This window comes from Aegilops tauschii, chromosome 4 (genome assembly GCF_002575655.3).
Source record: "Aegilops tauschii subsp. strangulata cultivar AL8/78 chromosome 4, Aet v6.0, whole genome shotgun sequence".
NCBI classification, from domain to species: Eukaryota; Viridiplantae; Streptophyta; class Magnoliopsida; order Poales; family Poaceae; genus Aegilops; species Aegilops tauschii.
In genome coordinates, this window is record NC_053038.3 from 115887111 (window position 1) to 115959199 (window position 72089).

Here is a 72089-nt window from a genome sequence, read left to right on the forward strand (position 1 = left end):
CACTGCCGCCTTGGTCACATTGGTGTCTAGCGCATGAAGAAGCTCCATGCGGATGGACTTTTGGAGTCTCTTGATTACGAATCATTTGACACGTGCGAACCATGCCTCATGGGTAAAATGACCAAGACTCCGTTCTCCGGAACAATGGAGCGAGCAACCAACTTATTGGAAATCATACATACCGATGTGTGCGGTCCAATGAGTGTTCAGGCTCGCGGAGGATATCGTTATGTTCTCACTCTCACTGATGACTTAAGTAGATATGGGTATGTCTACCTAATGAAACACAAGTCTGAAACCTTTGAAAAGTTCAAGGAATTTCAGAGTGAGGTTGAGAATCAACGTGACAGAAAAATAAAATTCTTACGATCAGATCGTGGTGGAGAATATTTAAGTCACGAGTTTGGTGCACACTTCAGGAAATGTGGAATAGTTTCACAACTCACGCCGCCTGGAACACCTCAGAGAAATGGTGTGTCCGAACGTCGTAATCGCACTCTATTGGATATGGTGCGATCTATGATGTCTCTTACCGATTTACCGCTCTCATTTTGGGGCTATGCTTTAGAGACTGCCGCATTCACTTTAAATAGGGCTCCGTCAAAATCCGTTGAGACGACACCGTATGAATTATGGTTTGGGAAGAAACCTAAGCTGTCGTTTCTAAAAGTTTGGCGATGCGATGCTTATGTCAAGAAACTTCAACCTGAAAAGCTCGAACCCAAGTCGGAAAAATGCGTCTTCATAGGATACCCTAAGGGAACTATTGGGTATACCTTCTACCTCAGATCCGAAGGCAAGATCTTCGTTGCCAAGAACGGGTCCTTTCTGGAGAAGGAGTTTCTCTCGAAAGAATTGAGTGGGAGGAAAGTGGAACTTGATGAGGTGATAGTCACCCCTTCCGAACCGGAAAGTAGCGCAGCGCGGGAAAATGTTCCTGTGGTGCCTACACCGACTGGGGAGGAAGTTAATGATGATGATCATGAAGCTTCGGATCAAGTTACTACTGAATTCGTAGGTCCACAAGGACACGTTCCGCACCAGAGTGGTACGGCAACCCTGTCCTGGAAATCATGTTGTTAGACAACGGTGAACCTTCGAACTATGAAGAAGCGATGGCGGTCCCGGATTCCGACAAATGGCTAGAAGCCATGAAATCCGAGATAGGATCCATGTATGAAAACGAAGTATGGACTTTGACTGACTTGCCCGATGATCGGCGAGCCATAGAAAACAAATGTATCTTTAAGAAGAAGACAGACGCGGATGGTAATGTGACCATCTATAAGGCTCGGTTTGACGCTAAGGGTTATCGACAAGTTCAAGGGGTTGACTACGATGAGACTTTCTCACCCGTAGCGAAGCTGAAGTCCGTCCGAATCATGTTAGCAATTGCCGCATACTATGATTATGAGGTATGGCAGATGGACGTCAAAACGGCATTCCTTAACGGCTTCCTTAAGGAAGAGTTGTATATGATGCAGCCGAAAGGTTTTGTCGATCCTAAGAATGCTAACAAAGTATGCAAGCTCCAGCGCTCAATCTATGGGTTGGTGCAAGCATCTCGGAGTTGGAACATTCGTTTTGATGAGATGATCAAAGCGTTTGGGTTTACACAGACTTATGGAGAAGCCTGTGTTTACAAGAAAGTGAGTGGGAGCTCTGTAGCATTTCTCATATTATATGTGGATGACATATTATTGTAACATCCCAAATTTCCAATTTGGTATGTTATACATAGATCATCATTGCATATCATGTTTTGTTGCATTTTGACAAATCCTCGATAAATCCTAAGCAACTCAAGGACCCTCGGAGAGAGTTGGGGATTTTCTCGAATTTTCAAATTTGATTTTTCAAACGAGGAGTGTGGTTTTAATTATTTTTCTCTCCGAAAAAATATTTCATTTTAAATAAACGAGAGGAGAAAATATGACTTCTCCAAAACAATTGAAATACTGGAGGAAAAATGTTAAAATCATTATTTGGAATTTATTTGGATTTTATTTGCAATTTTTATTGCATTAAAAAAATATTGCACGTTTTCAAAATATTTATTTTGGATTATAAAAATGTTCACCCTATTCTAGATTTTCTAACTAGACAGGGAAAATTTATTTCATATTTTTCTGATTTTTATTTATTTTTCTACGAATTATTTTCCGCGGAATTTTTTTTTTTAAACCGCCCGCGCCGACTGGGCCAAAGGCCCAGCCGACGGCCCGCCCGCGCCCTCTCCTCTCCCCGCACGGCCGCCGCGCCGCCATGTCCGCCATGGACACGGGAGCCTCCCCGCTCGCCCGCCCCTTCCCCAAGCCACCGGAGTACCCCCCCTCCCCTTTATATACCCCTCAACCCCCCCTCTCTCTCATCTAGCCGCCGCCGCCGTCGCTTTGACCGCCGCCGCCGCCGCCCGCTTTGACCGCCGCCGCCGCCGCCCGCCTTGCCGCCGCCGCCGCCGGTTGCACCCCCGAGCCCCCGCACCCCCGAGCCCCTTGCCGCCCCTCGCCCCAAGCGCCGGAGCCCCGCCGGAACGCCCGCTCCGACGAGGTACTGCCTGCCCCGTTCTTCACCGGGTTTTTTTTTAAAACCTTTCGTAAAAAAAACCCTAGATCGGTTTTTTTTCGGTTTTATTATTTTACGAGCGTTTACTGAACCGTTCGATTTGACGAACGCGTTCGTCGGTTTTCTCTGTTAACGAACGTCCGTTCTTTAACTGTTCGTCCGTTTTTCTTTTTCGTCGGATTTTTCTCGTTATTTTCTCAGATTCGATTTCTGATCGAATCTTCGTTTCTGTTTAACTTCTCGCTCGTTTATCGGAATCGGGCGATTCAAGCGCCTAGAGTTTCGTCTCGAAATTCTCTTTCCGTTTAACATACTTAAACAAGTTTTTGCTACAGTAAAATTTGACCTAGATCCAGATTAGCAAACGAAGTTTCTTTCTTCCGCCGTTTGACTTTCTTTGCTTTTTTCGAGTTGATTCTTTTTGCAAACCGGAGTTCTTAAGTTGAACTTTCTGGTTAGATCTTTCATTCGAGTTTTACCTGTGCATTAGATGTGTACTGATTGTATGCTTGTTTGTTTGCGATAGAGTACCCGGAGTGTGCCGCTTGTTACTTCGAATCGCTAGGTTTTGCGGATCATCAGCAAGGCAAGTAACACTTTGATCATATCCCGTTCATACCCAGTTTTATTGCATTAGATCTGTTTCCCTCAAACATTGCATGATTAGGATCTAATTAAATTGTGGGTATTGGGAAGTAGTTGAGGTAGAACCTATTACCTGTTTTCTTATCAAACCCTTGGGAGTTACTTCTACGTTGCTTTTACTATTGCCATGCTATGCTCGTAGACGTGGATTGGGTTTGAGTGAAATTCATGACAGATGTGAGATTGTTAATTAATGGTTTACTTAAGGTGGCAACTTAAACTCACATCTGGGTGGATTGAGGTACCTGGGTATTCCAGGATTGCCTGTTTTTCTTTTGGACCGCCACCCAGGTTCAAAGGGATCATGAGATTATTCATGCTAGAAACTTCCGTGTGCAGCCGCAAGCTATTATGGGCTCTAGCATAGTTGATTAAGTTGTGTGAACTCTTACAGTGGTAGACTAGCAGATGTAGGGGAAAGTAGGTGTAACTGTCTACCCATACGTAAGGTGCAAACACTTCTGAAAGACTGTGTCTTGGTCATCCGTTACTCAAACACCATGTAGTGCGAGTAATCCAACGGAGGAGATCAAGTCTTGTGGGGAAAAGTGCACAAACCTCTGCAGAGTGTACAAACTGATCATGATTAGCCGTGTCCCCGGTTATGGACAACTTGAGTATCTAGTACTTGGATATCATGTGAATCTCAACACCATGTTACTTCTAATTAATTTTGTTGGGTTATTGATGACTTTTTAATTGGGATTGAGATGCTGTCAACCATCTCAATGTTTCACAACCACCATGATAGTTAAATAAAATTTATTCCTTTGAAGTAGGATAAAATTGGCTTTTCGCAAAACTGTAACCATAGAGCTTTCCACCAGCCATATATGCATGTAGTATAGCATTATTTTGTTCATTATTCTCTATGTGTTACATTGCCAGCATATTCTATGTGCTGACCCGTTTTCGGGCTGCAACGTTTCATGTTGCAGACTTTTCAAACGACGAGTAAGATGCCTTAGGTCGTGGTCTTATACTCAGTGATGCCGCTGGAGTTGATGGACTCACTTATCTTCCAAGTCTTCCGCTGTTATCGTTATTAGATGGCCTTAAGCCATGCTTATCATACTTAATCTCTTTGGAGATCTTCGATGTAATAAGTGTGTGATTGCTACTCTGTTATAAATCCTCCATTTGTACTGTGCGTGTCAGCATTACTGATCCAGGGATGACACTGGTGCACAGCAGCACAGGCCATTTGAGGTCTGGTCGCTACAAAGTTGGTATCAGAGCACACGCTGACTATAGGACACGACCACTAAGCTTAAGCCCTAGAAAGCTTCTCTCTTCTCATTTCTGACCACTCTCCACTTTCTACTCTTTTAGGAATGGCGAATGCAAGGAGCAAGTTCATGCAACCAGATGAAGACACGCCGTTTGGTCGACACTTGAAGGAAGTCACCAAGTACTTGAACATAGGAATACCAAGCGTCACCGGAACCTACAACGCCACCTTACCTGAAGAGGAGAGCTGGAAGATTCAATTTATCATTCCAGGAAGGATGTATAGTGCCATGAGATTGGTTTTCGAAGCACCAACTTGGAGTTTAGGGAAGAGCATGGCCGCACACATCGCCATGGGACGCATCGGAGAAGTCTACCACCAGGAGCTTAAGGATACGATTTATCAGATTTGTGGACGTCGAGACGCGCAATGGGAGATGATCAAGACCAAGAAGGATGGATCAATTGCAGCTTTCATCCAGGAGCAGAACCAACATATTCGACGCCAGGAGAACCAGATGTGCACGGACAAGGAAGAACTGAAGAAGGCATTCACGAAGATCAAGGAACTCCAAGAAGAACTCAAGGCTACACGCGAGGATTACTTGGAGGAAATCAACGCACTAGTAGGGAAGATTGACGACCTGGAGAATAAGATTGGAACATTCGTGGGAAATCCAGTGCCAAAAGCAGAAGTCGACGAATGCACTTGTCCGGATAACTACATCATCATCGACGACACCGACTCGGAACCAAGTGAAGACGAATGGATTGATGAAGCTGGAGCAGACATGGAGTCTTCAACGGATCAGAATTTCTAGTAGACCACCATATCAGTAGTAGTTTCCCCCATTTAGTAGTTTAGTTCAAGCACTTTGTAACGCTAGTTAGATCGATTGTTTTGCCTTGTTTGGATTGATTGAGTGATATTGATTGAATTTGTCTCATGAGCATATGGGTAGTGTTTTCTCTCTAGACCTCATTCTACTCTTAATTCTCATCTTTTCTAAACCTATCAGATGCCTCCGAGACGCGACACCGGATTTGTTTTTCCGCCGGAGATCACCCAGTTGATTCAGCAACAGAATGCCCTGATGCAAGTGTTAGTTCAGAACCAAGGCAACAACAACAACAACAACCCACCGCCACCACCACCTGTTGATCACTTAGCCCGTTTCTTAAGGCTAAACCCGCCGGTGTTTTCCAGTAGCACCGAGCCGATTGTTGCAGATGATTGGCTCCGCAAAGTTGGAAGGGAGTTGACCACTGCAGGATGCACAGATGCGGAAAGAGTGCGTTTTGCCGCACATCAGCTTGATGGACCCGCAACATCATGGTGGGAGAATTATACAGCCACGCACCCTATTGACACTGTCACATGGGACCAGTTTCAGCAAGCTTTCTGTACAGCTCATGTTTCAGCAGGAGCTATGGCTATGAAGAAGCGTGAGTTTCGCAACCTACGCCAAGGAGGACGCACCGTAGGCCAGTATGTGGAGGATTTCAGTAAGTTAGCCGTTATGCACCAGATGACGTTGCTACAGATGCAGCCAAGCAGGAGAAGTTTTTGGAAGGACTGAATGATGAACTGAGTATGCAGTTGATGGTAGCAACCTTCAACAACTACCAGGAGCTAGTAGATAGAGCTCTCATGATTGAAGGGAAGCAACAGCAGATTGAAAACCGTAAGAGGAAGTATGGACAAGGGAAGTATAACTCAGGAGCCCAGCAGAAGCCCCGTTTTACCCCGAAGCCGGGAGGACAGTTTCAGCATACCCATGGAGGAGGTAGTTCGCACAACCATAATGGCTCTAAAAATGGTAATGGGAATGGAGGAAGCAACAGACAGAACCGCACCAACCCATCTACCCCAGCCAAGAGGGACCTGAGCCAAGTCACTTGTTTTAAGTGCCAGAAGAATGGACATTATGCCAATGAATGTCCTGAAGCCCAAAATGGAAATGGCAATGGAAGCTCTGGGAAGAAGCCGAACCCGTTCAACAAAGGACATGTGAACCACGTGAGCGTGGAGGAAGTTGAAGCTCAGCCTAATGCAGTAATAGGTAAGTTTTTGGTTAAGTCATTTACTGCAACTGTTCTTTTCGATACTGGTGCATCGCATTCATACATATCAAGGGGATTCGTGAATAAGTTTAAGATGTCCACCAAAGTTCTCAGAAACCCTATGTTAGTAACCTCGCCAGGAGCAGAGTATATGGCCACCCAAGGATGTTTTCAGATACCATTGGCCATTGGTAGGCATGTTTTCCCCTCAGACCTCATTGTTTTGGAATCGCAAGGTTTGGATGTGATTTTGGGAATGGATTGGCTATCGTTGTATGGAGGAAACATCGATTGTGCCAGCAAGACGATTTTGCTTACCACCCCGGAAGGAAAAAGGATCAAGTATGTATCTCGGCATATGCCGAAGAGGACTCAAGTAAATTCCTTATCAGGAGTTGTACAGGAGGAAGTACCAGTGGTGAAGGATTATCCGGATGTATTTCCAGAAGAGTTGCCAGGCATGCCACCAGATAGAGACATTGAGTTCTTGATTGAACTTTTGCCAGGCACAGGGCCAATATCTAAGAGACCGTACAGGATGCCCGCAAAGGATTTGGAGGAAATTAAGAAGCAGATCAAGGAGTTACTGGATAAAGGCTATATTCGCCCAAGTTCGTCACCTTGGGGATCACCAGTACTTCTAGTGGAGAAGAAAGATGGATCGCTGAGGATGGTTGTTGATTACCGAGGATTGAATGAAGTGACCATCAAAAACAAGTACCCACTACCGATGATCAATGATTTGTTTGACCGTCTACAAGGAGCTAAAGTATTTTCCAAGATCGATCTACGATCAGGATACCATCAGTTAAAGATTCGAGAGCAGGATATACCTAAGACGACATTTACCACCAGATATGGATTGTATGAGTATACCGTTATGTCATTTGGACTGACTAACGCACCGGCCTATTTCATGAACCTGATGAACAAAGTATTTATGGAGTTTTTGGATAAGTTCGTCATGGTGTTCATTGATGATATTTTAATCTTTTCCAAGGATGAAGAAGAGCATGAGGAGCATTTACGATTGGTACTTGAGAAGCTCAGAGAACATCAGTTATACGCCAAGTTTAGTAAATGTGAGTTTTGGTTGAAGGAAGTTGGATTCCTTGGACATGTTATTTCTGGAGAAGGAATAGCAGTAGACCCTGCCAAGGTTGACACAGTGACAAGTTGGGAATCACCCACGACAGTTGGAGAAATCCGGAGTTTTCTTGGACTTGCAGGATACTACCGGAGATTCATCGAGAATTTCTCAAGGATTGCTAAGCCCATGACTGAGCTGTTGAAGAAGGACACCAAATTCAATTGGACTGAGGAATGTGAAGCTAGTTTCCAAGAGTTGAAGAAACGATTGGTTACCTCACCAGTGTTGATTCTGCCAGATCAACGCAAGGATTATGAAGTTTATTGCGACACTTCACGTCGAGGACTTGGAGTAGTGCTTATGCAGGAAGGAAGAGTTGTGTCGTATGCTTCACGACAACTTAAACCCCATGAGAAGAATTATGCTACGCATGATTTGGAATTAGCAGCCGTGGTGCATGCACTGAAGACATGGAGACATTTCCTCATCGGAAACCATTGTGAAGTGTACACGGATCACAAGAGTTTGAAGTACATTTTCACGCAGAAGGAGTTAAATCTCAGACAGAGGAGATGGTTGGAGCTCATCAAGGATTATGATATGAGATTGCATTATCACCCTGGAAAGGCTAATGTAGTAGCAGACGCGTTGAGCCGCAAGAGTCATGTCAACACCCTCATGACAGGAGAGTTACCTCAGGAGTTAGCCGAGGACCTTCGTGAGCTTTGTTTGGAGATAGTCCCAAGAGGCTATTTAGCGACATTGGAGATTCAGTCTACCTTGATGGAAAGGATCAGAGAAGCTCAGAAGACAGACAAGGAGATTGAGGAGATAAAGGAGAAGATGAGCAAAGGAAAAGCCAAGGGATTTCGTGAGGATGAGCACGATACCTTATGGTTCGAGGACCGTGTATATGTGCCAAATGATCCGGAGATCAGGAAGTTGATTTTGCAAGAAGCCCATGATTCACCGTACTCGATTCACCCAGGAAATACCAAGATGTATTTGGATTTGAAGAATACTTTCTGGTGGACCGGAATGAAGAAGGATATTGCTGAGTATGTAGCTGTTTGTGATGTATGTCAGAGAGTGAAGGCAGAGCATCAGAAGCCAGCAGGATTGCTACAGCCATTGCCGATACCCGAATGGAAGTGGGATAAAATAGGCATGGATTTTATCACGGGATTACCCAGGACTCGTTCAGGCTATGACTCGATATGGGTTGTAGTCGACCGTTTGACGAAAGTGGCTCATTTCATTCCAGTGAAGACCACTTACACCAGTGCTAAGTTGGCAAAGATATACATGACCAGGATCGTATGTTTGCATGGAGTTCCGAGGACCATTGTATCAGACAGAGGAACCCAATTTACCTCGAAGTTTTGGAAGCAGTTACATGAAACGTTGGGAACCAGGCTGGAATTTAGTACAACATTTCATCCACAGACAGATGGACAGACCGAGAGAGTCAACCAGATTTTGGAGGACATGTTGAGAGCATGTGCACTAGATTATGGATCTAGTTGGGACGACAATTTGCCATATGCGGAGTTTTCTTATAACAACAGTTATCAAACCAGTTTGAAGATGGCCCCTTTCGAAGCTTTGTACGGAAGGAGGTGTAGAACACCGTTGTTATGGGACGAAGTTGGAGACCGTCAGTTGTTTGGACCAGATTTGATTAAGGAGTCTGAACAGAAAGTGAGGTTGATTCGCGATAGGCTCAAAGTAGCCCAATCCAGGCAGAAGAGTTATGCCGATTCTAAACGAAAGGAGACAGTTCACGAAGTCGGAGACAGAGTGTATCTTCGAGTGTCACCACTTCGAGGAGTGAAGCGTTTTGGAGTTAAAGGAAAGTTAGCGCCCCGTTTTATCGGACCATATAGAGTGTTGGAACGTATGGGAGAAGTCGCTTACAAGCTGGAATTGCCCGAAGGATTGTCTAGAGTTCATGATGTATTTCACGTTTCGCAGTTGAAGAAGTGCCACGCAGAGATGGCTGAGATACCACTGAGAGATACTGTGCCACTGGAAGCGATTCAATTGGAAAGTGATTTGACCTATGAGGAGAAACCAGTTAAGATTCTCGAGTATGCCAGCCGAGTTACCCGCAGCAAGGTTATCAAGCTTTGCAAAGTTCAGTGGAGTCACCACACAGAAGATGAAGCCACCTGGGAGCGAGAGGAAGATCTACGGAAAAACCACTCCCACCTGTTTTCTAGCCAACCCGAATCTCGAGGGCGAGATTCATCTTAAGGGGGGTAGGTTTGTAACATCCCAAATTTCCAATTTGGTATGTTATACATAGATCATCATTGCATATCATGTTTTGTTGCATTTTGACAAATCCTCGATAAATCCTAAGCAACTCAAGGACCCTCGGAGAGAGTTGGGGATTTTCTCGAATTTTCAAATTTGATTTTTCAAACGAGGAGTGTGGTTTTAATTTTTTTCTCTCCGGAAAAATATTTTATTTTAAATAAACGAGAGGAGAAAATATGACTTCTCCAAAACAATTGAAATACTGGAGGAAAAATGTTAAAATCATTATTTGGAATTTATTTGGATTTTATTTGCAATTTTTATTGCATTAAAAAAATATTGCATGTTTTCAAAATATTTATTTTGGATTATAAAAATGTTCACCCTATTCTAGATTTTCTAACTAGATGGGGAAAATTTATTTCATAGTTTTCTGATTTTTATTTATTTTTCTACGAATTATTTTCTGCGGAATTTTTTTTAAAAAAAAAACCGCCCGCGCCGACTGGGCCAAAGGCCCAGCCGACGGCCCGCCCGCGCCCTCTCCTCTCCCCGCACGGCCGCCGCGCTGCCGTGTCCGCCATGGACACGGGAGCCTCCCCGCTCGCCCGCCCCTTCCCCAAGCCACCGGAGTACCCCCCCTCCCCTTTATATACCCCTCAACCCCCCCTCTCTCTCATCTAGCCGCCGCCGCCGTCGCTTTGACCGCCGCCGCCGCCGCCCGCTTTGACCGCCGCCGCCGCCGCCCGCCTTGCCAGTGTTGATTCTGCCAGATAGGTTTAGAAAAGATGAGAATTAAGAGTAGAATGAGGTCTAGAGAGAAAACACTACACATAAGCTCATGAGACAAATTCAATCAATATCACTCAATCAATCCAAACAAGGCAAAACAATCGATCTAACTAGCGTTACAAAGTGCTTGAACTAAACTACTAAATGGGGGAAACTACTACTGATATGGTGGTCTACTAGAAATTCTGATCCGTTGAAGACTCCATGATGTCTGCTCCAGCTTCATCAATCCATTCGTCTTCACTTGGTTCCGAGTCGGTGTCGTCGATGATGATGTAGTTATCCGGACAAGTGCATTCGTCGACTTCTGCTTTTGGCACTGGATTTCCCACGAATGTTCCAATCTTATTCTCCAGGTCGTCAATCTTCCCTACTAGTGCGTTGATTTCCTCCAAGTAATCCTCGCGTGTAGCCTTGAGTTCTTCTTGGAGTTCCTTGATCTTCGTGAATGCCTTCTTCAGTTCTTCCTTGTCCGTGCACATCTGGTTCTCCTGGCGTCGAATATGTTGGTTCTGCTCCTGGATGAAAGCTGCAATTGATCCATCCTTCTTGGTCTTGATCATCTCCCATTGCGCGTCTCGACGTCCACAAATCTGATAAATCGTATCCTTAAGCTCCTGGTGGTAGACTTCTCCAATGCGTCCCATGGCGATGTGTGCGGCCATGCTCTTCCCTAAACTCCAAGTTGGTGCTTCGAAAACCAATCTCATGGCACTATACATCCTTCCTGGAATGATAAATTGAATCTTCCAGCTCTCCTCTTCAGGTAAGGTGGCGTTGTAGGTTCCGGTGACGCTTGGTATTCCTATGTTCAAGTACTTGGTGACTTCCTTCAAGTGTCGACCAAACGGCGTGTCTTCATCTGGTTGCATGAACTTGCTCCTTGCATTCGCCATTCCTAAAAGAGTAGAAAGTGGAGAGTGGTCAGAAATGAGAAGAGAGAAGCTTTCTAGGGCTTAAGCTTAGTGGTCGTGTCCTATAGTCAGCGTGTGCTCTGATACCAATTTTGTAGCGACCAGACCTTAAATGGCCTGTGCTGCTGTGCACCAGTGTCATCCCTGGATCAGTAATGCTGACATGCACAGTACAAATGGAGGATTTATAACAGAGTAGCAATCACACACTTATTACATCGAAGATCTCCAAAGAGATTAAGTATGATAAGCATGGCTTAAGGCCATCTAATAACGATAACAGCGGAAGACTTGGAAGATAAGTGAGTCCATCAACTCCAGCGGCATCACTGAGTATAAGACCACGACCTAAGGCATCTTACTCGTCGTCCGAAAAGTCTGCAACATGAAACGTTGCAGCCCGAAAACGGGTCAGCACATAGAATATGCTGGCAATGTAACACATAGAGAATAATGAACAAAATAATGCTATACTACATGCATATATGGCTGGTGGAAAGCTCTATGGTTACAGTTTTGCGAAAAGCCAATTTTATCCTACTTCAAAGGAATAAATTTTATTTAACTATCATGGTGGTTGTGAAACATTGAGATGGTTGACAGCATCTCAATCCCAATTAAAAAGTCATCAATAACCCAACAAAATTAATTAGAAGTAACATGGTGTTGAGATTCACATGATATCCAAGTACTAGATACTCAAGTTGTCCATAACCGGGGACACGGCTAATCATGATCAGTTTGTACACTCTGCAGAGGTTTGTGCACTTTTCCCCACAAGACTTGATCTCCTCCGTTGGATTACTCGCACTACATGGTGTTTGAGTAACGGATGACCAAGACACAGTCTTTCAGAAGTGTTTGCACCTTACGTATGGGTAGACAGTTACACCTACTTTCCCCTACATCTGCTAGTCTACCACTGTAAGAGTTCACACAACTTAATCAACTATGCTAGAGCCCATAATAGCTTGCGGCTGCACACGGAAGTTTCTAGCATGAATAATCTCATGATCCCTTTGAACCTGGGTGGCGGTCCAAAAGAAAAACAGGCAATCCTGGAATACCCAGGTACCTCAATCCACCCAGATGTGAGTTTAAGTTGCCACCTTAAGTAAACCATTAATTAACAATCTCACATCTGTCATGAATTTCACTCAAACCCAATCCACGTCTACGAGCATAGCATGGCAATAGTAAAAGCAACGTAGAAGTAACTCCCAAGGGTTTGATAAGAAAACAGGTAATAGGTTCTACCTCAACTACTTCCCAATACCCACAATTTAATTAGATCCTAATCATGCAATGTTTGAGGGAAACAGATCTAATGCAATAAAACTGGGTATGAACGGGATATGATCAAAGTGTTACTTGCCTTGCTGATGATCCACAAAACCTAGCGATTCGAAGTAACAAGCGGCACACTCCGGGTACTCTATCGCAAACAAACAAGCATACAATCAGTACACATCTAATGCACAGGTAAAACTCGAATGAAAGATCTAACCAGAAAGTTCAACTTAAGAACTCCGGTTTGCAAAAAGAATCAACTCGAAAAAAGCAAAGAAAGTCAAACGGCGGAAGAAAGAAACTTCGTTTGCTAATCTGGATCTAGGTCAAATTTTACTGTAGCAAAAACTTGTTTAAGTATGTTAAACGGAAAGAGAATTTCGAGACGAAACTCTAGGCGCTTGAATCGCCTGATTCCGATAAACGAGCGAGAAGTTAAACAGAAACGAAGATTCGATCAGAAATCGAATCTGAGAAAATAACGAGAAAAATCCGACGAAAAAGAAAAACGGACGAACAGTTAAAGAACGGACGTTCGTTAACAGAGAAAACCGACGAACGCGTTCGTCAAATCGAACGGTTCAGTAAACGCTCGTAAAATAATAAAACCGAAAAAAAACCGATCTAGGGTTTTTTTTACGAAAGGTTTTTAAAAAAAAAACCCGGTGAAGAACGGGGCAAGCAGTACCTCGTCGGAGCGGGCGTTCCGGCGGGGCTCCGGCGCTTGGGGCGAGGGGCGGCAAGGGGCTCGGGGGTGCAACCGGCGGCGGCGGCGGCAAGGCGGGCGGCGGCGGCGGCGGTCAAAGCGGCCGGCGGCGGCGGCGGTCAAAGCGACGGCGGCGGCGGCTAGATGAGAGAGAGGGGGGTTGAGGGGTATATAAAGGGGAGGGGGGGTACTCCGGTGGCTTGGGGAAGGGGCGGGCGAGCGGGGAGGCTCCCGTGTCCATGGCGGACACGGCGGCGCGGCGGCCGTGCGGGGAGAGGAGAGGGCGCGGGCGGGCCGTCGGCTGGGCCTTTGGCCCAGTCGGCGCGGGCGGTTTTAAAAAAAAAAAATTCCGCGGAAAATAATTCGTAGAAAAATAAATAAAAATCAGAAAAATATGAAATAAATTTTCCCTGTCTAGTTAGAAAATCTAGAATAGGGTGAACATTTTTATAATCCAAAATAAATATTTTGAAAACATGCAATATCTTTTTAATGCAATAAAAATTGCAAATAAAATCCAAATAAATTCCAAATAATGATTTTAACATTTTTCCTCCAGTATTTCAATTGTTTTGGAGAAGTCATATTTTCTCCTCTCGTTTATTTAAAATGAAATATTTTCCGGAGAGAAAAATAATTAAAACCACACTCCTCGTTTGAAAAATCAAATTTGAAAATTCGAGAAAATCCCCAACTCTCTCCGAGGGTCCTTGAGTTGCTTAGGATTTATCGAGGATTTGTCAAAATGCAACAAAACATGATATGCAATGATGATCTATGTATAACATACCAAATTGAAAATTTGGGATGTTACAATTATTGATGGGAAATGATATAGAATTCTTGGAAAGTATAAAGGCCTATTTGAATAAGTGTTTTTCAATGAAGGACCTTGGAGAAGCTGCTTATATATTAGGCATCAAGATCTATAGAGATAGATCAAGACGCCTCATTGGTCTTTCACAGAGTACATACCTTGACAAGATATTGAAGAAGTTCAATATGGATCAGTCCAAGAAGGGGTTCTTGCCTGTATTGCAAGGTGTGCAATTGAGCACGGCTCAATGCCCGACCACGGCAGAAGATATAGAAAAGATGAGTGTCATCCCCTATGCCTCGGCCATAGGGTCTATTATGTATGCCATGCTGTGTACCAGACCTGATGTAAACCTTGCCGTAAGTTTGGTAGGAAGGTACCAAAGTAATCCCGGCATGGAACACTGGACAGCGGTCAAGAATATCCTAAAGTACCTGAAAAGGACTAAGGATATGTTTCTCATTTATGGAGGTGACGAAGATCTCGTCGTAAAGGGTTACGTCGACGCTAGCTTCGACACAGATCTGGATGACTCGAAGTCACAAACCGGATACGTGTATATTTTGAATGGAGGAGCAGTAAGTTGGTGCAGTTGCAAGCAAAGCGTCGTGGCAGGATCTACATGTGAAGCGGAGTACATGGCATCCTCGGAGGCAGCGCAGGAAGCAGTCTGGATGAAGGAGTTCATTACCGACCTAGGGGTGATCCCCAATGCGTCGGGCCCGATGACTCTCTTCTGTGACAACACTGGAGCTATTGCCCTTGCGAAGGAGCCCAGGTTTCACAGGAAGACCAGGCATATCAAGCGTCGCTTCAACTCCATTCGTGAAAGTGTTCAAAATGGAGACATAGATATTTGTAAAGTACATACGGACTTGAATGTGGCAGATCCGTTGACTAAACCTCTCCCTAGAGCAAAACATGATCAACACCAGGACACAATGGGTGTTCGATTCATCACAATGTAACTAGATTATTGACTCTAGTGCAAGTGGGAGACTGTTGGAAATATGCCCTAGAGGCAATGATAAATGGTTATTATTATATTTCTTTGTTCATGGTAATTGTCTATTGTTCATGCTATAATTGTATTGTCCGGAAATCGTAATACATGTGTCAATACATAGACCACAACGTGTCCCTAGTAAGCCCCTAGTTGACTAGCTCGTTGATCAACTGATAGTCATGGTTTCCTGACTATGGGCATTGGATGTCGTTGATAACGGGATCACATCATTAGGAGAATGATGTGATGGACAAGACCCAATCCTAAGCATAGCATAAAAGATCTTGTAGTTTCGTTTGCTAGAGCTTTTCCAATGTCAAGTATCTTTTCCTTAGACCATGAGATCGTGCAACTCCCGGATACCGTAAGAGTGCTTTGGGTGTGCCAAACGTCACAACGTAACTGGGTGACTATAAAGGTGCACTACGGGTATCTCCGAAAGTGTCTGTTGGGTTGGCACGGATCGAGACTGGGATTTGTCACTCCGTGTGACGGAGAAGTATCTCTGGGCCACTCGGTAATGCATCATCATAATGAGCTCAATGTGACTAAGGCGTTAGTCACGGGATCATGCATTGCAGTACGAGTAAAGAGACTTGCCGGTAACGAGATTGAACAAGGTATTGGGATACCGACGATTGAATCTCGGGCAAATAACATACCGATTGACAAAGGGAATTGCATACGGGATTGACTGAATCCTCGACATCGTGGTTCATCCGATGAGATCATCGTGGAACATGTGGGAGCCAACATGGGTATCCAGATCCTGCTGTTGGTTATTGACCTGAGAGGCGTCTCGGTCATGTCTGCATGTCTCCCGAACCCGTAGGGTCTACACACTTAAGGTTCGGTGACGCTAGGGTTGTAGAGATATGTGTATGTGGAAACCCGAAAGTTGTTCGGAGTCCCGGATGAGATCCCGGACGTCACGAGGAGTTCCGGAATGGTCCGGAGGTAAAGAATTATATATAGGAAGTCAAGTTTCGGCCACCGGGAAAGTTTCGGGGGTTATCGGTATTGTACCGGGACCACCGGAAGGGTCCCGAGGGTCCACCGGGTGGGGCCACCTATCCCGGAGGGCCCCGTGGGCTGAAGTGGGAAGGGAACCAGCCCCTAGTGGGCTGGGCGCCCCCCCATGGGCCTCCCCCCTGCGCCTAGGGTTGGAAACCCTAGGGTGGGGCAAGCCACCCCCCTTGGCCGCCGCCCCCCCTCCAGATGGATCTTGGCCGGCTGCCCCCCCTCCCAGGGGCCTATATAAAGGGGGGGAGGGGGGCTGCAACATTACAGCCTTGGGTGCCTACCTCCTCCCCTGCTACACCTCTCTCTCTCGTAGAAGCTCGGCGAAGCCCTGCCGGCATCCCGCTACATCCACCACCACGCCGTCGTGCTGCTGGATCTCCATCAACCTCTCCTTCCCCCTTGCTGGATCAAGAAGGAGGAGACGTTGCTGCACCGTACGTGTGTTGAACGCGGAGGTGCCGTCTGTTCGGCACTCGGTCATCGGTGATTTGGATCACGGCGAGTACGACTCCGCCATCCACGTTCATTGGAACGCTTCCGCTCGCGATCTACAAGGGTATCTAGATGCACTCCTTTCCCCTCGTTGCTAGTATACTCCATAGATGCATCTTGGTGAGCGTAGGAAAATTTTAAAATTATGCTACGATTCCCAACAGTCATCCACATAGATTTGGCACACAAACAGTTCTCCATCATATGTCTTTGTGAAGAGTGTAGGATCTAGAGAACCAGGTTTGAATCCTTTGCTCTTCAGGAAGTCTTTGAGAGTGTCATACCAAGCGCGAGGAGCTTGTTTGAGGCCATACAGTACCTTGTTGAGCTTGTATACCATATCAGGATGCTTTGGATCTTCAAAGCCAGGTGGCTGTGCAACATAGACTTCTTCTTCAATCTTCCCATTGAGAAATGCACTCTTCACATCCATTTGGTATAGGAGGATGTTGTGATGGTTGGCATAGGCTAGCAGTATGTGAATGGCTTCAATCCTAGCCACGGGAGCAAATGTTTCATCAAAGTCAACCCCTTCAACTTGGGTGTAACCTTGAGCAACGAGACGAGCCTTGTTTCTAACAACTTGACCATGCTCATCTGTTTGTTGCGATAGATCCATTTGGTGCCTATGATGTTGTGCTTGCGAGGATCAGGACGCTTGACCAATTCCCACACATTGTTCAGCTCGAACTGTTGAAACCCTTCTTGCATAGCTTGAATCCATTCAGGTTCCATGAAGGCTTCAGCAACTTTCTTGGGTTCAGATATTGAGACAAATGCAAAGTGCCCACATAAATTTGCTAGCTGTGTTGCTCTTGAACGGGTGAGTGGACCAGGTGCATTGATACTATCAATTATCTTCTCAATCTGTACTTCATTTGCAACACGAGGATGAACTGGACGAAGATTTTGCCCTTGCTGATCATTGTCTTCATCTGCAATATTGGATTCAGGCTGAGCATTGTCTTCAGGTTGACTCGGTGCAATGACGATTTCTTCTTCAGCCTGAGCTTCTGAAGGTATGATTTCTCCAGTACCCATTAGCTTGATGGATTCACTAGGTGGGACTTCATCTAGCACATTTGGCAGGTAGTCTCTTTGCGAGCCATTAGTCTCATCGAACCGCACATCCACAGTTTCAACCACTTTGTAGTGAAAGAGGTTGAAGACTCTGTAGGAGTGCGAATCCTTTCCGTAGCCAAGCATAAAACCTTCATGTGCTTTCGGTGCAAATTTTGAAGTGTGATGTGGATCCTTGATCCAGCACCTAGCACCAAATACTCTGAAGTAACTGACATTTGGCTTCTTACCAGTTAGGAGCTCATAGGATGTCTTCTTTAGAAGCTTATGGAGATAAACATGGTTGATGACGTGGCACGCAGTATCAATGGCTTCAGGCCAGAACTTCCTTGGAGTCTTGTACTCATCAAGCATCGTCTGATCCATCTCAATGAGGGTTCTGTTCTTGCGCTCCACGATGCCATTCTGCTGAGGTGTGTATGGAGCTGAAAACTCATGAGTGATGCCCAATGTATCAAGGTAAGTGTCGAGGCCGGTGTTCTTGAATTTTGTGCGTTGTCACTTCTGATGTGCTTGATCTTGATGCCATAGTTCGTCATGGCACGATTGGCGAATCGTCTGAAGACATCCTGCACCTCATTCTTGTAGAGGATTATATGCACCCATGTATACCTCGAGTAATCATCAACAATGACGAAGCCATAGAGGCAAGCAGTGGTAGTGAGAGTAGAGTAGTGAGTAGGGCCAAATAAGTCCATGTGAAGCAGCTCGAAGGGTTGAGATGTCGTCATGATTGTCTTTGAGGGATGCTTGGCCCTTGTCATCTTTCCTGCTTCGCAGGCACCACACAAATGAGGCTTCTTGAACTTGACGCCCTCGATGCCAACGACGTGTTTCTTCTTCGCGAGAGTGTACAAGTTCCTCATGCCAGCATGCCCTAGCCTTCGATGCCAGAGCCAGCACTCTGAAGCTTTTGCTAGAAGACATACGGCCAACTGTGGTCCTGCTGAGAAATCTACCATGTACAGATCATCTTTCCGATACCCTTCAAAGACTAGAGATTTGTCAGATTCCATTAGCACAAGGCAACGATATTTTCCAAATATCACAATCATGTTTAAGTCACAAAGCATTGAGACAGACATTAAGTTGAAACCAAGGGATTCAACAAGCATCACTTTATCCGTGTGCTGATCCTTTGAGATTGCAACTCTACCTAGACCCAATACCTTGCTTTTACCAGTGTCAGCAAATGTAATGTGACTTTTGTCAGATGGACGTAAGCAAGGTAGTCAGAGTCGGGATTCGGAGTCGGATCGACTTTCCTTAGACATAATCGAGTCGTAGTATCGAGTCGTGGAATCGAGGATTCTACTAGATTTACTCAAATAAAATATTTTGTATCCACGGAAGAAATTTATATGGGTTCTACAGAGTTTTGACACTAAATATAGAGAAAAGACGTACACATCAATGCTAGTTCTATTCCACTTCTTTTTATGGCAAACCTACTATTAGCTTGGATGTATGGAACATATATGAGAGGCAAATATATAGAACATTGAAATCTTCGACGCACGAAATTTACTTACAGGTTTTTTAGAATACGTGAATAGCCGATCACTTGTATATCCGCCCTGCAGTGCTAAACCTTGAAGGGTCTTGCTCTCCTTCTTCGATCAATCTTGACGCATCCTCCTTCCCACGCCAATTCCATTTGTCGACAAGTCTGATCGTCAATTTTGATCTTGGTTTTGAGAGCCAGATTAAAGGTGTCGGCGGCTGAGCATTTGGGCTTGGGAGGGGAATAAAGGGCCATGAGGCCTGTGAAAATGGTTTGGATGATGGCATACTATTCTGCTACAACTAAACAAACGGCTTAGATAAATTAGTAGAATCAGACATAGTCCATAGCATAGCCGGGATTCTACAGTTTTGTACATGATTCTATGATTTGGATCGCGACTCAACATGGATTCTACCCGATCCGGATTCATAGTGGGACTTGGATCGACATGGTTCCATAGGGTCGTGAAGTCGTAGGATTCTAAGAGTTGAGTCGGGATTCTGACTACCTTGGACGTAAGGTTGAGTCCATGAGAAGACTTCGATCACCAGTCATGTGGTTAGTGCATCCACTGTCCATAATCCATTTTGAAGCCTTTGGTGTCATACCCTACAGTGCAGTTAGGGGGATAGGCTTCACCAAGGGTATTGTGAAGCATAAACATTTGACGAACGAGTGGATTATGAAAGTTCAGATCTTGGTTAGGATAAATAGGGTGATCATCAAGGAAAACAGGAACGAAATACATAGTAAGACCATTTGGGCATTTTATCTTACGCCCCACAAGATGTTTTAGGTCCCCAGCAATAGCATCAGACGCCTTTGATTTCTGGCTGGAGACCTTTCCCTGCAAAAGAGAGTTAAGTTTTCTTAACCACCCACATTTTCAGGGGTGGCTTCGAAGCAATGAGTCTAAGTGCAGCATCTGAGAACTTCGGCTTTGGAGCCCTAGCAAATAGCCTTGCAGGAGGTGAATAATACTCATATGAATAAGCAGAAAAGTTCTTAGTTTTATGAACATAGCGGTTAGAGGAAACACACTCATATTCATAGGTCTGAGTATGATTTCCCTGCAAACATTGGTGTTAGGGTGACTCTATTGAGTCCTCTGTCTGTATGAAGCCTTTGGACCATATGAAGCCTTTGGTCTGGGGTTTATCTTCTTCCCAGGTGGTGTCATGATGACATTCACAGGAAGATTCTCAAGACAACTTTTGGGCACCCAGATCTTCTTCATAGGTGGCCCATTCCTGCAGTTAGTACCAATATACCTGGCAAACACTCCACCATTCTGATTCTTAAACAGTTTATAGTTTGCATCAAAGGATTCATCAATGATAATCGGGTTAGCACAAGTGAAGCCAGATAGAGTAGACGGATCCACTGAAGGTCCCTTTGTAGCAACCCATGTGGTTTTGGGGTACCGCTCAGGCTTCCAGTAAGAACTGTCAATATTCATTTTCCTCTCGAACCCAACACCCTCTTTCCTAGGGTTTCGGTTCAGTATCTGTTTCTTGAGGACATCACATAGTGTCTGATGCCCTTTGATACTTTTGTACATTCCTGTCTCAAGCAATGTCTTCAACCTGTCATTCTCATCAGCAATAGTAGTGGTATCCTCAGTAGAGGGGTTAGTTACCACACCAGCAGTTGAAGATATTGCAACAGTAGCAGCAGTAGAACATTCAGCAACAGAGGTAGCGTTATCACGCTCAAGGCATTTTAGACATGGTAGTTCAAATCCTTCCTGAGCGGGACTGATCTATTGAGCGCGAAGTGACTCGTTCTCCTTTTGAAGATCTTCATGAGCCGCTCTCAATTTCTCAAGTTCTTGCTTCCTTTGAAGATAATCGTAGGAAAGCTTTTCATGAGTTGTTGAGAGCGTTTCATGACGACTTTCAAGTTCCTCGTACTTAACATGAAGATTTTTGATGTCTTCAATTAAGGACTGAGATCGGGTCATTTCCGCATCCAACAGATCATCGCTTTTGTCTAGCAATTTTTGAATATGTTCCATAGCTTTCTGTTGTTCAGTTGTAATTTTAGCAAGTGTTTTGTAGCTTGGTTTGGATTCACAATTAGAGTCATCTTCACTTGATGTTTGAAAGTAAGCATCGCGTGAGTTTACCTTGGCACCGCGTGCCATGAAGCAGTAGGTGGGAGCAGAGTCATCCTCATCCTTAGCATCAGTGTTGGTGACGAGGCCATTGTCTTCGGTGTTGAAGATGGACTTGGCGACATATGCAGAAGCTAGAGCCAGGATTGCCACGCCTGAATCGGACTCCTCCTCAGACTCCACCTCCGCCTCCTCAGAAGCAGACTCCTCTGAATCCATCTCCTTGCCAACAAATGCACGAGCTTTGCTTGATGAGCTCTTCTTGTGTGATGAAGACTTCGGCGAAGACTTGGAAGAAGACTTTGAGGATTTCTTCTTCTTCTTCTTCTTGTCATCAGAATCATATTCCTTGCTCTTTTTCTTCTTCTTGTTCTCATTGTCCCATTGCGGACACTCAGAGATGTAGTGACCAGGTTTCTTGCACTTGTGGCATGTTCTCTTCTTGTGGTCATGAGTAGAAGCTTCATCATTTCTCGAGCTGGATCTTGAAGACTTTTTGAAGCCTTTCTTCTTGGTGAATTTCTGGAACTTCTTCACAAGCATAGCAAGCTCCTTTCCAATGTCTTCAGGATCCACAGAACTGCAGTCAGATTCTTCTTCAGATGAGGAAACAACCTTTGCCTTCAAAGCGCGAGTACGACCATAGCTGGGACCATAGATATCTCTTTTCTCAGATAACTGGAACTCATGTGTGTTGAGCCTCTCAAGTATGTCTGACGGATTGAGAGTCTTGAAATCAGGGCGTTCTTGAATCATCAGGGCCAGGGTGTCAAATGAGCTGTCAAGCGATCTCAAGAGTGTCTTGACGATTTCATGCTTGGTGATCTTAGTGGCGCCGAGTGCGTGAAGCTCATTTGTGATATCAGTGAGGCGATCAAATGTGAGCTGGACATTCTCATTGTCATTTCTCTTGAAGCGGTTGAAGAGGTTGTGAAGAACACTGATCCTTGAGTCTCTCTGGGTTGAGACGCCTTCATTGGCCTTGGAGAGCCAGTCCCAGACTAGCTTCGCAGTTTCCAGAGCACTCACACGACCATACTGTCCTTTGGTCAGATGACCACAGATGATGTTCTTGGCAGTCGAGTCCAGTTGAATGAACCTCTTGACATCAGCAGCAGTGACACCTTCACCGACCTTGGGAACGCCGTTCTTGACGACATACCAGAGGTCGACATCAATGGCTTCAAGATGCATGCACATCTTATTCTTCCAGTAGGGGTAATCAGTGCCGTCGAAGACAGGGCACACAGCGGAGACTTTGATTATACCTGCAGTCGACATAGCTAAAACTCCAGGTGGTTAAACCGAATCACACAGAACAAAGGAGCACCTTGCTCTGATACCAATTGAAAGTGCTAGTTATCGACTAGAGGGGGGGTGAATAGGCAATTTTTATGAAAGTCTTCAAAACACGGGGCTTTGAAGACAAACGATAGAAATGAACCTATTGATATGCAGCGGAAGGTAGACTACACTAGACAAGCCATAGTCAAGTAAGCAATGAAGTGAAAGCACGAAGACTATTAGCAGCTAGGTAGTATAGATCAGGATGGAAGATAGTATGAAGCCAAACAACAACAGTCTTCACACAGTGAAGTCAATCAGATAATGCAAGCAGGCAATGACTTCACGAAGACATTATAGGCAAAGCAACATTTTCTCTCAAGTTGATGATCTCAAGCTTTGTCAAACCAGTAGGATTGCTTGGACAACAGCCAATGATCAGTACCTGCACAAAACTACAATACTTGTCTTGGTCCTAACGAAACCAGTGAGTTGACAGTCTCACTAGCCTTGCAACACAAGTTAAATGTAACTTGTGGTAGAAAATGATAATTGCAACAAAGAAAATAAAAGTTTGGATTGTAAACGAAAGTAAGAGTTTTAATCGAGGTTGAAAGCAATAGGGATGAATGGACTGAGATCCATAATTTCACTCGTGGCATTTCTCCATCAAACATAACATGGCATGGTGAATTTTTTTTACAGTTGCGTATCGATTAAATTGCACTTTGTATAATTATATGATCATACTTGACATAATTGCATATAGTCATCACGTTTGTGCATCTATAGACCATAATCCAACTGCACCTATAGCCAATTTTCACCCCAAAACCGCTATCCGACATGCATCTCAAAGGTATTAAGTAATGTAAAGTATTGTATTAAGCATGATGGCATGATGCAGGTAATACATTGCCTTTACCCCATGCTCATCGCTGGGAAAACTACTTAACTATCTTTTTCTCCTTACTGAGAATAATACAATACAAGTATTTCTCATTTTTCTGTCACTGCGGTACATTACTTGTAACCGTGGTAGATTTTTTTTGGGAAACTTTCGATCTATTCATCTCCAATCATGGCAGTACAACAAACACAAGAAATAATAAAAATGACATCCACATTCATAGACCACCTAGCAACAACTACAAGCACTGAAGCAAGCTGAAGGTGCGCTGTCATTATCGCCCCTCCCTCGCCAAAGCCGGGCACAACTTGTTGTAGTAGACAGTCGAAAAGTCGTCGTGCTAAGGCCTCATAGGACCAACACACCAGAATAGTAACCGCCGCCGATGAAGAGAATCTTAGATCAAAAGGATCCAACCTGAAGATACATGAACAAAGATGAACAAAGACCAGATCCGAGCGGATCCACCAAAGACAACCACCGACCGAATTCCGCGAGATCCACTGGAGACACACCTCCACACGCCCTCCGAAGATGCTAGACGCACCACGGGGATGGGGGCTGGGCGGGGAGAAGCTTATTCCATCTTCAAGAAGCCGTCGTCGTCTCGTCTTTCTGAGCAGGACACAAACCCTAACAAAACTTGAAAAAGCACCTAAAAACGGAGCCCTCCCGCCAGCAAGGGCTGGGATCCACCACGCACCCATGGTCCTAAGGCCACGGGAGACGTGGCAAATCGGCGGCGCCGGTGACGGGAGGCAGCAACCGTAGCCGCCTTTCCTTGGATTGAATCCATCTAACATATACAACTCCCTCTTGGAGATCATTCATCTAAACATGGCCAGTACAAGACTAATAGATTGGAGAACGTATATATCTATAAATTATGTGAACTCACATTAATTCATGAATAAAACATGTATAGATCTGAGTGACAATTCATCATCACAACAAACACACCACAAAACTTACATCATATGGATCACAAATCATGTGATCATTGTATTAAAGAACAAAATGAGAGATTGTCATCCATCTATTGTTATGGACCCATAGGCAAAAGAGGACTACTTACACCAGTGTGAGTTAGGTGAACGTTGTAGCGAGGCCAGCTATCATGAAATTTTGGATACATTACACGCCTGTGTGATTGGGTGACTATTTTGCCTGATTGTGTTAAATGGGATTTGCCTCCTTCGATTCTGCCTTTAGTGAGTGGCTCAAACATGAAGGAAGGAAATTGAGCCTATGGGCTACTGGCTACCACTATGGATTAAGGCGAAGAAACAAGGGAGCAGCCTAACTTGGTCCAATTAAGGCTCCTTTGATTCAAGAAAATTTTACATGAATTATGGAGGATTTGGATCCTTATGTGTCGGTCATTTGATTTGCATGATTTAAATCCTTGGACGTTTTTCCTTGAAGATTAATTTGCACTCCATTTGAAATAAAATTTCCAAGCAATCAAACCTCTTTCATCCAAATTTCTATAGGATTCAAGATGACATGACACTCTAATATTTCATTTATCCTATTCCAACATTTTGAGAATCCTTTGAACACGCCGTTTTTTTAGCTAGATCAATGTTCCTGGAGTTGCAGCAAATTTTGCAACTTTGGAAGCTCACTGGAGTTCATGCATGCCGTGACACTGAGCTCGACCACTGCACAAGGTGCATATGTATGGCGAATTCATTCATTGGTCAACACATAATAGAAAATATGAATATTTTTTAAATCAATGACAAATAATATGGATCGGAGGGAGTAACATAACTTAGGCGGTGTTTTACACAAGTGACATCCAAAACAATTTTGATGGGTTATATGAAGTTTTTCCAACATGACGTAACAAAAAATTTACACACTAGAAACAAATTTCACAAAGATAGCAAGCATGTAACTGTTCTGCTATAAGATTTTGGGAGCATTTTCTCTCTCTCTACAGTTTGTAATATTATAAAAAAACATCCATTTTTCTCGAATTTCAGAAAAATAATCAAAAGCAACAAAATGGGCCGGCCCATGAGACCATCCCGAAGGAGCGAGAGAATGAATAGGAGCGGTGGTGACAGTGAAGACTGTTTGCCAAAGTCCAAGTGGATAACCATGCTGCTCGCCATTGCCGTCCCCTCGGCGGCGCCGCTCCGGCGACCACATCACTTCCGCTTTCTCCACCCTCCCGGAAAGCTTAGCTTATCCAGAACGCGCTGCGCCCCTTCGCCCCCGGCAGAGGCGCAGCCAGTGCCTCCGCAACCCCGGCGGTACCCGAGGCAGTACCCAGGCGAGGCGGTGGGCGTTGCCGAGGAGATGCGGTTCGTCGCCATGCGCCTCCGCAACACTAAGCGCACTACTCGTAATAAGGACAATAATAGGGCCGACGGAGCTGGGGAGGACGATGAATCGAAGGAGGAGGAGGTGGAGGACAACGACGAGATGGACGAGGAGGGCAACGACGAAGTGGAGGAGGAGGAGGACAACCACGAAGTGGAGGAGTGGATGCCCAGCATGGAAGGGTTCGTGGGCTACCTTGTGGATAGCAAGCTTGTCTTCGACACCGTCGAGCGGATCATAGCCGGTTCCACGGACGTCGCCTGTGAGTGAGATCTTTCTTCCCCATTCTTTGCTACGGTTCTTGTTCTTGTCAATTACTGCAGCCAGCCAGGAATTAGTGCAGGTGTTCTTTTCCCGAGCGGCAATGTGATCCTGCAGTTCGAATTTCGGTCCAGGATTGGGACTTGTAGTGGTCACTGCCCATTGGACGCATGTTAAGTAGGAGTATTTGAGTGTTTCATTATCATGTTCAGCTGTGACTCCATGCCATTTTCTGCTTAAAAGTTTTTTTCCCTTGCTATTTCTTTGGGCATTAGAAGCTCACAGTCTGACTTGTATTGTTAGGGCTGTCCCAATTTGACTATATCTTAATCATGAGACCTAAGCAAAAGTCGGATGTGGCACCCTATTTAACGAGGAAAGAGAGAGTTACCATGTCTTAATCTAGATATAGCTCTTAGCACCAAAACCAAAACCAGGACAGCTCATACTTTTGCTCTCACAAACAAAACACATTAAATGAAAGCTCTTTTAGATACAACATTAAGATATAATCCATTGGATGAGCAATATCTAAGTACTTATAATGCATATGATATGGCTTAGGATATAATGCATTTGGCGAGCCCTTAGTGCTGATGAGGGCATGTACAATAGTTGTTGATTAGATAGTATTTCTGTGCCTTTCACGTTATCTTTAGCAATTAATGTTTGCATACTCCTAAAATTATGGGTGATTTAGAAGTAAACTAGAAAATATGTAACTAAGAGAAGGCATATCTTACAATGCAAAAAGTTATCATATCCTGGTTGCGGTGGATCCCTCTGGGATATCCACTTAAAATCATGGCGCAGAAACCATGGGGCAAGCTTTAGTAATGGTCAAATCTTGGATCCTCTCTATAAGTATCCTCCCATACCCCTTGGCGGCTGCAATCATCCATACTCATTTGAAGTCATTCCACTCACTCATTCCACCCCTTGCAAGCCACTCAAACCACTCCATCCATCAACCACCAGAAGTGATGAAGAGAGATTCAAGGCAAGAAAAGAAGAGAAGTGTTGGGTGATTCCTTGATCACTTCTTTGATTCTTTGAAGGCCAATAATTTCCTTTTTCTGAATCCCTACACCTTCAAGTTCATCTCTTTCACCACAATCCTATTCTTGTGAGAGAGTGTTCTCTTAGATTCATGAGGTGCTTTGATTGACTGTCATTTGAGGAGTTCTTGTCAAGTGACTTTGCTTTGCTTGCTCCTCTTGGATGGTGTGCGCATCCTCGACGGTTAGGAGTCACTTGAGAGCCTATCATTTTCTACATGGTTCGGAGATGGCCTACTTGGTGAAGATCTACCCCTTAGTGAGGCTTATTGGTGCAATCCATGATTGTATAGGTTGGTTGTGCTCAGTGGGCCGCTTAGAGCATCTCTAGCAGACCCCTTATATCGCGGACCTGTAAAGTGAGTTTACAGTTCACGGCAAGCCTCGGATACGGGCTGAAAACAGCCTGGCGAAACAGAAACTTAAAATGAACCTGTAAATTTTGAAATCAGAACTTTGCGGGAGAAATCAGTAGAACTAGTAGCGTTCATAGTTACTTGATCATCATACATATTTCATACATAGCCTATTTGTGCAAAATAGATCAGAGGAGCGGCGGCCACCGTAAACCCTATTGCCAAAATTTAGCTCACCGGAGCCATCCGGGTGCGGTGGCGACGCTGCGGCGGCGGAGGAGCTCAGTCGTCGTCGGAGGAGACGAGGTCGATGTAGATGTTGTCCTGCGCCTTGGCCTCGTGGCGCCATGCCTCCAAATTATCGTCGAACTCCTGAGCCTTCGCGAGCCCCTGCTCGAGGAATGCGTCGAGGTCGGCTTCCCGTCGACGGCGTTGCTCCGCCTCCTCCTCCTCCTCCCGCGCACTGCGCGCGGCGATGGCGGACTTGAAGATGTCCGCCTCCGGCCGGGGGGGGGGGGGGGGGGATCCTCCAACCCGATGACGCCACCGCCCCGCCGCTCCGGCTCCAGCTCCCTCTTCATCGCGTGGAGCGGCGGGAGCTCCTCCGCCTCCCTTTTCACCGGCATGAGCGGCGTACGGGAGCTTGACCCCCCGGCGGAGCTGCTTGCGCCGGAGGACAGCCGCGCCTGCCTGTGGTCATACTCCTCCGTCTCGCGCGGAGGAGCGACGGTGGCGGCTCTAGGCCGCGGTTCGTGTACTTCCTAGCAGCTCGCTTCCTCGCGCCGTCGACTATGGCGCACCGCTGCCGCTCGGGGTCGTTGCCCCCGCCGGCGCGGCGACCCGAGCTCCACATCCCGCGCCACATGGTGGAGTGCGGCGGCGGATACGAGTCACCGGCGGCGAGAAATCGAGAGGGGCGAGGGGGGGATTGCGGCGGCGCGGGGATAGGGTTTGGCTCCGTATACTCGCCGCTAACCCGTAGTTAAAAGGTTTACGGGCCGGGGCGACTATACGGGCTCTGGTCTGGCCCAAAAAACGGGCCAAACCCGTATAGTCGCCGGATTTGTACAGTTCGCGCGATTTTAAGGAGTCTGTTAGAGATGCTCTTAGTGGGCTACTCAACCGAGTTCCTTGTGATCCTAAAACCTTTGGTTCGAAGCCTCCATCAACATGGACGTATGATAGCGCCAACCATCCGAACCACGGGAAAAACATGATCGCGTCAAGAGTGATTGCACTCTCTTTTTTACCATACCTCCTAATTAGTTGCAAGTTTTTTACTTTCCGCTGGTTAATATTCTTGATAGTTTGCTTGTTAAGTTGTTTGGGAAGTGTTACTCTAAAAAACTACCAACCCTAAAATTGGAGTACTTTGAAGGCAAAACAATTTTTGGTGCACTTAAGTATATCCATAATATCTCAGCAACAGCATGGACCAGTAATCATGCTGCCTTCTATGTGAAACGCCTAAATTATTAGAAATCAGAACTAATAATGGCCTTCAAGAAACATCTAATGCCTATTGTAGCTCCTAAGTAACTTCTTGAATCAGTACAACAGAAACTGTATCTACCACTCGCATATTATTAATTTAATGTTCATTCAGATGTTTACTTCAGGAAAAGTGGTTTGGAACGTTCGGCTAGCATTGAAAAAGATTTGGAGTGGTTCAGAGAACAAGCAATTGAAATTCCAGAGCCAAGTACTTTTGGATCAACATATGCAGCTTATCTGTCTGAATTGGCTGGGAGCAGTGCCCCGGCCTTCCTTTCCCATTATTACAATATTTATTTTTCTCATACAACTGGAGGGTTGGCGATTGGTAAAAAGGTAACTCCCTATCCATACCTGATGAATATCCATGATCTTGTCTCAGTTATTCTGGCAATTCTTCCATCACTAAACCAGATCGAGTTCCGTATTCTGTATACAATAAAAATTAGATGCTTTGTGCTGTATTTTATTTTCTCAAGTCATGTCATATTCTGTTGCATTGCTTATACAAAGCACTTTTTTTCCTATGCCGGGGCCAATTAGCCTTAATATAGATAGTACTGCAGAGTATCTATTCCTGGTAGAAATTTTACAGTCCTTCTGTTTATAGGTGATATGGTTTTACTAGGGCAATCAGTTTATATGTTAGCCAAGTTGTGATGGGACTGTTTAGGAAGTGTCCATAAGTTTTGTTGATATAGAATGAAAATGGATCACTGTGAAATACAATCATGAGATAGTTGTAGTGTGCCCCCTCTGTCCTTTGTGAGATCAAGTATGTTTTTATCGTAAACTTTTAAGTGGAAATGTGTGTTCTGTGCAAGCCTTCGTATTGCCCAAAAACCGTCTTCAGTCATTTTACCTGACATTTCTTTAACTGGATATTTTGGCTTGGTAATTGGACTCAGGTAATTGTGCTGTTTGGCCTAGTATACTGCATTTTTCTTCAGATGATGGAAGAGAACATCCCCCCAGCCTGTACATCAATTATAAATTCTAGTACTTCTCAAGCAAAACAAAATAAAGTAGCAAACTACAAATCACCGGAAACTCAAAAATTACATGGCCTAGTATACTGTGTACACCTCTGACTCCTTGTTGTAAATACCACTTGTATTTTTGGCCCAACCTTGTAAAAACCGGCGTGTCACGTTCGATTGACGTGAATCCTCACTGCTCTTGTTGCCAAACTTTGGCGACTAAATCATAAAACCCATCCCGATTCAGCCAACCTAGCTCAAACTTAGGAAGGGGCTGGTTGCCAACATGGGCAGCATTGTCGGCATCAAGGAGCAGCGGGGTATGGTCAGAAAGAAAAGTCTCCAGAGGCCAAACTGAGACCAAAGGAAACCTATGTTCCCAGTCTGAATTCATAAGGACACGGTCCAACTTTTCAAAAGTAGGGTTGTCAAGTGAATTAGCCCAAGCATATTGCTTCCCTGCCAAATCTATCTCACACGGATCAAGATTATCAATGACCACGTTGAAAAGGAATGGCCAGAGAGGTTCAAAATTATCATTGTTCTTATCATCAGCCCTATGAATGATATTGAAGTCCCCATCAATGAGCATTGGGAGGGTTTCCTTCTTACAAGCATGAACTAAATCGATTAAAAATCCGCGCTTGTATTCAGGTTGTGCCGCCCCATAAACTGCAACAAGGATCCATTCAAAACCATCTCTTTATTTCATAGCCGGAACTGAAAGATTTCCTATGCTGTCTTCGATGAAAGCCTCTGAAGAAGTATTGCTATTTTCTCATGTAACAGACATGCGACAAAATTTTGGAAGGGAGATTGCTGGAGTTCTACAAATGGGATTCTGACCCAGAACTTTTACTAAAAGATGCTAGGGAGAAGCTTAATGAGCTTAGCAAGGTACACATTGCGCAATGTTTTCCTGCTTTCATGTAAAGTTGAAACCATCCCCATGAGGTATGTGATTGCTGATCTGATTAGTGCATCTCTTCTGCTGCAGCACTGGTCTCGGAAGGACAGGAACTTATGCTTGAAAGAAGCCGCCAAATGCTTCCAGTACATGGGGCGGATTGTGCGGTTAATCGTTTCATAGACAAACGACCAATCTCTCTACAGGCTTCAGTTGATTTGAACCTGAAGACGGGGAGAAGCTAGAGGCTCAGTGTAGTTTCCCAATGCCCATAGATGTCTTTTCCTGTTAGAGATGGAGCTGGTCGACCTCTGCTCCGCGACCCCTGCTAGTCTATTCTTGGTATCGCAGGCGTGCCTCGGCGCCTTCTTCATCTACTGGCACTCAGTGAGTTCTGATAATGACGGCGGTGATTTTGACAGTAAACACTGGAAATCGTGTATGTGGTGTAGCCTAATCTAGGTCAAAGGAGTGGACCCCCCCTCTATGGCGCCCCTGGTACCCTTATGCTTCGGTTATGGAGGCTGGATGTCAGTGTGAGGACGTTCATGGATATGAGTCTGGAGGTAATGTTCGGTTATGTTGGTTTATACTATCTGTCATGGTGTTTCCATATATGTAGTGCTCTCTTGACAGAAAAGTCTCCTCGGTAGGCGGTGTCGCTTCTCCTTGGGTTGATGTGTTGTAGATAATTTGACGTATCATTGATACTACATGGTTACTGTAGTTCGGAGTACAAATGTACCGCACTCGGAGTGCCAATACACTGTCGCGGGGAGCACAAGTACTACAGTTCAGAGTACAAAGTGCACTACACAGGGGGAACACAAAGTGTACTAACGTTGGGGAGTAAAAAGTACGTACATTGTTGAAGGGAGCACAGTTGCACTATACATAGGGAAGTGCAAGTAAACTACAGTTTGGAGTACAACTTGCCCTCAGAATTTTTGAATTTCGAAGATCGCTACAAGATGAAAAAAACCTCACCAAAACTCAACATTGCAGCGTTTGAAAACGTCAGTTACCTAACAAAATAAATCAGCCCACAGCAATGTCAACCTAGCTACTACGTACATTTATGCGCGCTTATTTAAGGCCACCCTGCTGCTACTTCTTCCCCTCCCTCCCTCCCAACGTCACAACTCCGAACCAACACCCCATAAATCCAACCAACACATAACCTCTCTCTCTCCCTCTCTCAAACAAGAGAAGGAAGCAGCAAGGTACGCCCATGGCGCCATCACCTCGGCCGTACACCTCTCTGCTGTTGCCATCTCTCCTCCTGCTCCTCCTCGTCTCCTCCAGCGCAGCGAGAGTCGCAAGAAACCAGGCTGCCCAGGACGACCACGGAGAGGTACTTATACATCCCGAATGTGTGTGTATATAGAACAAGACATGAGAGATGTTTGGACGCCAGCGGCGAGGTGGCGGCAAGGCGAATTAACGTCTGCTGGCTCAACAACGCAGGTGGACGCCGACGGCGAGGTGGCGGCGAGCTTCTTCAGAGCGGAGGCGGGGGATGAAGGTTGCGGCGGTGGCGCCAAAGGGGGAGATGGAGACGATGATGAGTGCTTGATGAGGAGGACGCTGGTGGCGCACACCGACTACATCTACACCCAGGGAGGAAACCACAACTAGCTAGCTAGCTGGTACCCTAGTTGGGACTGAAATCATAGCATCATATTCGTATGATCAATATGAAGATTTTATCAGTAACTGGGCAGTTTTTTTTTTCTGCGAATCGGGGCACTTGATTGTATATAAGCTGGTAGAGAAATCTTGTTGAGTTGTTTGTGATCTGCTGGTCAAGTCAGTGCGTTGGCTGGCTTGAGTAAGAACACGGGAAAGAATCTTGTAGGTCACCCTTGAACAATAATGATACTACTACTATTGTGTACGGGTGATGCATTATTTGTTCAACTTTTGAAATCTAGTCGCCATGTCCCTCTCGATCACTGACCCATATGCATGTAAGCTCGCTCGCTCGTACTACATCTACGTACTAGACATGCGTAGGAGAAAAAACCACTACCAATCGATGCTTGAACGCTTGCAGTTTAGACCACGGGATTAGATTATGGTACGTGCAGCCGGAGAAAGAAATCATGTTGATCGCACCCACGGTTAGCGGCCGGGTTAGGCACGGCGCGGAGTGGGTGTAGCGTGTCCCGTGGTGTACGTACGTGACCGTAGCCTACGCAGATGGGCAGCACCAACCAAGTGCAGGTCTTCCACTCATGGTCTCCAACTCCAAGCCTGCTTGACTTGGACGCACGCCTGTACAGGACGGCACATGTTTTTTTTTTTCAAAAAGAGGGGACTCCCCGGCCTCTGCATCAGAACGATGCATACATCCAACTTTATTAATAAGCAAATAAGTTCAACAAAGGTCATAAAGCCGAAGGGAAAGTAAAAGAAAAGCTCACATAGAGCCTATAAAAAAGTAACCATAGCGTCACAACCGGCCGGCATCAACAAGATAAGGAAACTAATTGCCTATCCTATTACATGACCGCCATCCAAACCGGTTGAAAATATCTCGTGCTACCATCTCCCACCGGATAGATCCAGTAACCAAACGCTCCGTGGCCTCCGTCGGAGTGAGTAGCGACCACATACGGATCAATGCAGTGGCTCGGAAGATAACCTGCAAAAACTGAAAAATTGTTGTTCTATTAAAAACTAAGTCATTTCTGCAGTTCCAGACTGCCCACAATAAAACACATACTCCTACGCGAATGTGTCTCGCTGTTTCGGCCTGTATCTCGTTAAGCCACGTTTCAAATAAAGTGCTGACAGAATTCGGAAAAGACCGGTGGGTGTGTCGTCGTCAGCCAGACAGTCAAAAACTCAATCTTGACTTATCAAGACTTGATGGTAGAAGCGAAGCAATGATGGATCGGAGGAGCACACCTCGTGTCATGACTCGTCAGCTAGCTTGAGACCACGTACCAACCTTTCAATTCATGCTGCCAAGGTCCAAGAGGACAACTCGAAAACAACTCACAAACATGGCTAAAAAATATGCACATCTAGAAAATAATAAAAATGGAGGGATCCAGAGCGCTAGCTGCAGTATGCATGACAAACTTGTGAGTTGTGACTCTTGTCCTATGTAGTATCATGCTCATGGTACAAGCAGCGAACGAGGTAGTGCCCAGCTGACGCGTGCGCCTCATCACCAAAATCCTTTTATTTCAACTTCATCACTGGACTGCGTTAAACTATGGATGAAGCCGCACCGGCCAAATTAAGGCATCCATCTGCCAAACAATCTGTCGCATAAACAACAAGAGAAAGATGCTGAATTGATTAATTAATTCCGCAGAAATATATGGTCCCTGCTTTGCCAAACTTCTTCATGTTCTCGTGTACTTTTTGGGTCTGTTTTATAAGGTTTTAGAGCATCTCTAACAGACCCTTTAAAATGGTCAAACCCATAAAAAAAAGGTGTTTACAATTTTCGGTCGAAAAAACGGCACCTGGCAGATCCCGTAAAATTCGTTCGGCCCTTAAACATTTTAAAAGGCACTGAAAATTCATCCGCGAGAACCTCATATGTACAGTTTCGGAGGCAGTATACAGTTCAACCCGTAAACCGGTCGAACCTCGTCGGAGCAGACGCGCCGCCGCGTAGCTGGCCGGAATCTACCTGGAACTCACCAGAATCCGTCACCACACGTCGAAAGAAGTAGCTGCATGCCAGAATTTGCCGTCGCCGGTTCGAATTGCGACAGGCTCGACCTCCACTGCCGAGGCGAGGCCGTCCACGGGCAGGGTGGAGCAGGCCACCTGCGGCCCGAATCAGGACGGGGCGGCGCCGGAGAAGGGCGGGGAAGGGGGGGGGGCGCCGCGGAGCTCGCGTGACCACACCGGAGAGCGCGCGCGGTGGTAGGCGGTGCCGGGCTCAATGGGGATAGGCAAGCACGCGGTCGGGGCAGGCGGCGTCGGGGCGAGGCGCGCCGTGGCCGAAGACGGGCTCTGCCGGGACGGGAGGAAAAAGAAAAAAAAGAAAAAGGGCTATAATGGGATACAGTTTTATTTACGGAGTCTACTCTACCCAGGGCAATTTCACACCGTAAAAACGGTTTACAGTGCACCTTATACGCATTTTTAAGGGTCAACTTTTAAAGGGTCTGCTAGAGGTTCTCTTAGGCATGCTACTAGCAAAAGAGCGCCTGTGTTGCAATGGGAGAGAAAAATACCACACGCCCCTAACACAATAACCATGACTCAAGACCTCAATTGGTCCACGTCCTTTATTTCAACATGGCATCTTATCAGTCTTGCCGTTTATCTTCTTCCCACTCACGCCGACGGACATGCATGGTTATAGATGGTTTGTTTCGTCTTTAATTTATCTTTGTTAAGGCGTTCATTTTCAATTTGAATCGGCACCGGTACAAAAGAAAGACGAGTCATGCACTACTGATTAACGTTGCATCCTAAATAACATTTTTAAAATTATTAACATGTGAACAACATCGTATTCAGATTCTACATATTTTTCTAATCAATTTTTATATATAACATGTTAAAATTGGAGTTAGGGTTTAAAAGATACGGATATTTTTTAAAGCATCTGAATCTATCTCTAAACATCATTTAAAAATGGTTAACGGGTAAAAATAACATCATATTCATATTCTACAAATTTTTCTAATTGATTTTCATATATAATATGTTAAAGTTGGAGTTATGGTTTAAAAGATATGAATATTTAAAAAAACATTTGAATATATAAAAACGTTATTTTCTAGACGAACAACAGGTTAATTAACCCAAATCTCAGGGGGTTTTCGGCAAAAAAGCGAAATATTTTCTATTCTCACTTAAAACAGGACCCCGAGTTGATTAACCAAAACCTCAGGAGTTTTTCTGCAAAACGCAAAACATTTCTGTTCCCACTTAAATCAGGACCGGGTGGATATCACAAAAGTGCAGGGACTTTTTTGTAGAATGTGCAATGACAGTCCGTGCTTGACCCCCTCCAAGAATATGTGATATGCTTGATCCCCTCTAAGAATCAAATGGTTGATCAAAATATAAGACTCAGTAATACTCCCTCCGTATCAAAATATAATACTTTTTTGACACTATGCAAAGGGAGTCCTGGATTACGAAACTGATGCTGTGGCACGGAGATAAGAGCAGGAAGGTGAATAATTCTGCTGGAGTGGGAATTTATCATAGTGGACCCATGGGAATGTATAGTGGTTAGAACCCAATCCCCACTTATTTTTACCTAATAAATAAGGACGGAGGCTTTCATAGTTCTTCATCCATCACCTCTTTATATCTGTTGATTTTGTGTTAACCATAAAAATTGATGAATGAGATTTATCTATTTCTTTATATAAAAAAATATTTAACTGGAAAAAGTGTTGCTCCTGTCAAGTATCGAACCCACAACCTTCACGTTTTGTCCCTTGGGGCACCTGCAGCCGAGCTAGCCCAAACATTGGTTATAAGAAAAAACAACAAATAAATGTTGCGGAACAAAGTTGATAACCCATAATTATAGGGGATCGTAACCGTTTTTGAGGGTAGAGTATTCAACCAAAATTTATTGACTCGACACAAGGGGAGTCAAAGAACATTCTCAAGTATTAGCAGCTGAGTTGTCAATTCAACCACACCTGAAAGACTTAATATCTGCAGCAAAATATTTAGTAGCAAAGTAGTATGAAAGTAACGGTAACAGTGGCAAAAGTAACAGTAGCAGTTTTGTAGCAATCGTAACAGTGGCAACGGAAAAGTAACGGAGCAAAGATCAATATGAAACGAGCTCGTATGCAATGGACCAATGATGGATAATTATGTTGGATGGCATTCATCATGCAACAGTTATAACATAGGGTGACACAGAACTAGCTCCAATTCATCAATATAATGTAGGCATGTATTCTGAATATAGTCATACGTGCTTATGGAAAAGAACTTGCATGGCATCTTTTGTTCTACCCTCCCGTGGCAGCGGGGTCCTATTGGAAACTAAGGGATATTAAGGCCTCCTTTTAATAGAGTATCGGACCAAAGCATTAGCACTTAGTGAATATATGAACTCCTCAAACTACGGTCATCACCGGGAAGTGTCCCGACTATTGTCACTCCGGGGTTGCCAGATCATAACACGTAGTAGGTGACTATTGACTTGCCAGATAGGATCAAAAACTCAAATATATTCATAAAAACATAATAGGTTCAGATCTGAAATCATGGCACTCGGGCCCTAGTGACAAGCATTAAGCATAGCAAAGTCATAGCAACATCAATCTTAGAACATAGTGGATACTTGAAGGAAATATGCCCTAGAGGCAACAATAAAGTTATTATTTATTTCCTTATTTCATGATAAATGTTTATTATTCATGCTAGAATTGTATTAACCGGAAACTTGATACATGTGTGAATACATAGACAAACATAGTGTCACTAGTATGCCTCTACTTGACTAGCTCGTTGAATCAAAGATGGTTAAGTTTCCTAGCCATGGACATGAGTTGTCATTTGATTAACGGGATCACATCATTAGGAGAATGATGTGATTGACTTGACCCATTCCGTTAGCTTAGCGCTTGATCGTTTAGTATTCTGCTATTGCTTTCTTCATGACTTATACATGTTCCTATGACTATGAGATTATGCAACTCCCGTTTACCGGAGGAACACTTTGTGTGCTACCAAACGTCACAACGTAACTGGGTGATTATAAAGATGCTCTACAGGTGTCTCCGAAGGTACTTGTTGGTTGGCGTATTTCGAGATTAGGATTTGTCACTCCGACTGTCGGAGAGGTATCTCTGGGCCCACTCAGTAATGCACATCACTATAAGCCTTGCAAGCATTGTAACTAATGAGTTAGTTGCGGGATGATGTATTACGGAACGAGTACAGAGATTTGCCGGTAACGAGATTGAACTAGGTATTGAGATACCGACGACCGAATCTCGGGCAAGTAACATACCGATGACAAAGGGAACAACATATGTTGTTATGCGGTTTGACCGATAAAGATCTTCGTAGAATATGTGGGAGCCAATATGAGCATCCAGGTTCCGCTATTGGTTATTGACCGGAGACGTGTCTCGGTCATGTCTACATTGTTCTCGAACCCGTAGGGTCCGCACGCTTAAAGTTCAATGACAGTTATATTACGAGTTTATGTATTTTGATGTACCGAAGGTAGTTCGGAGTCCCGGATGAGATCGGGGACATGACGATGAGTCTCGAAATGGTCGAGACGTAAAGATCGATATATTGGACGACTATATTCGGACATCGGAAAGGTTCCGAGTGATTCGGGTATTTTTCAGAGTACCGGAGAGTTACGGGAATTCGCCGGGGAGTATATGGGCCTTATTGGGCTTTAGGGGAAAGAGATAGGAGAGGCTGGGCGCCCCCCCCCCAAAGCCTAGTCCGAATTGGACTAGGGGAAGGGGCTGCGCCCCCTCCTTCCTTCTCTTCTCTCTCCCCTTTCCTTGACTCCTACTCTTACTACTTGGAAGGGGGGAATCCTACTCCCGGTGGGAGTAGGACTCCTCCTAGGGCGCGCCATAGAGAGGGCCGGCCCTCCCCCTCCTCCACTCCTTTATATACGGGGAGGAGGGCACCCCTTGGAGACACAACAGTTGATCTCTTGGATCTCTTAGCCGTGTGCGGTGCCCCCCTCCACCATAATCCACCTTGATAATATCGTAGCGGTGCTTAGGCGAAGCCCTGCGTCGGTAGAACATCATCATCGTCACCACGCCATCATGCTGACGGAACTCTCCCTCAAAGCTCGGCTGGATCGGAGTTCGAGGGACGTCATCGAGTTGAACGTGTGCTGAACTCGGAGGTGCCGTGTGTTCGGTACTTGATCGGTCGGATCGTGAAGACGTACGACTACATCAACCGCGTTGTGCTAACGCTTCCACTTTCGGTCTACGAGGGTACGTGGACACACTCTCCCCTCTTGTTGCTATGCATCACCATGATCTTGCGTGTGCGTAGGAATTTTTTTGAAATTACTACGTTCCCCAACAGTGGCATCCGAGCCTGGTTTTATGCGTAGATGTCATATGCACGAGTAGAACACAAGTGAGTTGTGGGCGATATAAGTCATACTGCTTACCAGCATGTCATACTTTGGTTCGGCGGTATTGTTGGATGAAGCGGCCCGGACCGACATTACGCGTACGCTTACGCGAGACTGGTTCTACCGACGTGCTTTGCACACAGGTGGCTGGCGGGTGTCAGTTTCTCCAACTTTAGTTGAACCGAGTGTGGCTACGCCTGGTCCTTGCGAAGGTTAAAACAACACCAACTTGACAAACTATCGTTGTGGTTTTGATGCGTAGGTAAGAACGGTTCTTGCTCAGCCCGTAGCAGCCACGTAAAACTTGCAACAACAAAGTAGAGGACGTCTAACTTGTTTTTGCAGGGCATGTTGTGATGTGATATGGTCAAGACGTGATGAGATATAAGTTGTTGTATGAGATGAACATGTTTTGTTGAAGTTATCGGCAACTGGCAAAAGTTTTATGGTTGTCTCTTTATTGCATAAGATGCAAGCGCCAAATAATTGCTTTACTTTATCGCCATGTGATAGCAATAGTTGCAAGAGCAATAGTTGGCGAGACGACCATGTGACGACACATTGATATAGATCAAGATGATGGAGATCATGGTGGCATGCCGGTGACGATGGAGATCATGACGATGCTTTGGAGATGGAGATCAAAGGCACAAGATGATGATGGCCATATCATGTCACATATTATGATTGCATGTGATGTTTATCTTTTATACATCTTATCTTGCTTTGATTGACGGTAGCATTATAAGATGATCTCTCACTAAATTATGAAGGTATAAGTGTTCGTCCTGAGTATGCACCGTTGCGAAAGTTCTTCGTGCTAAGACACCACGTTATGATTGGGTGTGATAGGCTCTACGTTCAAATACAACGAGTGCAAAACAGTTGCACACGCGGAATACTCAGGTTAAACTTGACGAGCCTAGCATATAACAGATATGGCCTCGGAACACTGAGACCGAAAGGTCGAGTGTGAATCATATAGTAGATATGATCAACATAGTGAGGTTCACCATTGAAACAACTCCATCTCACGTGATGATCGGACATGGTTTATTTGATTTGGATCATGCGATCACTTAGAGGATTAGAGGGATGTCTATCTAAGTGGGAGTTCTTAAGTAATATGATTAATTGAACTTTAATTTATCATGAACTTAGTCCTAGTAGTATTAGCATATCTATGTTGTAGATCAATAGCTCGTGTTTAGCTCCCATGTTTATTTTGATATGTTCCTAGAGAAAACTAAGTTGAAAGATGTTAGTAGCAATGATGCGGATTGGATCCGTGATCTGGGGATTATCCTCATTGCTGCACAGAAGAATTATGTCCTTGATGCACCGCTAGGTGATAGACCTATTGTAGGAGCAAATGCAGACGTTATGAACGTTTGGCTAGCTCAATATGATGACTACTTGATAGTTTAGTGCACCATGCTTAAAGGCTTAGAATCGGGACTTCAAAGACGTTTTGAACGTCATGGACCATATGAGATGTTCCAGGAGTTGAAGTTAATATTTCAAGCAAATACCCGAGTTGAGAGATATGAGGTCTCCAACAAGTTCTATAGCTAAAAGATGGAGGAGAATAGCTCAAGCAGTGAGCATGTGCTCAGATTGTCTGGGTACTACAATCGCTTGAATCATGGGAGTTAATCTTCCATATAAGATAGTGATTGACAGAATTCTCTAGTCACCATCACCAAGTTAGTAGAACTTCATGATGAACTATAGTATGCAAGGGATGACGAAAGTAATTCCCGAGCTCTTCGCGATGCTGAAATCGACGAAGGTAGAAATCAAGAAAGAGCATCAAGTGTTGATGGTTAACAAGAACACTAGTTTCAAGAAAAGGGCAAAGGGATAGAAGGGGAACTTCAAGAAGAACGGCAAGCAAGTTGCTGCTCAAGTGAAGAAGCCCAAGTCTGGACCTAAGCCTGAGACTAAGTGCTTCTACTGCAAAGGGACTGGTCACTGGAAGCGGAACTGCCCCAAGTATTTGGCGGATAAGAAGGATGGCAAAGTGAACAAAGGTATATTTGATATACATGTTATTGATGTGTACTTTACTAGTGTTTATAGCAACCCCTCAGTATTTGATACTAGTTCAGTTGCTAAGATTAGAACTCGAAACGGGAGTTGCAGAATGAACAGAGACTAGTTAAGGGTGAAGTGACGATGTGTGTTGGAAGTGCTTCCAAGATTGATATGATCATCATCGCACACTCCCTATACTTTCGGGATTAGTGTTGAACCTAAATAAGTGTTATTTGGTGTTTGCGTTGAGCATGAATATGATTTGATCATGTTTATTGCAATACGGTAATTCATTTAAGCTAGAGAATAATTGTTGTTCTGTTTACATGAATAAAACCTTATATGGTTACACACCCAATGAAAATGGTTCATTGGATCTCGATCATAGTGATACACATATTCATAATATTGAAACCAAAAGGTGCAAAGTTAATTATGATAGTGCAACTTATTTGTGGCACTGTCGTTTAGGTCATATTGGTGTAAAGCGCATGAAGAAACTCCATGCTGATGGGCTTTTGGAATCACTTGATTATGAATCACTTGATGCTTGCGAACCATGCCTTATGGGCAAGATGACTAAGACTCCGTTCTCCGGAACAATGGAGCGAGCAACTGACTTATTGGAAATAATACATACTGATGTATGCGATCCGATGAGTGTTGAGGCTCGCGGCAGGTATCGTTATTTTCTGACCTTCACAGATGATTTGAGCAGATATGGGTATATCTACTTGATGAAACATAAGTCTGAAACATTTGAAAAGTTCAAAGAATTTCAGAGTGAAGTGGAAAATCATCGTGACAAGAAAATAAGGTTTCTACGATCTGATCGCGGAGACAAATATTTGAGTTACAAGTTTGGTCTTCAATTAAAACAATGTGGAATAGTTTCACAAATTCGTGCCACCTGGAACGCCACAACATAATGGTGTGTCCGAACGTCATAACGGTACTTTATTGGATATAGTGCAATCTATGATGTTTCTTACCGATTTACCACTATAGTTTTGGGGTTATGCATTAGAGACAGCCGCATTCACATAAAAAAAGGGCACCATCTAAATTCATTTGAGACGACACCGTATGAACTGTGGTTTGGCAAGAAACCAAAGTTGTCGTTTCTTAAAGTTTGGGGTTGCGATGCTTATAAGAAAAAGTTTCATCCTGATAAGCTCAAACCCAAATCGGAGAAATGTGTCTTCATAGGATACCCAAAGGAGACAGTTGGGTACACCTTCTATCACAAATCCGAAGGCAAGATATTCGTTGCTAAGAATGGATCCTTTCTAGAGAAGGAGTTTCTCTCGAAACAAGTGAGTGGGAGGAAAGTAGAACTTGATGAGGTAAATGTACCTGCTCCCTTATTGGAAAGTAGTTCATCACAGAAATCTGTTCCTGTGACTACTACACCAATTAGTGAGGAAGCTAATGATATTGATCATGAAACTTCAGATCAAGTTACTACTGAACCTCGTAGGTCAACCAGAGTAAGATCCGCACCAGAGTGGTACGATAATCCTGTTCTGGAGGTCATGTTACTTGACCATGACGAACCTACGAACTATGAGGAAGCGATGATGAGCCCAGATTCCTCGAAATGGCTTGAGGCCATGAAATCTGAGATGAGATCCATGTATGAGAATAAAGTATGGACTTTGATTGACTTGCCCAATGATCGGCGAGCCATTGAGATTAAATGGATCTTCAAGAGGAAGACGGACGCTGATAGTAGTGTTACTATCTATAAAGCTAGAATTGTCGCAAAAGGTTTTCGACAAGTTCAAGGTCTTGACTACGATGAGAGTTTCTCACGCGTATCTATACTTAAGTCTGTCCGAATCATGTTAGCAATTGCCGCATTTTATGAAATCTGGCAAATGGATAAACAAAACTGCATTCCTTAATGGATTTATTAAAGAAGAGTTGTATATGATGCAACCAGAAGGTTTTGTCAATCCTAAAGGTGCTAACAAAATATGCAAGCTCCAGCGATCCATCTATGGACTGGTGCAAGCATCTCGGAGTTGGAATATACGCTTTGATAAGTTGATCAAAGGATATAGTTTTATACATACTTGCGGTGAAGCTTGTATTTACAAGAAAGTGAGTGGGAGCACTACAACATTTCTGATAAGTATATGTGAATGACATAGTGTTGATCGGAAATAATGTAGAATTATTCTGCAAAGCATAAAGGAGTGTTTTGAAAGGAGTTTTTTAAAGAAAGACCTCGGTGAAGCTGCTTACATATTGAGCATCAAGATCTATAGAGATAGATCAAGACGCTTGATAAGTTTTTTCAATGAGTACATACCTTGACAAGATTTTGAAGTAGTTCAAAATGGAATAGTCAAAGAAAGAGTTCTTGCCTGTGTTACAAGGTGTGAAATTGAGTAAGACTCAAAGCCCGACCATGGCAGAAGATAGAAAGAGAATGAAAGTCATTCCCTATGCCTCAGCCATAGGTTCTATAAAGTATGCCATGCTGTGTACCAGATCTACTGGATACCCTACACTGATTTTGGCAAGGGAGTACAATAGTGATCTAGGAGTAGATCACTGGACATCGGTCAAAATTATCCTTAGTGGAATAAGGATATGTTTTCTTGATTATGGAGGTGACAAAAGGTTCGTCGTAAAGGGTTACGTCAATGCAAGTTTTGACACTGATCCAGATGACTCTAAGTCTCAATCTGGACACATATTGAAAGTGGGAGCAATTAGCTAGAGTAGCTCCGTGCAGTGCATTGTTGACATGGAAATTTGCAAAATACATACAGATCTGAATGTGGCAGACCCATAAACTAAACTTGTCTCACAAGCAAAACATGATCACACCTTAGTACTCTTTGGGTGTTAATCACATAGCGATGTGAACTAGATTATTGACTCTAGTAAACCCTTTGGGTATTGGTCACATGACGATGTGAACTATGGGTGTTAATCACATGGTGATGTGAACTATTGGTTTTAAATCACATGGCGATGTGAACTAGATTATTGACTCTAGTGCAAGTGGGAGACTGAAGGAAATATGCCCTAGAGGCAATAATAAAGTTATTATTTATTTCCTTATTTCATGATAAATGTTTATTATTCATGCTAGAATTGTATTAACCGGAAACTTGATACATGTGTGAATACATAGACAAACATAGTGTCACTAGTATGCCTCTACTTGACTAGCTCGTTGAATCAAAGATGGTTAAGTTTCCTAGCCATGGACATGAGTTGTCATTTGATTAATGGGATCACATCATTAGGAGAATGATGTGATTGACTTGACCCATTCCGTTAGCTTAGCGCTTGATCGTTTAGTATTCTGCTATTGCTTTCTTCATGACTTATACATGTTCCTATGACTATGAGATTATGCAACTCCCGTTTACCGGAGGAACACTTTGTGTGCTACCAAACGTCACAACGTAACTGGGTGATTATAAAGGTGCTCTACAGGTGTCTCCGAAGGTACTTGTTGGGTTGGCGTATTCTGAGATTAGGATTTGTCACTCTGATTGTCGGAGAGGTATCTCTGGGCCCACTCAATAATGCACATCACTATAAGCCTTGCAAGCATTGTAACTAATGAGTTAGTTGCGGGATGATGTATTACGGAACGAGTAAAGAGACTTGCCGGTAACGAGATTGAACTAGGTATTGAGATACCGACGATCGAATCTCGGGCAAGTAACATACCGATGACAAAGGGAACAACGTATGTTGTTATGCGGTTTGACCGATAAAGATCTTCGTAGAATATGTGGGAGCCAATATGAGCATCCAGGTTCCGCTATTGGTTATTGACCGGAGACATGTCTCGGTCATGTCTACATTGTTCTCGAACCCGTAGGGTCCGCACGCTTAAAGTTCGATGACGGTTATATTATGAGTTTCTGTATTTTGATGTACCGAAGGTAGTTCGGAGTCCCGGATGAGATCGTGGACATGACGAGGAGTCTCGAAATGGTCGAGACGTAAAGATCGATATATTGGACGACTATATTCGGACATCGGAAAGGTTCCGAGTGATTCGGGTATTTTTTGGAGTACCGGAGAGTTACGGGAATTCGCCGGGGAGTATATGGGCCTTATTGGGCTTTAGGGGAAAGAGAGAGGAGAGGCTGGGCGCCCCCCAAGGCCTAGTCCGAATTGGACTAGGGGGAGGGGCTGCTCCCCCTCCTTCCTTCTCTTCTCTCTCCCCTTTCCTTGACTCCTACTCTTACTACTTGGAAGGGGGGAATCCTACTCCCGGTGGGAGTAGGACTCCTCCTAGGGCGCACCATAGAGAGGGCCGGCCCTCCCCCTCCTCCACTCCTTTATATACGGGGAGGGGGGCACCCCTTGGAGACACAACAATTGATCTCTTGGATCTCTTAGCCGTGTGCGGTGCCCCCCTCCACCATAATCCACCTCGATAATATCGTAGCGGTGCTTAGGCGAAGCCCTGCATCGGTAGAACATCATCATCGTCACCACGCCGTCGTGCTGACGGAACTCTCCCTCAAAGCTCGGCTGGATCGGAGTTCGAGGGACGTCATCGAGTTACGTGTGCTGAACTCGGAGGTGCCGTGCATTCGGTACTTGATCGGTCGGATCGTGAAGACGTACGACTACATCAACCGCGTTGTGCTAACGCTTCCGCTTTCGGTCTACGAGGGTACGCGGACACACTCTCCCCTCTCGTTGCTATGCATCACCATGATCTTGCGTGTGCGCACAATTTTTTTTGAAATTACTACGTTCCCCAACAATACTAGGGATCAAACCCTAACAAAACTAACTTGATTACATGATAAATCTCATCCAACCCATCACCGTCCAACAAGCCTACAATGGAATTACTCACGCACGGCGGTGAGCATCATGAAATTGGTGATGAAGGATGGTTGATGATGACGATGACGACAATTTCCCCTCTCCGGAGCCCCGAACTGTCTCCAGATCTGCCCTCCCGAGGAAGAACAGGGCTTGGCGGTGGCTCCGTATCGTAAAACGTGATGAATCCTTCTCTCCGGTTTTTTTCTCCCCGAACGTGAATATATGGAGTTGGAGTTGAGGTCGGTGGAGGTCCAGGGGGCCCACAAGGACAGAGGGCGCACCCCCACCCTTGTGGCCATGGTGTGGGCCCCCTTCGGTTGATTCTTTCGCCAATATTTTTTATTTATTCCAAAACTGATCTCCGTGAATTTTCAGGTCATTCCGAGAACTTTTATTTCTGCACAAAAATAACACCATGGCAATTCTGCTGAAAACAGCGTCAGTCCAGGTTAGTTCCATTCAAATCATGCAAGTTAGAGTCCAAAACAAGTGCAAAAGAGTTTGGAAATGTAGATACGATGGAGACGTATCAAGTCCCCCAAGCTTTACCCATTGCTTGTCCTCAAGCAATTCAGTTGACAAACTGAAAGTGATAAATAAAAACTTTTACAAACTCGGTTTGATCTTGTTGTTGCAAATATGTAAAGCCAACATTCAAGTTTTTAGCAAAGATTATGAACTAACCATATTCACAATAACACTTAGGTCTCACATTTACTCATATCAATGGCATAATCAACTAGCGAGCAATAATAATAAATCTCGGATGACAACACTTTCTCAAAACAATCATGATATAATATAACAAGATGGTATCTCGCTAGCCCTTTCTGAGACCGCAAAACATAAATGTAGAGCACCCATGAAGATCAAGGACTGACTAGACATTGTAATTCATGGTAAAAGAGATCCATTCACAGTCATACTCAATATAAATTAATATCAATGCATACAAATAACAGTAGTGCTCTCTAACTGGTGCTTTTTATAAGAGGATGATGACTCAGCAAATAAAGTAAATAGATAGGCCCTTCGCAGAGGGAAGCAGGGATTTGCAGAGGTGCCAGAGCTCGAGTTTTTGAAATAGAGATAAATAATATTTTGAGCGGCATGCTTTCATTGTCAACATAACAAAGATCTCGGTATCGTCCATGCTACATACATTATAGGCGGTTCCTAAACAGAATGGTAAAGTTTATACTCCCCCACCACCAACAAGCACATTCCACGGCTGGTCCGAAACAACGGGTACCGTCCACTAACAACAGTCCCGGGGGAGTTTTGTTTGCAATTATTTTGATTTGATTTGAGCATGGGACTGGGCATCTCGGTTACCAGCCATTTTCTTGTGAATGATGTGCGGAGTCCACTCATCGTGAGAATAACCCACCTAGCATGAAAGATATTGACAGCCATAGTTGGTACATGAGCGATTCGAGCATACAAAATAGATTATCATTTGAAGGTTTAGAGTTTGGCACATGCAAATTTACTTGGAACGGCAGGTAAATACCACATATAGGTAGGTATGGTGGACTCATATGGAACAACTTTGGGTTTATGGAAGTGGATGCACAAGCAGTATTCCCGCTTAGTACAAGTGAAGGCTAGAAAAAGACCGGGGAGCGACCAACTAGAGATCGACGACAGTCATAAACATGCATTGAGATTAACCAACATTGATGCAAGCATGAGTAGGATATAAATCACCATGAACATAAATATCGTGGAGGCTATGTTGATTTTGTTTCAACTACATGCGTGAACATGTGCCAAGTCAAGCCACTCGAATCATTCAAAGGAGGATACCATCCTATCATACTACATCACAACCATTTTAAAAGCATGTTGGCACGCAAGGTAAACCATATAAACTCCTAGCTAATTAAGCATGGCATGAATAACTATAATCTATAATTGTCATTTCAAACATGTTTCATTCATAATAGGCTGAATCAGGAACGATGAACTAATCATATTTACAAAAATAAGATAGGTCGAGTTCATACTAGCCTTTTCTCATCTCAATCATTTCATCATATATCATCATTATTGCCTTTCACTTGCACGAACGAACGGTGTGGATAATAATAATAGTGCACATACATTGGACTAAGCTGGAATCTTCAAACATTTATTTAAAGGAGAAGACAAGGTAATATGGGCTCTTTGTTAGATCAACAATAATGCATATGAGAGACACTCAACATTTTCATCGTGGTCTTCTCCTCTCGACCCCCAAGGAAAAGAAAAGAATTTCAAAGAAACACACTAAAATATTTTTGGAGTTTTTGTTTTTCTAAAGAAGGTGAAACAAGAACGAGAAAAACTATTTACATGGGAAAGCTTCCAACAAGCAAAAGAAGAACGGGAAATCTTTTAGGGTTTTCTTTTAATATTACAACTAACACTACAAAAAAATACACTTCCGTGATGATACGTGTTTGTCACAGTAGGTCGCGTTTTCTGTCATGCATGTACATCCATGACAAATTTATGACAGAATCAAGATAGTCATACCTGTGCTGTCGTAGAAGTGTTCCATGACATTGCCAAAATTATCATCACGGAAGTGTCCACTTCCATGACGATAAATCGCGCGTCACAGAAGTGCTTTCGTCAAGGGTGACCGACACGTGGCATCCACCGTAACGGAACACCGTTAAGCTATCGGGTCGTGTTTTGGATCCGATAACCCGTTAACAGCCCCGACCAATGGGGATTTTCCACGTGTAAAATCATCATTGGCTGGAGGAAACACGTGTCGGCTCATCGTTGGGACAGATGTCATCCACTCATTGGACGGAAGGCGCCTATGATACGTCGACACGTGGCACGACCCAACAGAGGCCCATTCCTGTGAAAAGGCCGGCCCGTTTGACTTGGTCAAAAGGTGGCGGGCCGGCCCATGGAAAGCCTGTTAACGGCCTGTTCGCATATAGCCCATTTACAACCTGCTAACCCAAGGCCCGTTACGCCCTATCCGAATTAGGCCCAGTAGCGTCATCTGGGCCACCCAATATGATTCCAGCCCGTTTTCACTTCTGGCCCATGTATGGCCCATGACGTCTTTCGGCCCATATGAGGCCCTTTGTAACTCTTGGCCTATTAACGGCCCGTGGTGAAACTGGCCCGTAATGAACAGTGTATCACTTTACACCCATTAACGGCCCGTGGTGAAACTGTCCCGTAATGAACAGTGTATCACTTTATACCCATTAACGGCCTGTTATTCCATTGGGCCGTTTCCAGCCCATGTTATCTTTCGGCCTTCTCAGAGCCCATTTATTCTTGGGCTCATTTCCAGCATTCGTTTACTTACGGCCCGTTACTGTCATTTTCTACTTGTGGGCCAAATTCAGCCCGTGGTTACAGTCGGCCCGTTTGTGGTCCGTTAATACGTTGGGCCGTTTTCATAGCGTCATCAAATACGGCCTATTAACGATGGCCCATTATGGTCGGCCCATGAATGGACGATTCCAACTCTAGCCCGTTTACGGCCATAATGCGGCCTGTTATTGGCCCATGTTTGGCCAATCGATCATACTGCCCGTATAAGGCCCATTGATGATACGGCCCGTAGAAGGCCCATTGTTTCTACGGCCCGTAGAAGGCCCACTGTTTCTACGGCCCGTAGAAGGCCCACTGTTTCTACGGCCCGTAGGAGGCCCAGTGTCACTACAGTAAATATTAGCCCATGGTTATTGTGGCCTAGTTAAAAAAATAGGTTATTGCAGCCACTAGCAAACCGCGGAAAAAGAACTGCAATGACTACAAGCAAACAAATAAACAAGACAACAAGGAAATAAATAAGCAAGCAACTTACGCTAGGCTATCACGGCTATCACACATATTACATCCACTGGGCATCAAAGTTCGCCACCAGTGCAAATAAACGCGCCGACAAAAGAATATACAAAACTGAGAGCACTTCAGAAGGCACTAGGCCTAGCCACGTCGGGCCCCCCAAACAGCTGAAGAAGCTGAGTAGACCTCAGTTGTGTCAACGATAGATGCATCAACACTAGATTTAAGGCATGATGGTGCGCACGGCAGTCCTCTGACATCTTCATTGCATCTTTGACTTCAAGTCGGAGCTGAGCTGAAGCAAGCCTTTCCGCTTTAAGTTGAGACTGAAGAAGTCAAACTGATTGAGGCAGCGACTGCACAGAGGTTGTCTCACACCTGCTGGTGAGTAGCTTCAACTCACTGTCTTCATCAAGACAGGACCTTGGGGTCATCTCGCTGTCCTCAAGATGGTTTGGCTCACTATCTTCCCTAAAGTTCTGCCTGGCGTAAGAGATACGAGTCTGAAAGAGAAACAAGGAGACATGTAACAGGTTTCACAATTATATAAGCAAATAAATGGATCTGTTCTGCATAAGGAACATGTTTTTACAACTACAATTTGAAACTGGTAGTTGTTGCAAACATCCAATCAGATGTAAACAGCAAAGCAAACAGCAGTGGAGGAAATGATGCCTATCCAAATCTATACTAGAACAAAGTTTGAAGGCTTGAGAAGGATGAACTTACATTACATGTTAACACGGGCTGGACAAAGCCCTTCTCCATGTTGATGGAAGGATAATTCAATAAATTCCCCAAAGAAAAATCTTTATAAGCGTTGCCATTATTCTACATTTTGCAAAGAGTAAATATAGATCAAATAATATTGGAAGAAACAGAGGATAATGAAGCTCAGGTGCAGACTGATGATACATAATCAAATAGCAATTAATTAAGTATAGCGTTATAAGGCAAAAGGGAGAGAGGTACTGACAAGAGCAATGCAGAGCCCATTATTGTTTTGAGATCGTATGATCCTTTGAGCAAGGAGATTCATCTGAAATTAGTTTTCATACAAGAGAGAAGGTAAGGCACAAGCAGAAATTTAGGAGTTCAAATTTTGAATTGATATCACAGACAGTACCTGACGCTGGGCTCCCAGCAGTTCTAATAGGGGTTTGGCCACTGGAGTAGGGGTAAAGTGTGGTATAGTTGGGCCTGTGTTTTCTGTGGCTGCTGATCTATCTGATTTAACAGGTATCACTACCTTTTCCAAATACCTAGTTTGTACTCCTTGAGGATCTGCACTCACCCTCTTCCTTTTGGACATCTATTACGAAAGAACAACATTTGACTGGAAAAACATAGTGTGACGACACATGGAATAGGTACAGAAAATGGATAGGTATGGCATATACTCATATATGATGCTTAAACTAAGCAGATGGTGTAACAAAGTAGAAGTAATGCAAGAGGTCAGATGCAAAATATGTGCGACCAATACAACTTTGCAAAGTTAGAGCAAGCACCTTGATGGGTGAATAAGATAGGCCATCCTCCACCATGCCAAGTTTGTTAGCCAGTGGACCGTTCCGCAATATTCCTCTCGTGCGCCCATTCTCATATTCATTTTGATAATGTTCAATATCTGACATGCATGAAAACATAAAAACAAGTAGTAAAGAAGAACAAGTCGACCTGACCTGACAGATTCAAAATATACTAAGGGAGAACAACTCGACCTGACCAGTCGACCGCAAGAGAAGAGTATCATCTTAAAGAAGAGCAGAAGAGCAAGCAGATTGAAGATATTACAAGTCTTTCAATACAATGTCGGTTGGCCACCCATGATGAACCAGAGCGCACAGAGAAATACTATTCTTTCCGGTCTCTCCATATGTGGCTCACATGCATTTTGAAACTAAAGTAGGAACATTTAGCTAACCAATTAAACATCTCTCAGTTTTACTAATATCAGCAATAATATCAGATATGAATTTGTACAACTAAGCTTGTTTAGCTCGATGGGTGGAGCAGTGCTATTACGACACGAACCACGTAGGCTGATTGTGGTCATCATAAAATGGGGAAAACATAAGCATGATGAGTACAGTGTTGACCGTGGCAGTGGGATGGCAGATCTGAAGCTGCAAACCGCGCAAAGGGTAGTTAGCAACCGATGTTTTCTTTGAAATAACAACTAAGATTTGGTATGGACAAGAAAGTACGGTCAACAAGTGACAAAGAAATGCAATTATGCTGTCTCTATATATGTCGCGACACGCATTTGGAAACTCAAGTGGGACCTTTAGCTAACCAATTAAATGTGTCGGTTAACTAATATCAGTATCATATCACAATCATATTTGAACAACTAAGCTTTTGAATTCTGAGTGTTGTATTGTTTAGCTTGAAGGGTGGAGTAATGCTAGTACGACAGAAAGCACCTACGCAGATCATAGTAGAGTAGATAAAACGGGAAAACCCTAAGCAGCAAGAGAAAAATCAGGAAAGTGGAACTAGCTGGACCAGTGGGTGGCGCACATGCTTTTCGAAACGAATATAGGAACATTAGGTGACCAATTAAACGTTCTCTGTTTTAGTGATATGAGCATCATATCAGATTCGTATTTCAACACGTAAGCTTTGGGTTGAGGTCTTGAGGAGCAGTGCTAGCACGACACGAAGCACCTACGATGATGGTAGTGAATATAAAGGGGGGAAACCATAAGCTTTACGAGTATAGTGCCCGTGCCATGGCGGATCTGAAGGTGCAAACCAGACAAAGCTACTTCGCAACCAATGTTTGCTTTCAACTAGCCACTACGATTTGGTACGGACAAGAAAAGTACAGTAAACAAATTACGATCTATTTTCCGGGTGAGATCAATAACTTAAGCACATATGGAAGAGTACCACCTCCCTTGCGACGCCGTGTAGGCCTATGCTGATACGTTGAGGGTGCTGCGGGTGCGATGGCTGTCGTCAGCGGGGAAGAAGACTTTAGACGGCAGACGGCCGGGTCGGGGGATATATCCTGTTGCCGTGGACGAGGCGGTCGTAGGACCGGCAATGGCAAGGTGGACGATGGCGCCGATTAAGCGAGAGGAGGCGATGAAAGGATCCTGGTCCAGCGCCGTGGATGAGAGACGTCCATCTCTTGCAGTGGACGACGGGGTAGGGGTAGCGGGTCCGGCAAGGTGGAGGATGGGGTGGCGGATGGAGGAGGCTGGCCGCAGTGCGGAGGTTGTCGTGCCGCCGACGGTGTATGAGTGGGGAAATGGAGGGGAGGGGGGATCTCAAACTTTGGGAGGCGCTTCTCTGAAATGGGGGAAAGTTACGAACTTATCCCCCGTTTAAAATTTCGGACATCGAGTCGGTTGGGGATAGGACAACAATTTCACATCTCCCAAATATTTGCCGGTAACTATTTCGGGCGAGGAGAGGGTGTTTTGCCGCCCACGGTTGGCGCCCACGGTGTATGAACGGGCCTGACAGGTAGGGCGGTTGTGTCACGTCTGATGGAAGTTACACATCTGCCCCTATTTAAAATATTAGCCTACATCGATTTCGGACGAGGAGAGTTTGTTTTGCCGCCCACCATGTATGAATGGGGAAATGGAGGAAGAGACACATGTCTTTCGGACGAGCTTGAATCAAATGTGTTTTGCCGCCCACGTTTGGCGCCCACCGTGTCTGAATGGGCTCAGAGGCCATCGTGTCACGTCTGATTGAAGTTACTAGTCTACCCCTATCGACATCAGTGTAAATCCGGTCGATAAGGATGTCAACTGTCAGGGGTAGACAGTAATTTCCATCCCGCAAACACTTGCTTCGGGCAGCACACAAATTGTAGTGGGTGTTTAGCCGCTTCGTTCAAAACTTGGGAGAATTAGCATTCACGTTTGCCCTGGGACCTGGCAAACTAAATTCAAATCCAATTTGCATTCGATTACGAATATCCACAGATAATTATATGTTTTGTTATTTATTTCTTCAAAACCACAACAAAGATTTATTCCACCTTTATATATGATTATGATTTAGAAATAACGTGATCTTCGAATTCAGTAGGTTGGATACACTCTGAGTCAAACAGTTATTTCATCCAATACAATATGCTCACACGAAAAACAGTTCACCTTATGTCAATCATACAAGTACTGAGGATTACCTCGCCTAAAAAATTTGGATCATTACAACACATGGACAACATAGGGGGTCTTGCAACATAATCCATTCAGAGACATGACACAACATGCAAGTACAATAATCTAATGACAATTTCAACTGATATCTAAAGAAGAACCGGGATTACCTTGGGCTTCAGATAGCAGAAACAGCAGGACCTCCTCCGTCTTCAAATGCAACATTCTTACTTCCTCCAATTCTTGGGTTGCTTGCATAATGCGTGCCGCTAATTCCGTAATTTCCAGCCTCAAGATAAAGATTACCTCATTCATGGCAGCCACACCATCTCTTTCTGCCCCTAGTAGAGCCTCAAGCACTATAATATCTGTCCTCAGACTGCTCTCCGGCGGTGTTGCCTCTGAACTGCTACCATCTGGTAACATGGATGGCGCACTGCTTCCACAAATAGATTCTGAGGTTGTACATTGTGTCCTAGTGTGAACGGCATCCTGAAAGGTTTCTGCTGGACATCAGTAAGAGATAGTTATCGTATGATCCAGGCAGTAAGCTTACATGGTAAACGACAGACGAATTATTGCCGAGCATGGCAAACTATATTTAAATGGTTCGAAGCAGCATCAGCCGAAAAGAAATTAAAATGGTAAGATGAAACTAGGGATGTAAGTGGCAAATAAACGACATCCGCCAGTCCCATCTAGTTAGTTTTTGCTACCTCCCTAGTTCATTTTCCTCAAAAAACAAAAACTCTTTTGAACTATCATACCACTAGTGGACTTTAATCGGGATTAAACGGGACCCAGTTGACATCCCTAGTTTGAAAGGGAGTGTACAACCGCTATATTTAAGTTGCCAAGGCATCTAAGCAGTTGAAATAATCTGAGAAAGCACTTAACAGTGTGGCCTCATATAAACTACGAAGACAGTCTTGTGATGAAGTTGAGAGGAAAAGTTAAGGACTCAAATGAAATAGGCATGCATTTCTTTATGATAGTACAGCAGGCACTGCTGACATATTGGCCTACTCAGGTATAGCGTAACAACAAATAAGCATTCGAATCAAGCAATACAACAAAGTAGACAACTAAACTATTTGTAATTTGGTAGGATTACACGTTGAGGGCACAAGCCAAGAAAGCAGCCCACTCGCATTACATTTCACATGTACTAAAACACACTGGCTTACCATATGTTGCTGTGAAGCCTAGCTGCTGTTGCAATGTTCTTTCAAGATATCGTCAGCATCCTGTGGTTGCAAATCTAGTTGTTGTAGTTTATTCTGCACCATCTATTTAGGTAAAATTAATTTAATCGCATGCACTGGTCCGAATTGATCATCAATGGTTCATCTACACTAATGAAAGAAGGGTGTGTGCATACACGACAATATATCTGCTTCCCTCTATTTTTATGCTTGTTCGAGGTGCCAGCCCCAAAAGAACAAATATTTTGCTTGATGGGGTTGGCAGCTCCATAATTAATAGAAGCATCAAATTAGTCATGCAACTTGGGAAGATCAAGAACACACAAACAAGTAATGAACAGAGGCTCGGACTAGTGATGTAATAGCTAGCATCAGAAAATGTAGGGTAAAATGAACAAAAAGCAGCGGAACCACATGCTAGTTTGCTGATGTGTAATTAAGCATAGAGAACATTAAGCAGTCTGATGGAACCAACAGGTGGCATCAGAACAAAACTAAAGCATATTAACTATATGTGCACTGGTATGCAATTTAGCACATGTAACATGTTCACTGCCAGAAGTATGGCCCTACAGGTGCAAGCAGAATAACGCGTCTCATGAAAAACTGAATGATGCCCTAAAGAAATTCAAAGGTGCGGTGCTTATGCTAGGAAAGTGAACATAGGCGCCGGCCGTTGGATAATAGTACCTGATTCTCGGCGGCGTATGGGTATCGTTGTCATACTTGATAGCTAAGGATCATCGATGGTGCTCGTGTTGCGGTTGAGTTTGGGCCAGCTGTCGCCGTCGCTGAAGCGGCTCCGGTGCTACGGTTGCAGCGCCTGTCGACATACTAGAAAGCTCATCTGTGGTAAGTGAACAGTTGCACGATAAAGAGAAAAACCGAAGGAGTACAAATCGAAATAACCCGATGAGGCTGCGGCGTCGGTAAAGTAGGGCCGGTGGAGTTGAATATGGCGTCCGTGGAGCGGGTCCGGTGTAGTGGACGAAGGCTTCGGCGGGCGCGTTGTACAGTGCTTTCGGTGAGGCGGATCTGTTGCGGCGGACGAGGGCTTGTATGAAGGGCCAGCGAAGGGGCGGACGAGGGAGTTAGTGAAGGGCCTACGCTGTGGTGGACGAGGGCGCCGGTTAAGCAGATCCGGTGCGGTGGACCATGATGGCGGTCAAGGAGATCTGGAGCGGTGGACAAGCCAATCACTGAAGCGGCTCCGGTGAAGTGGTGAGTTGGCAGTTGGGGGTTCCAAGGTGCGGAAGGTAGATCCGGCGGGGTGTGAGGTCCACCGCTGCGGCAGAGGACTAGATTTGGCGGCTTGCCGTGGTTGGGGGGGTCGGGGAGGGGAAGGGGAGGGGCTCTGGGGAAGAATGTTGGGGGCAAATAGGGGAAAACAATGGAGTTACCAAAGCAGCCCTTTTCCGTTCATGTGGCAGGGGTAAAACAGGAATATCGCAGGGCTAAACTTTCGGGCGCGTGATATTTCGATGTGAGCGGGAAGTTTGAAAGCTTTTGGCGCCTAAAATTATAAGTATTCTGCTCTCGTATGGCCGACTATGATATCATGGCCGACAATTTGTTTGTTTTGCACGCAAAAAAATGTGCAAGTTTTGAAAATCAATGTCTCCAACTCGAAACTTAGATTGTCCATTCAATTCAAATATGGATCATTGAGCTACTACAAGCAAATACCATCATACGGTCCAATTCAAATGAAATTCCAAATGTGTTTATCCTAAATATGATGACAAAAGCAAAAATGTGTATGTGTATGAATAAAGTGGATGATTATAAAGTTTGAACATGCCCATATGTGTATATCTCTAGGTTTGATATATGAATTTGAAATCACGAAATCCCGGCTTAAAAAATGTACCTCCGTTTAAATGAATTACAAAAGCTAATGATGGAGTCGAATTCCAAAATTCCAATCTTAGGTTTGTAATTCTGGTACATCAAGGTATATCACGCATGTTCAAAGGTATCGTTATCTCATAGTACAAACTGTGAAACAAATTGATCAACCATGAGTGCACAATATCTCAATTACCCTAAAGTCCCTCAAATATAGACACCTCACTCTTTATCTGAAGTCAACCCCCCACCACACACACACACACACACACATAGAGAAGTCGTTCTCTTCCCCAAACACCAACACACGAGCACATTAACACCCCTCTCTCTTGTAAAGTCCGGACCCCAACATAGGTCTCTATCACTTTGTCTCTCGGGCATGCACACATCTCTTCCCTCACTCTCTAGGTCCCGCTATCTCTCTTACCCAAGCACACGCACTATGTAGAGTGTATATTTCCCATACACACAAAACGTTGCCCCCAAACGTCTATCTCCCTAGTCATGTGGTTCTCGCGCACTCACCTCACACACCACCCCCACTGCAAACAAGCACACTTTGTCTCCTTGTGCACCACTCTCCTCTTTCTATCTCTCCCACATGCGGACCCGCCCCAGCTCCTTCCCTGTATACATATATGTCGTGACTCTTTGCATAGCTCCCTAATGTATAATCGTTCTCGATTTCGCACATTGTTCTCTACACCATCTATTCTAGATCTCTCATGAAGTCCCTATCACACACACGATGACTCGCTTCCCTTGCGTCTCCGTTCATAGGCCAATTTCGGACAACATCAACATTGTCTCCCTATCTATACGCCATTTATGGACACAAACGACCCCTCTCGCCCCTCTCTTCCTCTCTCTCTCTCTCTCTCTCTCTCTCTCTCTCTCTCTCTCTCTCTCTCTTCGTCGCTAGCTCTCTCTTTCTCTCGCTCTCACACCCCTCTCCCCCACACACACTCGATGTCTCTTCCAAATAGTCTGCTCCCCCCGCCCGCACCCGTGCTATCTCGCTACTACACATGTCACACCATTCCCCCTTCCCTTATACTAGGTTTACATCATCAGTGGTCTCTCTACTCCACATACACTCTCTCCCTCTCACACACAAACGCGTGCACAAACACACACAGGCACGCACAAACACCCATTTATCTGGACCCTCATCTCTCCTCATGTCCGCATGTGTATCTCACACACTCACTCTCTAATTATGTATATGTGTCTCCACGTTACACAACACAAAGCCCCATGTACATGTCTCTCTCTATCCTCCACACACATAGACACAAAGAATCTGTTATCATTGCCTCAGTCTCTAACATATCACACATGCACACTGTCTCTCTCTCTCGCAAACACGCTCAACAAGGGTTTCCCCGTGAATAACTTACCGTCTATTCATCAACAGTCGTGGCAGTACGGCGAACACGAGATGTGAAAAAGAATAAATCTACACGTGCTTAGACCACCTAGTATGACTACTAGGACTAGAGCAAGCCAAAAAGCGCGCCGCCGTCACCCCCTCCTTGTCGGCGATGGGAAAATCTTTGTTTTACACAGTCGAGAAGTCATTGTGCTAAGGCCCCACATGCTGAGGCGTTGAATAGAATGTAGATGCTAGTTTACGGAAGCAAGTATCGATAATACGTTTGTATCTCCATACTTATATTTCTTCTCTTATAAAAAAACCGAGTTGGTGATGATGGTACGTGTGCCATCTTGCAATATAGACCGTCCGATCTATATCTGACGGATGGAAATTAAACTAAAAGATACCTGCACCCCTCTCCACATTTGCAGACAAGGCCTTCCCTCGTTCATCCTTATCTCCAACAAACCTCATTGTTGAGCAATTAAGAAAGGAAGCCTCTGGAACAAACTGGACTGGTGGCCGCTGCCGGCGTCGTCAATCCCCATGCCTCCGCTCAGTCCGACCACCAACCACCACCACACCCCACTCCTCTTAACCTTATCTCATATTTCTCGAGATATCATTAGTTTTTACACATGGGATTACTCCTGCAAGGGTCAATCACAACAAGTGTTTTATTAAAAAATGCATCTTGATGTTCCGTGCAATGCACGGATCTTGCTAGTACTCCTACACAAGACTAAGTTGGTGATGCTGGTGTGTCTGCCATCCATCGTTTCTAACCATAGATCTACATCTAACGATTGTGAGGTAAGTTGTTGCCTTTTCTCACCAACATCCCACTTGTCTACCAATTTGCAGAAAAACCCATAATTAGTATCTTAAAACCAACCACATCCCTCTCTGACCTCACCAAAACAGCCCAAGGAATATATTCTAATTGAAACATAATATATCTCTAGTGACATATGTATATCAAAATTAGAGTGTTTTGTACCAAGTTTGTGAATAAGTATTATTCTAATTATGATACGTTGCAACGGACATGAACATTGCTAGTATTTGCAACCATGCATTTTTTCCTAGTATTCCATAGTTTCGAGTTTTCCATCAAGATATTAGTCACTCATGGTTGATATTCACTTTCAATCATGTACACATATGCACTATGTAACTAGCCTTGCTTATTGGCTTCCAAAGCTTAACTTTCACTCCTACTTACAATATGTAGAGTATTTAACAAAAAAATACCACTTTTCAACCAGCCCTAGGACGAATCTATTGTACAAAAAATAGCAAAAACATACCCAAAATTTCTTAATCCACGCCAAAAACTACCTAGTACTCCTACCGATTAGGTTCGTTTAAACCCATTTATGACAGGGTTGGCCCACATGTCCGTGCTGAGAGGCAGCTTAAACCAACACATTTTGTTTGACCGTTGACACGAGGGACTCACATCTGACCTTCTATCCTGTTATTCCCCCTCAAATCATTATTTTTCCTGAACATTACTTCAAACAGTACTGATGCGTGTTCGTCGGTGGCGCCAGTGATGAGCGAGTTGGCCGCCGCTCCGCCGGATGGGCCGAACGCCGCGCTGGCCTCCGCACAGGTTGGCAGGCTGGCCCGGACTCACGAGCGAGCAAGCCGCCGCACTGGCCTCCGCTCGAGCCAGATGGCTGGCCTTAGCGCAACGCGCGCGAGCAAGCCGCCGCGCTGCCGGGCCAATCTAGCTAGCAAACCTTGCAGACAAGCAGCTGGACGGAGCTATCTTGGCTAGCTAGCGGCCGCGAGCGCCGGACGGAGCTGGCATCTGGGCTGCCGCAACATGGGCTCCGCACCGCCGGCGGTTTTGACCTCGCCTTCTGCCGGCGGCGGTAGCTGCGTCCCATGGCCGAGGATGACTAGGTGGACGGGCCGGAGGTAGGAGGTCACTCGAGGATTTTTGTTGGTAAGAGCATGTACAATGGTTGATAAGGTAGTCTTATCTTAAGTCTGCCACGTATGCAAGTGGTAGTAGTTTCTTGGCATTTTAGTGGTTTCTTGCATTATTAGAGCAAGTACAATAGAGCTGAGTCAGCGGGCTATAAGAAATAAACTAGTATATTTCTGCTTAGTTGGAGGAAAGAGAAGAGGAGAGAGAAGGTAAGCGGGCTCTTCGTGAAGAGCCAGCTCTAGCATGTGCTCCTAGGCACTTTGTGAGAATGAGAAGTGGGCCACATAATAAAAAATTAGTACACTCTTTTGATCTATTATTGTACATGTTGGCTATAAGATGGGCTGTAGATGACATGGCACTGGCTTATAGCCAGTAGCTGGCTATACTATTAACCATTAGGGGTTTCTTGTAAGGAACAATGTACGTACTACTAGCGACAAAAGGCGATTCTAGGTTGCGTTGTACTCCAACGAGTACTACTAGTGGTCGCGGGAGTGTATACCTCGTTTTGTGGGTTCCATCCCGGCCGAATGCACGGCGGCCTTTTAAAAAAAAGTACTACTACACTTCGCTGCGAGCCAATATTTTACACGGGTAGTTTGAGTTTTGAAGTCAAACGGACGTGCGGCCCCACAATCTGGGTGCACTAGACAGCCTAGCCACGTGAACGGGTTTTCCTTCCCAGCATCCCGTGGCTCGCGTTCTCACCCTAGCCGCACTTCGCTTGCAGCTTCCAGCTAGTAGCATATTTAAACTAGCGCCTCCCAGTTAAGCCCGAGGAGCCGGAAAAGCCTGGCGGGGCATTGGGAACTGTGCAATATGGCTCTGTACGTAAAGTGCTCTACTACTACTCTGTAGCTTGTGGCGTTGCACGCATGGACTTCACTCCATTATCGGCTCTACTATAAAAGAAATTCCTCTTGACGTGTTTTTTTGAAACGGAGGCAAAAGCTTTGCTTCATCTCATTCATAAAGAAGGAACTACTAACAAAGTTCGACGAGATCCATTACACCTCCACAAATGGAAGCGAAAAGCCTAGTCTCGTTGTATCAAATAACTCAAATGTTCTGCCCCCGCAGTAACCGTCGCTGATAAACAGGCTGCTAGTGTGCGCGTGAGAGGAGCCGCTGAGTAGGCCAGCTACGTGAGAGGAGCGGCTGAATAGAGCACCGAGAGTACCCACTAGGCCACTACGCAGGTGTACTTCCCCTGCATTGATAGTACAACGATGGTTCTAGAGAACAGTAGTACCCTCCACTTCCAACTGTAGCTCCTTGGCCCTGAGATTCAAGAGTTCAAAAGTGGTGCACTATACTAGACTAGACTAGAAGTACAGTACATCACACTACTAGTTGAGAAAAGTAGTACTAGTACTGCTATAGTACGAGTACGTACTCCTCCGTCACATAATGTAAGACGTTTTTTGACACTAGTTGGCGTGTACAAAAAATGGCAAAAACATACCCAAAATTTCTTAATCCACGCCAAAAACTACTACCTAGTGCCAAAAATTTCTTACTAGTGCTATTATTTACAGTATAATGCAATCCCATAACATTCCATAATGCTAGTACTAGTAGTAAATAATAGCCTCACCCCTTCACTGAGGAACGATCTACAGTTGGAAGGGACGAGGCCCTGCAGTTACTACGCTCATGGATTCGCCAGGCGGTTCTCCTCCTCATCGGGGCTGGGAGACCTTGGAGGACGATCCTCTGGGAGAAATCGCACGCCGCTCTGATGTCCTCACCGCCGCAAGACTCGGTGCTTCCTGCACCAACTTTTTCAAGACGCTGCTTAAACAGGCTTGGGAAAAGGCCATGCTTGTTGGTCTTCCATGCGTCCTCGAGGAGAAGGTTCTTCTATGGGACAATCCTTCGAACAGTCCACCGCTCCCTGGCCATGGTTGCACGTTGACTCCGCTAGAGTTGCCGACATTGAGAGGTAGTCGGATTTTGTCCGATGAGCAGGTCAGTAATGGAGTTTGATCATGTAGTACTTAGTTATTCCATTTCCATCCTATAATTTCTCTGCTGCCCACCGTCTTATATATAGGTCTGGGTCGGTGCCAACAAAGATTGGCTTGCATACCTCCGGCCGGATACCACCATCATTTTGCACAACATCCACAACAGTGCGACCGTTCCGGTAGACCCCTTCTCCACCATTGGGATCGGCCTTCCGAAATGGCTGGGCTTGAATACGTATGATGATGCCTACATGAGATTGAAGAAGATAGCAATTGCGGACCCTCCGACAAAGCGACGCGGCTACGACGATTACTATCTCATCGCGGTGTTCGACATAAGGATTGCCATCAATGCAAGAGGCAGTAACGGCAGAGGCTGGCGCATGTTGGTGGCGACAGATTTGTACCCCTACACGTTCGAAGACGCCGTGCGCCATCTAGGCCGCATCTTCGCGGTGACAAGCCAGGGGACTTGTTTCATCTGGTTGCCATCCTACGGTACGGGAGATTACAAACGGAATGCACAAACCATAATTTGCATCTCTAACGGTACTCCATTATTTTGCAGGGACCAGTCATCCCCCGATCAAAATAAGATCGCCGATCCTGGATGTGCATTTGCATCCACGATTCGGTCTAACCTGGAACCTTGTAGCTGACTTTGGCATATTGGGATTAACTATATTAGGAGTCGTTACTCATGGTACCACTGATGTGCAACATGGTCACACAATCTACCACGATCGGATCGTCACCATCTACCCAGGTATTCCATTTTTTAATCCTCTCGCCTTCTCTTTCATTGTTGTACTAGTAGTATACTTTGTAGTACTAGTAGGAGTACTTTTTACCTTGGAGGACGCATATAGCTAGCTAGGCCCTTGAAGACTTGAACCCACTAGCTGCCACCATTTTTGTTTTTCCATGTCTTACTATCTCATCCATGTAGCCAAGAGTGGCTATATATAATAAGCCGGTTATTTTACTTCCTCTATACCGGAGTAGTACTATTTGCTGCACAGTATTACTGACCGCCATATTTGAGCACAACATTATTATGCATGGACCTTGACTATGTACGTCACCATGTGTCCAGATCTGGGATGCCGTGTGTACCAGATGAACGGCGCCGAGTTCAACCCCCGTGATGCTACGTGGATGCCGAGGAACACTCTTGGAGAGTACTCGCTTTTCATCGGGGACAGCTACCCCATTGTGAAGCGGATGCCACCTTCCGTGCACGACACGGAAGGCCCGCCGTTCATGAAGCATGGTTGTGTCTTCTGTGCGCACCGCCGGATGAACGCCATGCTGGGACACGCTATCCCTGATTTATGCCGCTTCAGCTTGGATGAGTCTCCATCGTGTGGAACTGGACTAAAGCTGCGACAATGATTCCCGTTGCCCACCGCTATGGATCGTGCCATCCATGAAGAACACCTGGGACTGGAACCTGGAGGAGGACATGTAGCCCATCTATAACGTGTAAGTGGAGTAAGGTAATTGTGAACGGTAGCGCTGTGAATATATGTAGACTAGTCGTGCACAAATTTATCACATGAATTGGAGATGAACTTGTGTGGCATACTGGCATTTGTCCTTTAGAATTTATTACTAGTAAATGTGTTATGTGTACTTGCAACTTGTGTGGTTGTTGCACGGGCTCCAACACGCTCTTTGAGAAAAAAGGTGGCACAACTTTGGATATACGTGACGTGGCGGCATCATACAGTAGCATCGTTCGCTATAGTTGTAGTACACTCCTACTAGGACGACAACTCCTATAAAACCTTGCGCTTGGCTCTTTGCCTCTTCGGGAGGTTCAACTGTTCGTACTCGTGTGAACCTTGCACTTGGCTCTTTGCCTCTTCGGAAGGTCCAACAATGATGACACTACAGTACAATATGCTTCTGGCAATCTGACACCGATTGAACTGCTGCACGTCCACCGCGAGGGAGAGGGCGAGGGCGAGGGAGAGGGAGAGGGAGAGGGCGCTGTAGTCAAAACCCTCTCCTCGTCCTACGAACCACCGCGCGCGTGGGCGAGGGAGAGGCATAGTAAGCAAGCTTCTCCTCGTTCGGCGAGTTGACGGGACACATCAAAGCAGTACTAGTACTAGTAGTAGTTGTCGGAGTAAATGGCCACAGGTAGCCTAACCGACTCCCCATGGATCTTCGAAAAATTATCAGGCCATTCGAGCCTTCAAGCATACAGAGCGCAGGGCCGCCTTCCCTCGGCCGGCTATCCCCAGGGCCGACTACCAGAAGGCGACCCGGCCTCAGAAACCTTCCCCAAGAAAGCTACGAGATGGCCGACTCCAGGAAGCCGGCCCCAAGTGGACCGACTCCCAGAAGCCAGCCATGAAGAAAGCAGACTCCCAGAAGCCGGCCAAGACTGCATCCATATAACGGTGATAAGACAGGGCGTGGCCGCAGTACAGCCCACTACCCCTGAATCCCGAAGCAGGCATGGCCACAGGGCGCCGTACGGGTCAGCCTCCTCCCGTCTGGCGCAGCACTGTAGCCATGTTGACCTCGATGTCACCCACGACAGGCACCAGTACGGCCCGCGGGCGGCGGGCCCCTTTAGCCAGAGAGACACTCGAAGGCGGCCCCGCCTCCCCTAGTCGGCCAGGGGTGTAGCCGGCTCCCAATAGCCGGCTACCTCCCTCCCTCGAAACATGTGCCTCATTAAGGAGACAAGACGAGGTGAGGCTACAGTGAGAGCCCGCAAGGCGGCGTCACTGTAGCCACGCTTACCTCGACAAAGCCCTCGTCATCAGAGGCGAGGCAACAGTAACCAGCCGCCGACAATGCCCCCAAGCGGTGGGGCCGGCCTGTCGGCCAAGAGGCCGGCAGCCGGCGGGACCCACCAGTCGGCGGGCCCCAATGGCCGACGGAGAAGCCGGCGAGCATAGACACTGACGGCTGGGACCCGCGCCCAGCCGGATTACCATTGTACCCCTGGGGGGTAGGCCTATATAAGCCCCCCAGGACACCCATGCAAAGGGTTGATCTCATAGAGTTTCACACACCACATAGAGAGAAAAGGAGAGCTAGCCTTGCCCTTCTTCTTCCTCTAGCCAAACAGCTCGAGGAGCACTTGTAGCTACTTATATTGATCTAGTGATCATGCGGAGACCCCGCAGAGCAGGACTAGGGGTGTTATCTCCACGGAGAGGCCCGAACCTGGGTAAGATCCGCCGACGTGCATGTCTTCGCCTTATCCCGTTTCCAGGCACCGGCGATGTCTTACTGGCTCCCATAATGATAAGCCACCCGTTGGCATATGTCGCACCTACCACCCGACATTTGGCGCCCACCGTGGGGCCAGGTGCACCGTCGTCCGGAGACCTGTTCTGGACGGGAACCCTTTTCCTCCCCCGCGAGCGTAGCCAGCCTGCTACGCCCGATGGCGCTTGCCCCGACGCGCTGCAAGGCGTCGACGACGCCTACGCAGCAAGCTGCCTCGCCGACCTTCTTGGCGAGACTCACATCTCTGACGAGCCCGCATCCGACGCGGGCACAGACTACCCCGAGAGCTGCCTCGTCAGCCTCCTCGACCAGCTTCACGTCTCCAGCGAGCTTGCTGTGGACTTGGAGTCGGTCGGCTCCACCGACCCGATGCTTGTCGACTCCGACACGGCATCGCTCGACGCCTACCCCTCCGACGTGGTAGTCTTCGACGACCCTCTCCCTCGAGCCGACAGTGGCAGCAGCGCTGTCACTGAGGTGCTGGTCATCAGCCACGGCGCCGACTCGAGTGAGAACGCCCACGACGCCCTACAAGCGGCGATGCACAACTTGTCCGTCCCCATCCCGGCCGACGCCGACCCCGAGACTCTGGAGGCATGCCGCCTCGCCCTCATCGCGGAGGGCCAGAAGATAGCCTCCATGAGACGCCTCACCGAGGCTCACCAGCGCGAAGTCGACCGCACCGCCTTTGGTACGCCGCCTCATGGCGGGCCGAGCCGAGCCGGCCTCGTCAAGAAGCGCGGCGCGGCCATCGCCAGCATGCTGGGGGCAGACCGCCCAGTCTACGCCACACCGCTCGAGAATCTGCGAGCCGCTCAAGCGGCCGCAGAAGAGCTGAACGGGCTGGGGGCTGATGAGCTCCCCTACATGACAAGGCGCATCCAGCAGCTGATCGACGCGGCCGCAGAATGGCATGAAGCCGGCGCCCGCGCTGAGAGTCCTCCCCCACGCCGAGAACACGCCGCGACATCCCGGTCGCCAACTCCGAGCGGCGCCCGCGCAAGGAAAGACAAGGAGCCGGCTGCTAGCGGCAGCCGGACTCGAATCACCATCGAGCGCGACGCAGAAGGCCGCCCTCGAGCGGTAGAGCACCAAGGCAATCCGCCTCCTCCCCCGCCTTGTGGGGAGAGATATCCCACCCCGCCGCCTGTCACGCATCCGACTCTCGGTGGCCGACTAGGCCACCGCGAAGGAGTCGGCGAGAACGACGCCCGCCACCGGATCGACCGCCTAGCACGATCCCTGGCGCTAGAAGAAGAAGACGATGTCGGCCCGCCTTGCTTTGTCCCCCGCATCCGCGACGAGCCCTTCCCCAAAGGGTTCTCGCTCCCGAGAGACACGCCCAAGTACAATGGCTCAGTGAAGCCGCAAGATTGGCTCATCGACTACTCTACCGCTGTCAGCATAGCGAACATCAACAGGCGCGTAGCCGTGAAGTACGTCCCTCTCATGCTTCAAGGCACGGCGCGCACCTGGCTGAACAGCCTCAAGCCCTATAGCGTCAACAGCTGGCTGGACTTCACGGAAGTCTTCGTCCGCAACTTCACCAGCACGTACAAGCGGCCTCCAAAGCCCCGCCAGCTCTCCTTGTGCGTCCAAGGGCCCAGCGAATCGAATCGCGACTACCTCACGCGGTGGGCCGGGCTCCGCAACTCCTGCGAGGGGGTGCACGAGGTTCAAGCCATCGAATACTTCACCGTCGGGTGCCGAGAGGGCACCCTCCTCAAGCACCGACTCCTCTGCGACGAGCCGGCTACCCTCGACGAGCTGCTGGTCATAGCAGACAAGTACACCACGGCCGACTCCTCGATGAAGACCGAGCTCCGAGTGGACGCCTCTGGGAAGGTGCTCGCTCCGGCTCCCAAGACGCCGGCTGGTGACTCCAACCGACGCCCCTACCAGAACGACCACAAGCGCAAGGCTCCTATGCCGCCTTCCACCAGTCGGCAGGTGGCCACTGTTGAAGATGAGCAGCCCGAAGAGCGGCCCGCTCCCAAGAAGAAGGGCGGCAGGCCGGCTTGGCAGCCGGCCTTCTCCTATGAGCAGACTCTCGATGCCCCCTGCAAGTTTCACAGCGGCGCGAAGCCGTCCAACCACACGACCCGGAAGTGCCACTGGCTCACACGGATCTCCAAGGGCGAGGGGCTGGTGCCGCCTCCGCCTCCCGGCCCGCCGCCTCCAGGCCCCAGCAGCCGGCTGCTCGACCAGCAGTCGGAGCCATTCAAGATGAGTTCCCAGATGAGCACGCCGCCTACATCGTCTTCACGAGCCAGGTTGAAGACAAGCGCAGCCGGCGCCGACAGCACCAAGAGGTCAACGCGGTCGCCTCCAGCAACCCCGAGTTCATGCACTGGTCTGAAAGGCCTATCAGCTGGAGCCGGGCTGATCACGCAGAGGTGATGCCGTCTCCTGGCTCCTACGCATTGGTGTTGGACGTCACCCTCGCGACGGAGAGGCGAGCTGCCCGATTCTCCCGCGTGCTGATTGATGGCGGAAGCAGTATCAACATACTGTACCGCGACACCATGGAGAAGTTGAACCTCAAGGCCAAGCAGCTCATGCCAAGCCGGACCGTCTTCCATGGCATCGTACCCGGCTTGTCCTGTTCCCCAATCGGCAAGATCAAGATGGATGTTCTCTTCGGAGACAAGGATCACTTTCGCCAAGAAGCGATCTGGTTTGAGGTAGTGGACCTAGAGAGCCCTTACCACGCCTTTCTTGGCTGACCTGCCCTGGCCAAGTTCATGGCTGTGCCCCACTACGCCTACCTCAAGATGAAGATGCCGAGCTCGAAGGGGATCATCACTGTAGCCGGCGACTACAAGAAGTCCATCGAGTGCGCTGTAGCCAGCAGCCGACTGGCCGAGTCCCTCGTGGTTGCAGAAGAGAAGAAGATGCTGGAGCGATTTGTGGCCATGGCCGGCAAGCAGCCGGCCCTATCCCCCAACCCCAAGGAATATGATGCACAGGGCTCCTTCCAGCCGGCCAAGGAGACAAAGAAGATACCTCTGGACCCGGAGAACCCGGAGAGGTTTGCTGTCATTGGCGTAAACCTGGACAGTAAATAGGAAGTCAAGCTCGTCGACTTCCTCCGTGAGAATCGAGACATCCTTGCATGGTCCCCAAAGGACATGCCGGGTGTTCCGAAGGATTTCGCTGAGCACAAGTTACACGTCCGAGCGGACGCGAAGCCAGTCAAGCAGCCTCTTCGCCGACTGTCTGAGGAGAAGAGAAGAATCGTGGGAGAAGAGATAGCCCGGCTCCTGGCCGCCGGCTTTATTATGGAAGTGTTTTTCCCAGAGTGGCTTGCCAACCCGGTCTTGGTGTTGAAGAAGAACAACAAATGGCGTATGTGTATAGACTACACTAGCCTCAACAAAGCCTGCCCCAAAGATCCTTTTGCCCTACCACGGATTGATCAAGTTTCTTGGATGCCTACTCAGGATACCACCAGATCAAGTTGGACCCAGCTGACCGCCTGAAGACCGCCTTCATCACACCATTCGGAGCTTTCTGTTACCTGACTATGACATTTGGCTTGAGGAATGCCGGTGCCACTTTTCAGCGTTGCATGCAGAAATGCCTCCTCAAGCAACTCGGCAGAAATGCCCACGTCTACGTAGACGATATTGTGGTGAAGACGGAGAAGCGCGGCACCCTGCTGGAAGACCTCAAAGAAACATTTGCCAACTTGCGCCGATTCCAGATCAAGCTCAACCCCGAGAAATGTGTGTTCGGAGTACCAGCCGGCCAGCTTCTAGGCTTTCTGGTCTCCGAACGCGGCATTGAGTGCAACCCTGTGAAGATCAAGGCCATTGAGAGAATGGAGATTCCCACCAAGTTGCGAGACATTCAGAAGTTCACTGGGTGCCTGGCCTCCCTAAACCGCTTCATCAGCCGGTTAGGAAAGAAGGCTCTCCCCCTGTACCGACTCATGAAGAAATCCACTCACTTCGAGTGGAACGACCAAGCAGACCAAGCCTTCCATGAGTTGAAGAAGATGCTGACCACTCCACCTATCCTGGCGGCGGCGACTGAGAAGGAGCCCATGCTCCTCTACATAGCCGCGACTAGCTGAGTGGTCAGTACAGTCATCGTGGTCCGGCGCCCAGAAGAAGGCCGAGCCTAGTTAGTCCAGAGGCCGGTATATTATATAAGCGAAGTACTGTCCGCCTCAAAGCAAAACTACCCGCACTACTAGAAGATGTGCTATGGAGTGTACTTCGCCGCCAAGAAACTGAAGCTCTACTTTCAAGAGCATCCCATCATGGTCGTATGCACCGCCCCGCTTGCCGAGATCATAGGCAGCCGGGATGCATCCGACCGGGTGGCTAAGTGGGCCATCGCGCTGGCCCCTTACACAATCTTCTATCAGCCCCGCACCGCCATCAAGTCCCAAGCATTGGCCGACTTCCTCGTCGACTGGGCCGAGACCCAGTACCTACCGCCGACTCCCGACTCCACTCATTGGCGGATGCACTTTGACGGGTCCAAGATGCGCACCGGCTTGGGAGCCGGCATCGTGCTTCCCTCTCCCAAAGGCGACAAGCTCAGATACACGCTGCAAATCCATTTTGCCGCCTCCAACAATGTGGCTGAGTACGAGGCGCTCATACACAGGCTCCGGCTAGCCAAAGAGCTCGGCATACGCCGGATCCTGTGTTATGGCGACTCGGACTTGGTGGTCCAGCAATCATCTGGCGACTGTGACGCCAAGGATGCAAACATGGCGAGCTATCGATTCCTCGTCCAGCAGATCAGTGGATACTTTGAAGGGTGCGAGTTCCTTCACGTGCCACGGGCCGACAATGACCAAGCAGATGCCCTGGCACGGATCGGCTCCACCCGACAGGCTATACCAACCGGTGTCTCTCTCCAGCGCCTCCTCAAACCGTCTATCAAGCCGTCCCCAGAATCAGACTCTATCTTCGTACCGCCCGCCCCTGACGCAGCCGGATCCGACTGGAGGAACCCAGCAGGCGACTCGGGGACTTCGACAAGCGGCCCGGGGACTGCCTGAAGGAAATATGCCCTAGAGGCAATAATAAAGTATTATATATTTCCTTGTATCATGATAAATGTTTATTATTCATGCTAGAATTGTATTAACCGGAAACATAATACATGTGTGAATACATAGACAAACAAAGTGTCACTAGTATGCCTCTACTTGACTAGCTCGTTAATCAAAGATGGTTATGTTTCCTAGCCATAGACATGAGTTGTTATTTGATTAACGGGATCGCCTCATTAGGAGAATGACATGATTGACATGACCCATTACGTTAGCTTAACACCCGATCGTTTAGTATGTTGCTATTGCTTTCTTCATGACTTATACATGTTCCCATGACTATGAGATTATGCAACTCCCGTTTACCGGAGGAACACTTTGTGTGCTACCAAACGTCACAACGTAACTGGGTGATTATAAAGGTGCTCTACAGGTGTCTCCAAAGGTACTTGTTGGGTTGGCGTATTTCGAGAATAGGATTTGTCACTCCGATTGTCGGAGAGGTATCTCAGGGCCCACTCGGTAATGCACATCACTATAAGCCTTGCAAGCATTGTGACTAATGATTTAGTTGCGGGATGATGTATTACGGAATGAGTAAAGAGACTTGCCGGTAACGAGATTGAACTAGGTATCGAGATACCGACGATCGAATCTCGGGCAAGTAACATACCGATGACAAAGGGAACAACGTATGTTGTTATGCGGTCTGACCGATAAAGATCTTCGTAGAATATGTGGGAGCCAATATGGGCATCCAGGTCCCGCTATTGGTTATTGACCGGAGAGGTGTCTCGGTCATGTCTACATAGTTCTCGAACCCAAAGGGTCCGCACGCTTAAAGTTACGATGACAGTTATATTATGAGTTTATGTGATTTGATGTACCGAAGGTTGTTCGGAGTCCCGGATGTGATCACGGACATGACGAGGAGTCTCGAAATGGTCGAGACGTAAAGATTGATATATTGGACGACTATATTCGGACACCGGAAGTGTTCTGGAGAAGTTTCGGATTAAACCGGAGTGCCGGAGGGTTACCGGAACCCCCCGGGGAAGTATTGGGCCTTAGTGGGCCTTGAGGGGAGAGAGAGGGCAGCAGCCAGGAGGTGGTGCGCCCCCTCCCAGAGGAGTCCTAGTTGGACTAGGAGAGGGGGGCGCAGCCCCCTTTCCCTCTCCCTCTCCCTCTCTTTCCTTCCCCCCTTCTTTTCCTAGTAGGACTAGGAAAGGGGAGTCCTACTCCTACTAGGAGGAGGACTCCCCCCCTCTCCTTGGCGCGCCCCATAGGCAGCCGGCCTCCCCCTTGCTCCTTTATATACGGGGGCAGGGGGGCACCTAAGAACACACTTGATATACGATATTTTAGCCGTGTGCGGTGCCCCCCTCCACCAGATTACACCTCGATAATACCGTC

At 46.2% G+C, this 72089-nt stretch overlaps 1 protein-coding gene across 1 annotated transcript; it reads left to right on the forward strand.

Annotated features, from left to right (window-relative positions):
• The first annotated feature begins 25836 nt into the window (after positions 1-25836).
• Positions 25837-33080, forward strand: LOC109773145 (probable inactive heme oxygenase 2, chloroplastic). The gene is made up of 5 exons (XM_020331842.4): positions 25837-26389; positions 29409-29632; positions 31066-31173; positions 31274-32537; positions 32651-33080. Exons 1-4 carry the CDS (start codon positions 25846-25848, stop codon positions 31364-31366), a joined length of 969 nt encoding a protein of 322 aa, XP_020187431.2. The 5' UTR covers positions 25837-25845; the 3' UTR covers positions 31367-32537; positions 32651-33080.
• Positions 33081-72089: the final 39009 nt, after the last annotated feature.

What these genes read in the sequence shown, in the direction of transcription:
- LOC109773145 (XM_020331842.4), top strand. Translation starts at nt 25,846, where the DNA reads ATGAATAGGAGCGGTGGTGACAGTGAAGACTGTTTGCCAAAGTCCAAG. An exon ending in GGTTGGCGATTGGTAAAAAG is followed by an intron (nt 29,633 to 31,065) that starts GTAACTCCCTAT and finishes CTCATGTAACAG; the next exon opens with ACATGCGACAAAATTTTGGA. An exon ending in AGCTTAATGAGCTTAGCAAG is followed by an intron (nt 31,174 to 31,273) that starts GTACACATTGCG and finishes CTTCTGCTGCAG; the next exon opens with CACTGGTCTCGGAAGGACAG.